Below are 60545 nucleotides of genomic sequence, written 5' to 3'. Positions count from 1 at the left end.
TTATTTAGTAGGATGGAATATGCATTTCAATTAGGTAACTAATTGGAGGAAGAGAGTTGCCTGATTAGACACATATTCTTGACTTCATTGATGATGTGTCTCGCTGCAAAATAAGGGCCCGTTCGGATGCTCTTTTTTTCTATGGGAATGAAAGGAATTCAGACCTATTGGGATTCTCAACTCTTTACCTGTTCGGATGTCTTTTTTTTAACCATTTTGTTCCCGTTGTTTCTTCCCAATATCAACTCAGACAGTCTAAAAAGTAGGGAACAAAAACACTGTTGGGAATAGGAATAGAAATTGAAAATTTTAAACTGAAAATTACTGTTTATTTGGAGAAAAAAAATTCAGTCTGAGTAATTTTTTTTTCCACATAAACAGTAACACACCGAACAGGACCTTAACTCCGACTTAATATTTTATTTCCCAAATGAGGGGCTAACTACATCTTTTTCTCTTTCAACAGTCTCTCTCCTCTCTCTCTCTCTCTCCACTGTTCTCTTACCTCAAAGTTAATTGAAATTGATTTCTATACATAGCAGTGTTTTAAATAGCACGCTATAGCAATGCATTAGCGGTGCTATAGCGTTTTGGATCTTAAACGCTAGACTATGAGATAAAAGTGCGTTATTTCAGCTATGACCTCTATAGCGGTAATAGCAGTCCTCTATCTGTTAGCTCACGCTATGCTACACAGACTTTTATATAAAGGCCCAAACTGAAAATTAATTTTAAAGATCAATTTTTTCAAGGTCCAAATTAATTTTACAATTAACTAGAAAAAGATAGATAGTTTATTCCATAATATCTACGTTTTTTTAATATAAAAAATATATAATTTATACCATGATGCCTAAGTTATTTTGAATGAAAAAAGATAGATAGTTTATGATATTATTAGGGATATTATGAATAGCAATTTGGACTTTCTACTGGTTCAATATGAATATTCTAATTCGTTAATTGATTTTGTATTACTTATTGATCTATGAGATTTTATATAATGTTGATAATTAGTAGAAATATAAAATATATATTTTTTTTAAATAAAAAAACGCTGTGTATGATAGCTTTCGTTATAGCTACGCTATTTACAATAGCTTTTTTGTTTTAATCTTTCCCGCTATAACGCGATAATCGTTATTTAAAACCTTCATATGCATAGAGTTCTATTTTATATACAATTTTCCTAGTGAATTAATCCTATCCCAACGGATCCGGACAAGAACAAATTAAATAGTTTGGAGTTAAAAATTTTGGAGGTCACAAAACTAATCGCCATGTTAACCAATCAAAGATTAATTAAATATTTCATTCCACCATTCTATTAGCGGGGATAGATGTTTAAATGTTTATGTGTTAATGATTTCTTATTTTTTTTTTATTCTTTTATCAATATTTTCTTATTTTATTTGTACTTATTTTCTTAATTTATTTAATTATAAAAATATCTATATTTTATAAAATAATAATTAATAAGTAATGTTATGTTATGTTTTAATATTAATAATTTTATTTAATTACAATATTAATAATTTTATTTAATTATATCATTTAATTTAATTTAATTACATTAATAATAATTTTATTAAAAAAAGTATAATATTAAATATTTTAGAAATAAAAATAGGATTTCTCATCATTAATCCCATGCTACAAGTCTACAATCGAACACCCATTTCAGTACATTCCCATGATTAAACCCGTATGTATCCATACTCATGGGTTCCCACCTTTTCAAAAGTGGGCTCTCATCCCTGTCAAATCTCATCTCGTATAATCCCGTGGCAAACGAACAGACCCTAATGGATCCAAATCTATAGTATCACATGTGTGTTTGATCCTAATATTTGCACTGATATGGGAATTGTGATGGGAATATAAATAGGTATGATTGGAAATTTTTTGTCTATCTGATCAAGTATGGGAATTTAATTGGGTATTTGACTATAATCCCATCAATTTCCTATAGGAACGGGACTGCCGAATAGAACCTTATTTAGTAGGATGGACCATAGATATGTAGATTTCAATTAGGTAACTAAGTGAAGAAAGAGAGTTGCCTGATTAGACACATATTTTTGACTTCATTGATGACGTGTCTTGTTGCAAAATAATGGATCTAAATCTATAGTATCATATGTGTGTATGATCCTCATATTTGCATTGATATAGGAATTGTGGTGGGAATACAAAATAGGAATGATTGAAAACATTCTGTCTATCCGAACAAGTATAGAAATTTAATTGGGTATTTGACTATAATTCCATCAATTTCCTGTAGGAATGGAACTGCCGAATAGAACCTTATTTAGTAGGATGGACCATGGATATGTAGATTTCAATTAGGTAACTAAGTGAAGAAAGAGAGTTGCCTGATTAGACACATATCTTTGACATCATTGATGACGTGTCTTGTTGCAAAATAATGGATCCAAATCTATAGTATCATATGTGTATTTGATGCTCATATTTGCATTGATATAGGAATTGTGATGGGAATACAAAATAGGAATGATTGAAAACATTTTGTCTATCCGAACAAGTATAGAAATTTAATTGGGCATTTGACTATAATTCCATCAATTTCCTGTAGGAACGAGACTGCCGAATAGAACACTATTTAGTAGGATGGACCATGCATATGTAGATTTCAATTAGGTAACTAAGTGAAGAAAGAGAGTTGCCTGATTAGACACATATCTTTGACTTCATTGATGACGTGTCTTGTTGCAAAATAATGGATCCAAATCTATAGTATCATATGTGTGTTTGATCCTCATATTTGCATTGATATAGGAATTGTGATGGGAATACAAATAGGAATGATTGGAAACATTCTGTCCATCTGAACAAGTATGGGAATTTAATTAGGTATTTGACTATAATCCCATCAATTTCATGTAGGAACGGGACTGCCGAATAGAACCTTATTTAGTAGGATGGACTATGGATATGTAGATTTCAATTAGATAACTAAGTAAAGAATGAGAATTACCTGATTAGACACATATTTTTGACTTCATTGATGTATAGTATCAGATTCTCATAGTACGAAAATATAGGTATGTTTCTGTATATATCTTTTTAAGAGGATCGATCTCTGACCTTTTATCCATGTTGGATCTGACTAACATGATGATGACTTGTTATGGGGCGATCTAACATAGCAACTGTTGGATGCTAAGCTGCTGATGCCATATTCCATATGGGTGAAAATGACTAGAATCCAACCGCTAATTAATTGAAGGCACCAGGTATCCATCACTAGATCAGTAGATATCTCTCTCAGGCTGCCCAATCCTCCCCTCGTGAGTCATGGCCATACCCTCCCCAGCCAAGCCAACCTACTCCCCTCATTCCATCATGCTGCACATCTATTCTATTAACAATATAGTAATATTTGGTCTATTCGGCTGAATATTCGGTTGTAATCTGAATAGAAAATCTATATTCGGTCCAAATAGGTGGTTTAGAGCATATTACCGGTATAGAATATACTAACAGTGATAAAATACTGATTTAGAGTATATTAACAGTGGTTTATACCACATATTACCGTATACTTGTATATATATGAATTCTCATTTAAAATCCGCATATGCAGTATGCAATTGCTTTCCGCATACCAAATATTAAAACACTGGTTCTATCTTATTAATTACACTTTAAAATTGAGAAATATTATGAAATATCCTTCCAGTTATCTTTTTTTATATATAAATATATAAAAATGCTCTTGTGATTTGTGAATTCATATCTAGACCGTCACTCCTTTCCTTTACTTAGAATATTCAATTGATATCATTTACGCTACATCCATAATCATACCCAATTTCTTAAGTATCAAGGTCATAATTCATACAATAATTCGGATTTGGCTATAATACGACGATATTTTAAGGACTGAGAATTAATTTAATTTGCATAATTAAAAACTTTTAATATTCAAACATAAATAAAAAATAATAATTTTAATAATTCAAAAAATTTCGTTTGCTCATTTCAAATTTTCAAGAATAAAAATTTTGAAATTTTATAGCAAGCGAAATATTCTGCATAGGTAGCCAGGTAGGTAGGGGTGTAAACGGATCGGATATTATTCGGATTTATCTGGATCCGAATCCGAAAAATAGTAGATTCGGATATTCGGATACAGATCTGAATTCAGATAATTTTTTAACAGATACAGATACAGTTTCGAATATGAAGTCGGATACGGATAATTATCTGTATCCGATATTTTCTTAGATACTCAACTGAGCCCGATAGCCCACCCCCACCGATCTATTACAATAAAGTTTTGGATATTGGTTCTCTCTGACTATATACAACTTTATTGACTTTTGGTCCAAAAAAATATATATTTTAATATTTGTTTTCTAATTATAGCCTTTCTAGTATAGTCTCCTTTGTACTTTTAACTGTGACCCTTCGTACTTCACTTTTGCTTCTTCTACAAGCTTCAAACTCTTACTTAGGTACGTTTGGATGACACAAGAATAGTTATTATTTCTAGAGAGCTATTCTCAACACAATACGTTTGGATGAAAAAAATGTTATTCTCAACACAAGGAATAGCTCGGGTTAGCTGCTATTCCGCTATTCCTATGAAATATTGTGTTAGCAGCTAACCCGAACCAAAAAATAGCTGCTATTTCGAACTATTTTTTGTTTCATCCAAAAGCACCATTAAGTAAATTTTGTTTCTTCTACAAGCTTCATATTTTACTCTTCATACTTTCTTAATATCTTCTTTCCAATAATCATTTAGCTCTCATCAAACAAATTTTTCAATTTTCTTCTCTTAATTTTACAAAGGTATCATATACTATAGAATATTTATTTTCTAGGTTTTCATGTCAAATTTCATTTTCTTTTCATCCTGACTTTTAATCTTCTTCAAATTTCATTTACTATAATATACATTAGTATTTTATTTTTAATTATCCGAATTATATTGATATCTGTATCCGTATCCGTAACCGTATTCGTCCGAAATCCGATCTGTATCTGTATCCGTTTAACATCCGATCCGTATCCGTATCCGAGACTATCCGTATTTGTATCTGAAAAATTATAACAGATATGGATATTGTTTGACCACTATCCGATTCGTATCCGACTGTTTACACCCCTATTGCTAGGAACCAAAAATACTTATTTTTCTTAAAAACTAAAAAAAAAAGGCCTTCTAATAAGAAACAGTTTGGAACTTGGCAACTTGCACGATAACAAAATGGGGACCTTTCACAGAGCTGTCCAAGCGGGACACGCGTCGACAATCCAGTGAACATGTGCCCTGGAGTAGGGGCCCCGCTACGGGGAAAGAGGGAAAGAGGGAAAGAGCGAAAAAAGTCATGTTCTGGCCCACTTCAGTAAAATATATACTCGCAGCATTTTGGACCATAGGGTTCTATTAACACTAAATTTCAAATAGAAAAAAAAAAGTATACCGGTAGCGAAGAAGATCGAACGGCTCTCATTTCCTCTGGTTCTCCAGTGGCAATGATCCAACGACTAGGATACCGACAAGTGGATGTCGCACAGCGTTCCACGATTCTTGCATGGGGCGGCCGTGGGCCCCCATGTGCTAATGATGCATTTTGGCCTTTTGCGTTTTTTCCTCTGTTTCCTTGCTATGTGTCTCTGTTTTTGGGGAATCTGAAAGGGGAAAACTATGTTATACTTGTATTTTCGAGAAAAGGTAACCAATGCTAATAAGGGAAAACTATACCAGATCTCCTCAATTTACGATTAAAAAATTTATGAGAAAGAAAACCAGAAGGCCCGAGAAATCTTTTACCAGTCAATTTAGCACTTATTTAGTTCCAGATTTATTTTGACTATAAATCATTACACAGTAAAAATCACTCCAACCTTCCAAGAATAATGCACAGTTCAAATTTAGTGGTTGCAACAAATTTGTATTCTTTTTATTGTTCTGTTTGTTGAAACCGAACCGATGAACACCCCTGCTTATTAGTTCCAGATTTATTTTGAATATAAGACATTATACAGTAAATATCCCTTCAACCTTGCAAGAATAATTCACAGTTCAAATTTAGTTGTTGCAACAATTTGAGAACAATTTGAGAATACCTTCAGTTTATGAACAATATAAGACATTATACAGATTTAGTTGTTACAACAAATTTGTATTCTTTTTATTGTTCTGTTTATGAACAATTTGAGAATACCTTCAGTCCTTAGACCATATTTGTATCGCCTTAAATGTGCCTCGGCTGAGCTCTGATACTTGTATTTATATGCGTATCAGCTGCAATTCTTTAGAGAGATGGATTGGATGGCTTACCCAGATTATCTGGCTAGTATAACATCAGTGTCATTTCAGTATATATAACACAAACTCTAAAATCTACCGAATCGACTTTAAACAGTAAATCCAAATCATTCAAACCAATCTACTTCATTAGTTGTGCGTTTACATCAAAATTTATAATTTTTAGAATTTATTTAGTGTCAAGTCAAGCGGTCAAATGTATGAGTTTTTAAGTTAATTTTAATACATTCATTTTTCAACATTTTTACCGCTTGATTTGATACAAAAATAACTCAAAAATTAAAAAATTTGCTTGTAAATACATCACTCATAAAGTACATCAGTTTGAACAGTTTGAATTAGTCGTTTAAAGTTTATTCAATTGATTTTGAAGTTAGTGTTATATGATACCGATGTCATACTAGCCAGATTTGTTCATAAAAGATTATTTAACTAAAGATCGAACACTACAAAAAAAGCATTCAATGTCAGTCAAATATAATGCATTGATTTTTCAATTACTCACATGAAAAGCTATGGAGTTTGGAGGTAAACTACAAAATGTGTAGATGTGGCAAACTCTACACAATCCGAAGGTTCCATCCGACTTTATTTCTATAATTTACTTGAAAACGAGTTAAACCCAATCAAATATGAGCCGGAGTCCAAACAATATTGCTAAAAACAACATTCAATGCCGGTCAAATATAATGCATTAATTTTTCAATTACTCACATAAAAAAGCTATGGAGTTTGGAGGTAAACTACAAAATATAAACGTGGTAAACTTTACACAATCTTAAGGTTTCATCCGACTTTGTCTTTATAATTGACTTGAAAATGAGTTAAACCCAATCAAATATGAGCCGGAGTCCAAACAATATTGCTAAAAATAACATTCAATGTCGGTCAAATATAATGCATTGATTTTTCAATTACTCAAGCTATGGAATTTGAAGGTAAACTACAAAATGTAGAGGTGACAAACTCTACACAATCTAAAGGTTCCATCCGACTTTGTCTCTATAATTAACTTGAAAATAAGTTAAACCCAATCAAATATGAGCCGGATTTGAAACAATATTGCTAATAATAACATTCAATGTCGATCAAATATAATGCATTGATTTTCAATTTCTCACATAAAAAATAAAAAAGGATACAGATGTGATTTTACTACTATCCGATCCGTATCTGATCTGTTTGCAACCCCTATTGCACGGAGAAAAAACAATAACAATGTATACCTATCAAATCAAGTATGAAGCCTCCAGGACCACCGTAATTCTCTTTATTTCTTTCTCGAATACATAAAGAAATCAATTTGTGAGAGGAGGATATACTGATTTAGTCCCCACCTCTTGATTTTCTGACAAGCTGAATTAGAGAGAGATGGACGGCTGCACCTCTTGATTATTTACTTTGAAGTATACTTTAATTAAACACAATTTGGAATAAAATTGTCTATGTCAGACTGCGACAAAAATATCAATACCGGAGTAATGTTATGTGTAAGATGGATGGAATTTAAGTAGCAGAGCGGTGAGCCCCAATATTTATTTTCTCTTATTTAGTAGAATCTACCATGGCATATGTAGATTTTAATTAGGCAACTAAGTAGAGAAAGAGAGTTTTCTGATTAGATACATATTTTTTAACTTCATTGATGATGTATCTTGTTGCAAAATAATGAATCCAAATCTATAGTATCATGTGTGTTTGATTCTCATAGTTTGAAAATATAGACATGTTTCTGTATATATCTTATCTTTTCGTATCATTTTAAGAGGATCTCTGATTTTGTATCCATGTTGGATCTGACTAACATGATGATGACTTGTTATGGGGCGATCTAATAGCAACTGTTGGATGCTAAGTTGCTGATGCCATATTCCATATGGGTGAAATTGACTAGAATCCAACCGCTAATTAATTGAAGGCACAAGGCATCCATCACTAGATCAGTAGATCTCTCTCTTAGGCTGCCCAATCCTACCCTCGTGAGTCATGGCCAAACCCTCCCCGGCCAAGCCAACCTACTCCCCTCATTTCATCCTGCTGCATAGAGTGGAAAAAACATGTCATGTCGTGTCGTAGTGGGACTAATATGCTGTGATTTTGGTTTCATGTTGTGTCGTGCTGTGATCAAGTTCATTTTTCACGCACTGTGCCGTGACTACAATATCAAGGGGTAGTTACAGCACGCGAATGGTCACGCCGTGCTCAAATGTGTCTCGCGTGACTATTAAATCATAATTTAAGTTAGTTTATTCAAGATTCACCATTTAATCAATATCTTTTTTTTTGTTAACTAGGTACTGACTACCAGGAGTACAAGCAAAAATAGATGCGTTTACAACTTCAGAAAAATAAAATAAAATAAAACATCAAATCCGCTCTCTCAACCAATTTCAACAGAACTTCGACAACACTTCAACCACATTTTGGTCTCTTCCTTAATTTCCCGTGCCAGCAACCAAGAAGGTTTCGACGGACGACCAAAAATACGAGCATTCTGTTGTTTCCACACACCCCAGAGAACATCATTTAATCAATATCTAATGGTCCTAATTACACGTGACTCGCTTGACTACGTGCCATGCTGTGACTAGATTTTTCACTTGACGTGTCGTCCTGTGCTAAAATTTCAAAAGTTGGTCACAACATGCGAATGGTAATGACATGTAACTGACACACGTGCCGTTTCGTGACGGAGCCGGCTCTGCCGTGCCATTTTTCCCACTCTACTGCTTCACATCTCTTCTATCTTATTAATTACACTTTAAAATTGAAATTCTTCAAAACTATTCTTTTCCGCATTGTATTATTTTTTAATTAACATCTACACAATTTAAAGTAGGAAGACAATTTTTTTTGTCTACAGTTCTGGTTTAACATCTACACAATTAATTTAATTTGCATAATTAAAATATTTTAATATTCAAACATAAATCAAAAAATTAATTTTAATACTTGAAATTTTTTTCATTTGCTCATTTCAAATTTTCAGAATAAAAATTCTAAAATTATATAGCAAGCGAAATACAATTTCTGCATGGGTAGCCAGGTAAGTGGAGATTTTTATTAATACTCTAAAAAAAAAGTTTTTACAAATATACCCTCGATTTTTTTTTTTTTTTTTAAATTTGCCCCGACTGCCCCGCTGAGGGGCAGTCCATTATTCCACTTGACCGTCCGGGGCTGTGGCAGTCCACTATTTTTTATTTTTTTTAGATATCTTAATATTTTCATTTAAATAATTTTGTGAAGTTTTAGTTTTCTTATTTATGGTGTATGTCAAAAAATAAGACATTTGATATATTTATGAGTGATTTGTCAGTTGGATATCATAAGTCTAAAGATAACACTAATTAAGGACTTGGTCTTGATTCTTAATAATTTATTTTATTCAAATATACACAAGGAAGTATGGTTAGATTGTTGGCTTTCGGAGGTGCCAAAACTCGTTTAGGCTTAAGCTGCGGAAAGACCGTAAAACAAAAAAAAATTACTTCTAACTCAAGCTGTAGATTAAAGGGATATGCCGGAAAGACGACCGAGAGTGTCCCTCTCCAGTCTCTCATTGCAAGGACCCTTTAATCTTTTACAAATCTATTCCGTGATTGATTTCTAAAAATTAAATCTATTTAACAATTAAATAAATTAATATAACATTTATACCTCGTTTCTAAATTCATATTGGAATGCAGACTAAACGAGAAGAGCGACTCAGGGAATGACTCATCTTAGAGCACCAGATGTCTGATGCCTCTATCGGTTATCCACCAGGACTAACCGGAGAGCGGTTTATTTCTTTTGCCAGAAATACCATAAACCGTGAGATTCTGCAAACACACTATTTATCAAGAAAAGACGAAAACACGTAAACACGAATCTGCAGTTATTCAGATTCACTAATGAATACCACTGAAATATCACGAAATTCGAGAAAATACTATTCACCAATCCCGCAAATATACTTCTCAACAACCCGCAAGATTATACATGGATTACGTATAACCTTCTTTTCTAACCCAAAATACTATTTGGGAGAGAAACCGAGAAAGATAGAAAATACCGATTCGATTCGACACGAAACGATACGAGTGAATTAGTGGTTTCTCTCTCTACCCCTTCACCCTTATTTATAGGCATTTGTGGCGGTTGTCAAATTACCAAAATACCCTCATGAATAGTAAGGAGGTTCCAACGTGAAAAGACCAAAATACCCTCGGTGGATAAGGATGATGACATGTCATATGGATAAGGATGATGACATGTCATGTGAATAAGGATGACATGTCATGCGGATAAGTATGACATGTGAAAAGACCAAAATGCCCTTGGCCCGAATTCAATTAACATCCATATAATTATTCTGACCAATTATATTTCTTGCGGTTGTTGTTTCTATAATTTTTATACAACGTACCGTGTACGTTTATAAATTAACCTTTGTTTTTGCTTTGCCATTTTTACATGACATTTATAATTTAATGATATCACGTATAATTAAGTATAACCTTCTTATTATTAATTATAATCAATTTATAATTAACGATAAGATTCTCTGATTACTTCCTATACGGTGTGACCCGATAGGATCTGTGTTATGTTGGTAAATAGAATTAAAAACTGCTCTAATTTCTATAATTATAGGAGGCACCTGGCAGAATGCACTATGACCATCCAATTACACAGATGATGCTGTACTGTACAATACCACGATCCAGTAAACTATTTTACTCGTGTTCATTCTTTCATCTCATAGTTATCATATCAGTTTCAAGGTAGGTGTGTGTCATTCTTACAAACTTAATATTTTCTTGATCTTGAGTAGATTATCAAATATAATTACTCTTGTAATTATACCGCTAGTAGATAATCTTACTGTTGTAACTAGGGGCACCGCTAATTAGCTCGAAAACTGAAATTAAATTGCAATTAAAAGTAAAAGAGATGAGTTTAGAGAAATTGACACGCGGGATGATAACGGAGTTCGGCAAAACAAAGGCCTACGTCTCCGGGGCGTCGCAACCTCTTTCTAGGTGCGCCTTTCTATTACCCAATATGAAAGGATTACAATTGTGAACCGTGAGCCCTTACAAAACGGGAAGTCACGGCCAACGAGAGATGAGCGCCGGCGAGCCCTTACAACCAAGGGAAGTCACACGAGCAACTCGAGGTTTGAGCCGGCGAGCCCTTACAAACAAGGAAAGTCACACAAGCTACTCAAGAACAAGAGAAACACTCAATAGATCACTATAACCTAATCTAATTAGATATTAGTGAAGTGGGTTTGAGGTTGTTTGAGATTGATTGAGAGATATTGAAGTTTTAAGCTCAATCAACAATGGTGGAACTAAGCTCTCAGAAAATCGCCTCTTTTGAAGTTTAGGGACGGCTAGGTTATTGAGAAAGGAACCTCACTAATCTATTTATAGTGTCAGCTCAAAAATGAGCTGTTTGGGCTAAAACGTTACAACGTTTTAGTTCAAAGTGCGATTTAGGGTTTAAATTTTCTGACAGCTCAGCAAAACCATTCAAAAACGTTACAACGTTTTATAAACGTTACGTAACGTTTTGTTCTGTAAAATCTTGATCAAAAACAGGAATTGTTTGAAGCTCAGATTTAATTAAAACGTTACAACGTTTTATATTTGGCTTTAACATTGATACAGACAGTCACAAAACGTTATAACGTTTTAGGTCTTTCAGTAAGCCTATATGTTAGCATATTTTCCATTCCTGAAACGTTATAACGTTTTATGAAAACGTTATAACGTTTTAGGTTATTTCTGAGTTTGATCAACATCTTTCTTCAGCGTATTTGACAGGTTTAAAACGTTATAACGTTTTATAAACGTTACCAACGTTTTCCCTCTGTAAATACAGCCTCAAACTTACTTTACCAGGCTTTTGATTTTACAATTTATATTCTTGATAAGTCTTCATGATTTCTTCAGTTCAAGTATTCCATATTGCAATTCCATTTGACTTGAACCTGCATAATTCTAAAATAGAAGAAATCGTAAAATTCAATAATTGTATGTTTTTGCAAATTAGTCAAATAGACTAAAAAGATTATTGCTAGAACAACACTTACTCTATAAAGGGGCCCAGTGATACTATAACTCGTACAGAAATACGAGGGACAATAGTATTTTTGGTAAATCATCACTTCCTCAGCATAAGCTATGTATATCGAAGAGCTACTGTTATAACTACTTTTTACGGATAGCATTAGATAACAAACACACATACATATATTTAGTGAATCAAATAATATTTATACAGACAAATTTACAATTTTTCTCCATCATTTTAGTTTATTTTATCTTATAACATAAACTGAAAATTTTATGGTTTTCTTTTCACATGACAAAAACAAGGCACATTAATTATGGTGGCATGCAAAGAGCAATTAGGACTTGTTTACTTCTTCTTTTATTATTTTGATACCAACTATGGATAAAGTATTCGGTGTAGGGGTGATTAATGAGCGAGCATGAGCGAGTTAGGGTATGCTCATGCTCGCTCATTAAGTAAATGAGCGAGTTGTTAATGAGCGAGTTTAAATGAGCGGATAAATGAGTGAGTTGTAAATGAGCGAGCTTTTAATGAGCGAGTTATGAGCGGCTCACGAGTTATGACTTATGACTCATAACAAAATTATATAGTGTGTCCACGCATAACAAAATTTGTTAAAAGTCATCGTAATAAAATCCAACAAATTGTTATAATTCATTTAAACGAGTGAGTTGTTATGACTATTACTTGTTTTGGGCTTTTGGCGGAGGTTTTGATTCTGCCGATTTACAAAAAAAATGAATATGAAACTATGAATATTAGTATATTACACAGGATTAAATGTTACATTGTACTCATTATATTACACATAATTAAATATGAAACTATGCTCACTATCTATCAATTTTAATGAGGCAAGGTTGATGTTATACAAAATTACATAGGATTAAATGTGGCAGGGATTAGGTGTGGCAAATTCTTAATGAGCGAGTTATGAGCGAGTTGGGTCATGCTCATGCTCGCTCATTAAATAAATGAGCGAGTTGTTAATGAGCGAGTGTAAATGAGCGGATAAATGAGCGAGTTTAGATGAGCTTTTAATGAGCGAGTTATGAGCGGCTCACGAGTTATGAGCGGCTCACGAGTTATGAGCGATTTACTCACCCCTAATTCGGTGGCATGCAAAGAGCAATCAAGATTGGATGGATGGTTCGGTCTGAACCAATTTTTTTTTCCGGATCTTCTATGGCAGCTACTAAGGAAAAGTGGAGAAAAAGTTAAAAATTGGTGAGGCTGAATGACCCGTTCGATCTGAGAAAAATGTAATTTTGGAGACCGAATGAACCGTTCAGTTCTTATAGTTTTTTTTAAAAAAAAAACAACCATATTGTTATCGTAAATTTGATTTAATCAATTATAATTTATAAAAAAAATAATTTGGAACTTGGCAACTTGCACGATAACAAAATGGGGACCTTTCCCAGAGTTGTCCAAGCGGGACACGCGTCGACGATCCAGTGAACATGTGCCCTGGAGTAGGGGCCCCGCTACGGGGAAAGAGCGAAAAAGTTACTTCGGCTTTCCAGTGACAAAAATAGAGAACAAAACTGTGTTGGAAGACATGTTCTGACCCACTTCAGTAAAATATATACTCGCAGCATTTTAGACCATACGGTTCTATTCACAGTAAATCTCAAATAGAAAAAAATATTAGTAGCGAAGCAGATCGAACGGTTCTCATTTCCTCTGGTTCTCCAGTAGCAATGATCCAACGTCTGGGATATCGACAAGTGGATGTCGCACAGCGATCGACGATTCTTGCATGTGGTGATCGTGGGCCCCCATGTGCTAATGATGCATTTCGGCCTTTTTGGGTTATCTCCTCTGTTTGCTTGCTGTGTGTCTCTGTTTTTGGGGAATCTTGAATTCACATCCCCTCAGGTTACCTGACCGAGTACAATTAAATCGGACGGTTCAAGATTAGAATTTTTAACCTGACACGAATCTTAAAGCACAGATAATACTGCCCCTGCATCATTCCGAAATGGCACCGGTTGATATTAAATCTGGACCGTCCGTTTCAATTTCTTTTAGTCAGGTACCTGGGATGATACGGATCCAAATCTGAAAGGGGAAACCATGTTATAATTGTATTTTCGAGAAAGGTAACCAATGCTAATAAGGGAAAACTGTACCAGATCTCCTCAATTTACGATTAAAAAATTTATGAGAAAGAAAACCAGAAGGCCCGAGAAATCTTTCAGAAGGCATAGCTATTGTAAAGTAAAAATCACTTCAACCTTGCAAGAATAATGCACAGTTCAAATTTAGTTGTTGCAACAAATTTGTATTCTTTTTATTGTTCTGTTTATGAACAGTTTGATAATACCTCGAGTCCTTGACCATATTTGTATTGCCTTATATGTGTCTCAGCTCTGATACTGGTATTTATATGCTTATCAGCTGCAATTCTTTAGAGAGAGGGATTGGATGGTTTACCCAGAGATATATTTTATAATTGTTCATAAAAGATCCTTTAACTAAAGATCGAACACTACAAAAAAACCATTCAATTTCGGTCAAATATAATGCAATAATTTTTCAATTACTCTCATAAAAACCTATGGAGTTTGAACGCAGCTGTCTATCTCTGAATTTTGAATTTTAGTGTCAATTGGAACATTCTCATTAACTTTGCCTCCTCTGAATTTTTTTTTTGTCCCCCTCTGTATGTTTAATTTGTAATTCGGGTTAAATTAATTGACAATTAGAATTATAAGTTAGAGAATCAGAAATTACAAGTCAGTATTGGTTAAAAGCATTATTTTTTAGCAAGTACCTAATTTGTTAATGAGTTTAAATCTAATTAGTTATTTAAATTTGATTTGATATTTTTTTACCCCTCTGACAAAATCCAATTTGATATTTTTTTGCCTCGGATAAAAATCCTAAATTTGTTGTTGACTACAAGCATGTATGACAAATGAGTTGGATATCTAGTAATAGTTGTTAATAGTAGTACTAGAGGTGGCAAACTCTACACAATTTGAAAATTCCATCTGACTTTGTCTTTGTAATTGACTTGAAAATGAGTTAAACCCAATCAAATATGAGCCCTAAAAATGATTTGATTTTGATAGACGTTGAGGGTTAAAAAGCCTCGTGTCTTTTTACGTTTTACTGTGTCTCTCATTTTATCTAAACAATCAATCTAAACTGATGAATATAATTTTCATCCACATACAGTGATTCTGTACCTATTTAAAAAAAATAAGATTTTTATTTTCAAAAATATAAAATTTGATCTCTGATTATATTTTAATATGAAGATCGCGTTGGTCAATTCAGATCGCTTGTTTGAACTTTAAAAAAAAAACAAAATAATGTGAATCACGATAAGACATAAAAAAACATGAAACATTTGAACCGTGGTGTTAGTCTAAGTATGATCTGGTCTAGATTTGAGTCAAATAGATATTTGTAAGTGCTACTAATTAAGGAAATATAATACCAATATATTCACCTCAATTTAAAAGTATGTTAAAAGAATCAAAAGTGACGAGAAATATTCAAAGGTATAGAACCTTCATCAAGCTGCTAATTAATTACAGTCGGTTTCAGCACTCGGTTCCAAACTCTTTTTGACAATACGGTTTATATCGAATAGTGAACATCAATTTAAACTTGCGAGAATAACACGCACTTTATACTTTGATGATCAAGATATATATCCGATTATTATTGAACTATTAATATATATTCTCCCAATTCCAATTCTAGAACACTTTAAAGTCCACGTAGATGAAATAGTAAATCATTTAAAATGAATATTAATTAAAGTGCATAGACTGAATACTAAATCTGTTAAATTTAATAATAATTAAAAGCACAAACATGAATACTAAAAATATTTGAACTGAACAACAAAACATACATATTGATACCCAAGTATGATCGATATTTATTATGTATATATAAATCGCTTTTATTGTTCATTAGAATTGTTTTGTTTTATTATTCAATTTATTTGACTTAGATAGCGAGTCGACTTGGGGATATTTATACTGGTAATGTGATTTTATCCTTAACCTGTACACTGTCACAATACCGCCAAATTTCCAGTGATCCCTCTCAAAGAAACTATCTACAGTTTTTAATTTGGATCTTGCTGAGTCTGACAACCTAGTAGCCAGCGGGCCCGGGTTTGATTGGTTGGGGGTTTGTGATTTTATTAAATTTCTGTGGTTTAATGAAAATCGGCGGCTTTAGCTGTTTATAAATATTTTTTAATTAAATAAATTGTAGTTGGATCTAGGGGTGAGTAAATCGCTCATTACTCGTGAGCCGCTCATAACTCGCTCATTAAAAGCTCGCCTAAACTCGCTCATTTAAACTCGCTCATTTACTTAATAAGCAAGCATGAGCATGATCCAACTCACTCATAACTCGTTCATTAAGAATTTGCTACATCTAATCCCTGTCACATTTAATCCTATGTAATTATGTGTAACATCAACCTTACCTTATTAAGATTGATAGATAGTGAGCATAGTTTCATATTTAATCATATGTAATATAGTGAGCACAATGTAACATTTAATCCTGTGTAATATACTAATATTCATAGTTTCATATTTATTATTTTTTTGTAAATCGGCAGAACCAAAACCTCCGCCTAAAACCCAAAACAAGTAATAGTCATAACAACTCGCTCATTTAAATGAATTATGGCAATTTGCTGGATTTTGTTATGATGACTTTTAACAAATTTTGTTATGCGTGGACACACTATATAATTTTGTTATAAGTCATAAGTCATAACTCGTGAGCCGCTCATAACTCGCTCATTAAAAACTCGCTCATTTATCCGCTCATTTAAACTCGCTCATTTACTTAATAAACGAGCATGAGCATACCCTAACTCGCTCATGCTCGCTCATTAATCACCCCTAGTTGGATCCTCTCTGTCCGATGGTATTGACAAACTTGAATAGTCTTACCAGATTCTCTCCATTTCAACTCTAAAAAATTATTTCTTAGAAAAAAATGTTTAAAAAATCTTCCCATTTTTTATTTACAATTTCTATTCTAGAAAATTTTTAAGATTGTATTTAATATAAAAATATATGAATAAATAATAATCGTCATTTATACGTTCTCTGTCTTATTTTTTATTTAACATGATTGAATATTATTTTTCTAATTTTCAGTGACTGACAACTCGATCAACTCTTTATTAGTTAATATGAAACCAAATCCGTTGTTTTTCTCTCATAAAGAAGGGATATGTTTTTCTTCAATTCAATCATTCAAATATTTTTAACAGTTTAAATTTATCTATTCTATTAAAATTTGGACTGTTGAAAACTTGAAATTTTTAAACGGTTAATAGGGGTGGCAACAAATTCGAACCGAACTGGGTTTGATTTGTTTTAAATCGAACTAATTTCGAATCAAATTAATTGCGAACTACATATTTTTCAAATCAAAATTGAATCGAATTACGAACTATTTTTTTTTAGCAGCCCTAGTTATACCGGTAGTTTATACATTAATTTTCTTCTCGCGGGACAATTCACACAGCTTTCTTTTACCTTTGACGAATTAACACTAATGGATTATGGACTACTTTATTAGTTGTTAGCTGCTATAATCTTGCCAACTGAGCATAGACAAGTGCAAGACTGATAGCTGCTACATTAACTCTTATAATTGCCACTACAGTACTCAAAAAAGAGCTGCAGTGTGATATCAAATTATGAAATGAGTGTTTTTAAGTTGAAAAATTATTCATGAAAAAATACATCACAACAAATTATTGTAAAAAGAGGATTAAGTACAAGAACTGAAATATGTAGTAAAACAAGTAATCGTACAAGAACTGAGTGTTTTGAGAGCTAGGGAGTGTTCTAATTTCATCATGTAAATGAACGGCCGTTGCTATTATGAGATTCGAACCATAAAAGTTCGCGAACCCATTTCGATCGAACCAGACCTAGTTTGAATTTGGTTTGAATTTATTTTGAACCTAACCTAGTTTGGTTCATTTTAGTTCGAACTAATTTCGAATCGAATTAACTCGAATCAAACCCGAATCGAATCATGATCTACGATTTTTTTTTGCCAGCCCTAACGGTTAATAAAAAAAATATAAGTTCCTACATATTCACATAGTTAGTATGGAAATAAATCTATTATTCCAAAGGAATAACATAATTCTGTTATTCCAATTCCAACCGTTGATCTTTATCGAGATTCGGGTAGAAAAAACTTTTCCTCCTTGAGATTCACATATAAAAAACTTTGAAAGGTTGGGATAGGAATAACAGGTCCTGTGATCCCTTTGAAATTACTACATATTTATATCCTGATTTAGTACACATTTTTTAGATCAACCTTGAGAATAGAACGGTAGCACAAAAAATTATCGAACTTCTAGATACCAAAGGTTGAGAGTTCGAAATCCACTCACGACTTAATTTGCAGTCTCTGCAAAACTTTTCAAAAAAAAAAAAAAAATTAAGATGAACCTTAATTCCTCCATTTTTTGACCAAACTGGAGATGAGGAAACCGAGAGAGACTTGGGATGCCTCCATATTTGGGTCACGTTCCCTTCACGAGTTGATTGAGCGTCATAGGAGAGGCAGCCCACACTAATCCTGTAGAGTAGGCACGCTCAACGCCTCAACCATTCGTCAAATGTCGCTCTTGTTTCTTTTGTTTACAAGTTCCATTTTTAGATTTTCTCTATGGCGGTTACTTAGTGTTGGTATGATTTTTGTGTTGGGATGGTGCCCTACCTTATGGAGTTATGGGCCATTGCATTGAGCCGACAATCATTTTTGTTTTCTTTTGCTATTGCATTTATTTTTTGGCGGTTTGGAAGTTGAAGAAAATTTAAGTAGAAATAGAATTAATTGATATTTATTTATTTTTAAAAAACAATATAATTATATTTATGTATGATTTTTTTTAATAATGTCTAGTAAAATATTATAATACTGTAAAATTGATTCATATTCTTCTTCGTAGATTCTTTTTATAAGATTGACGATCATTTTTTGTTTTCTTTTGGTATTGCATCTTTTTTTGGCGGTTTGGAAGTTGAAGAAAATTTAAGTAGAAATATAATCAATTAAATTTATTTTACAAAAATATATAATTATATTTATGTATGATTTTTTTAATAATATCTAGTAAAATATTATGATATTGTAAAATTGACTCACATTCTTGGTAGATTATTTTTATAAGATTGACGGCTATGTTGCATGGATACGAGTACTGGTATCGTATCGGATACGATACGGATACGACGATACGGTAATTTTTAAAAATCAAGGATACGATACGTCTATTATATATATTATTTTTTATTATAATAATTAATATTATTAATTTAATACGAATTAAATATAAAAATGCAGGCAATCCAAGTATACATTAAATATGTTAGTTGGTAGATTATAGCAAAACAAAAAGTTGGCGCAATGGTTAAGATTTTTGCACTGGGATTGGGCCTTCTCAGGTTTGAATCACGCTTTCTGCAGAAAAAAAACCCATATTTCCTCTGGTGCGTGCTGGTGTTTGCGCGGTTCACAGCTTCGGCTCCGCTCACAATTGCGGCTCACGGGTGCGGCCGCGGTTCACGGGCACTGATTGTAGGGTTTTCTAGATACCACTTTTGGGGTTTCGCGGTAACCAAAACCCGTTTAGGCTTAAGTTGCGGAATGACCGTAGAACAAAAATTTCTACAGCCAACTTAAGCTCAGGATTAAACGGGGTATGTCAGGAAACTTTCCAAGGCGGTCCACCTTCAGTATTCCTTTGGCATCAAAACCCAATTTAATCCTTTTTACAGATCTACTCCATGATTGATTTCTAAAACTTTAATCTACTTACCAATTAAATAGATTAATATAACATATTTATACCTTGTTTCCAAATCACAGTTGGAATGCAGACCGAGCGAGTAGAGCCTCACCAGGGAAGGAATCGACTCGGAGTATCACACGTGTGATACCTCTATCGGTTATCCACCAGGACTAACCGGAGAGCGGTTTATTTCTTCTGCCAGAAATACCATAAACCGCGGAATTCTGCAAAAACACTATTCATAGGGAAAAGACGAAAACCCGTAAACACGAATTTTCGGTTGCTCAGTTTCATCAATATGCAAAACTGACATACCGCTAAATTCGGTAAAACACTATTCATCGATCCCGTAAATATTCTCCACAACAACCCGCAAGATTATACGTCAACTACGTATAACTTTCTTTTCTCAACCGAAACACTATTTGGGAGAGAAACCGAGAAAGAGAGAAAATACCGATTCGTTTCTGCACGAAAAGATACATGTGAATGTGCATATATATATATATATTTCTCTCTACCCCTCCACCCCTATTTATAGTGTTTAGATTCGGTTGCAAAAGACCAACATGCCCTCCAAGTTCGGCCTATTTACAAGATATGCCATTGACACCTCATCCGTTTATATGTGAAATGACCAAAATACCCCTTCCACACCCTTCCACATTCTTCTCCATGCTTCTACACATGCAAGGTGGCATAGGTGTGAAATGACCATTTTGCCCTTGTGGATAGGATTGATGACATGTCATCTGGATAGGATCAATGACGTGTCATGCGGATAAGGTCGAATCTGAAAAGACCCGAATGCCCTCGGCCCGAACACAAATAATATTCGTATAATTATTCTGAACAATTATATATATATATTTTTCTTTCGGTTATTTGTTTCGGTGTCGATGACGTGTCATCTGGATAGGATCGATGACATGTCACGCGGATAAGGACGAATCTGAAAAGATCCGAATGCCCTCGGCCCGAACACAAATAATATTCGTATAATTATTCTGAATAATTATATATATTTTTCTTGCGGTTGTTGTTTCGGTAATTTATACAATGTGTCATGCACATTTATAAATTAACCGGTTAACTTTTATACAACGTGTCATACACGTTTATAAATTAACCAATGTTTTTGCTTGTTATTTTTACATAACATTTATAATTTAATTATAACATGTATAATTAATTATAACCATCTTATCATTGATCATAACCAATTTATAATCAATCAAAATAAGATTCTCCGATTAACTCCTATATGGTGTGACCCAATAGGATCTGTGTTATGTTGGTAAATAGAGTTAAAACCGTTTTAACTTCTATAATCATGGGTGGCGTCTGGCAACACATCATGACCATCCAATTACACAGATGATGCTGTACTGTACAATATCACGATCCAGTAAACAATTTACTTGTGTCTGTTCTTCTGTCTCATAGCTATCATATTAGTTTCAAGGTAGATGTGTGTCATCCTTGCTAACTTAATCTTTTCTTGATCTTGAGCAGATTATCAAATATAATTACTCTTGTAATTATACTGCTAGCAGATAATCTTACTCTATCAAGGGGCCCAGTGATGCTATAGCTCGTATAGAGATACGAGGGACAAATAGTATTCTTGGTAAACTATCACTTCATCAGCTAAGCTATACATATGGAAAAGCTACCGTTATGACTGCTTTTTACGGACAGCAGTAGATAGCAATCACACATACATATTTCTTAGTGGGAACGATAAATACCTCATACTTTAGAACGTGACACTGAATGAAAAACATTAATGACACGAACACAATTCTATTTAATGTTTCATTCGGGGTCTGTCAAATACCATGTTCCTAGAACATGTATCTATGTGATTAAAATGACATCTCGTGTCAGGTGGTTTGTAAAACTTAACCATCTTTTAATCCACATACTAACCTTATAGCGGTAATTAGTGTTCCTGCTAATTACCTTGGTTAGTGACCTTTTAAGATTAAGAGTATATATCATCTATATTATGGAGTTTCACAATTTCAGTCATGAACTCGAAATGATCCATAAATTCAATAATACTCAAGGCAACAAAATGATATTAATCATCCAATTCATGAACAAAGCTTTATGATAAATTATCGTATTATTGACTTCTAGATTATTACAAACTAACACTGATAGCCGTATCCACACGTATCCAGTCGTATCCAGACTTGTCAACGAAGTATCGGTGACTGTATCGACTGAGTAAGGATACGCCACGTAACCTGATACGCCGGTTGGCGTATCAGAGCCGTATCGGGTGCGTATCCGTATTCGATACGCACCCGATACGGATACAGAGCCTAAAGTGGCGTATCGAGATAACATAGATTGACGGTCATTTTTTGTTTTCTTTTGGAATTGGTTTTTTTTGGCTATTTGGAAGTTGAAGAAAATTTAAGTAGAAATAGAATCAATTGGAATTTACTTTAAAAAACAATATAACTATATTTATGTATGATTTTTTATATAATTTTGAGTAAAATATTATGATATTGTAAAATTAAGTCACATTCTTTGTAGATTTTTTGTTTATAAGATTGGCGATCATTTTTTTTGTTTTCTTTTGGTATTGCATCTTTTTTGGCGGTTTGGAAGTTGAAGAAAATTGAACTAGAAATAGAATCAATTGATATTTATTTTAAAAAAGCAATATAATTATATTTATGTATGATTTTAGTAAAATATTATGATATTGTAAAATTGTCTCACATTCTTTGTAGATTTTTTTTTTATAAGATTGACGATCATTTTTTGTTTTCTTTTGGTATTGCATCTTTTTTGGCGGTTTGGAAGTTGAAGAAAATTTAAGTAGAAATAGAATCAATTGATATTTATTTTTTAAAAAACAATATAATTATAATTATGTACGATTTTTCATATAAATTTTAGTAAAATATTATGGTATTGTAAAATTAATTCATATTCTCTATAGAAATTTTGTATAGAATTGATTATTATAGTTTGAAAGTCTAATTTTGTTTTTGTTTGAAAGAGCACATACATTATTTTCTTCTTCTTTGAAGTGCCCTTGGGATGTTTGACAAATTGCATTATAGATATTTATTTTTTGCAATAGTAATCCAAAAAAATTTATAAGACATAACTTATGCAAAATACAATAATCGTCATTTGTTGTTGTTGTTGTTGTTGTGGTTATTCAGTTTGTATCATATAATATGGTTAAGATTTAGCTTTCATTTTAATTGCAAATATCAATAGAGGGAATTATCATGTTAAGTTTCATACAAAAAATAATGGCAAAATAATAATTGGAAAAAAAACAACATATAATTAACATTCTATTGTAGTAATATATACCATTGAAAATCAACACACAAAATTCTCTCATGCGCATGATGGTTAACTCTTATATTATAAGAGTTTCGATTCTCTATATTTTTTTAAAATTGTTATATCGTGCAAATTAGAAATGAAAATCCACAACCTTTATAATTTATGTTGCACTTTTGCAAATTAATCCTGGTAAATTTATTAATCACTAAAAATCTCAGCATGAAATGAATCAATTTTTTGGATATATCACTGTTTAATTTCAAGCATTATATCAAGTTAAACATATGTATTTGTATATGTTATTCAAGGGTCCATTTAATTTATTTAATTTCGTATCCACATAATTTTTCCATATGTCTAATAAGTGTTGTAATATTAATATATATTCAAGGATGTGAATCACAAGCCACATGTGAGATGTTAGGATCAAGTAGTTATGTGTTTTAATGAGGAGAAAGGGTAGGTCTGATATATATCGTATTCAAATTTGAGTTCGATGAATAGTGCTCCTGTCCGATCTGTCGTGCATGAATTGAAGCGACACGTACACATTTTGAAGTGAATCGATGGAAATGCTGCTCATCGAATTCAAATTGAGTCTGATGGACATCGGACCTACTCTGCTTCTTTTTAATAAGTCCATCAATATTATTTAATTATTTAGACGGATCGGATTCAACCCGATTAGACACGAATCAACTCCAACTTGTAATTTGGATCCTTGCAGTAGAATCTGTCTAAAACTATATTTATGCTTGCACTCTTAGATCAAGTAGACTGATAATATAGTTAATAGTTTCTATTTCAATGTAGGTCTAAAAGAAGAGTTAGGCTGGGGTGCAATGGATAGCATAGTGGCTTCTATGCTACGGCTCAATATTCGAGTTTTCAAAATCCAAACGGTCGATCCGAACCGTTCATCTTATTCTCCATATTAATATCTGCTTGGAGACCAAATTTTACATTTTTCTGAATTTTTTTACTATTTATTAAGTATTTTACAAAATTGTTGATCCAACAGTGGCTGCACAAAACAGTAAAACCGTTGGATTAGCGATTTTCAAAGTGGCTTAATAAATAGTAAAAAAATTCAGAAAATTATAAAATTTGGTCTCCAAGCAGATATTAATATGGAGAATAAGATGAACGGTTTGGATCGACCGTTTGGATTTTGAAAACTCGAATATTGAGCCGTAACATAGAGGCCACTATGCTATCCATAGCACCCCAGCCTAACTCCTAAAAGAATGCAAGTTTAAGGTTCTTTTTGTACTCATTGAAGTAATAGATATTATTTTAATATATAAATCCAAATCTGCTGCTATTCTAAGAAGAATAGCATAGTGTTGCTATCCACTTTTCTCTCTATCCTCTTGAAAAAAAAGAGGAGAGAGAAATAGAAAGGAGAGGAGAGAGATAGAGAGAAGAGCAGCAATAGCACGAATTTGTAAGAGCAACGGATATTGTTTTTCCATTTTGATACTTTTCCTCATTTTATGTTCTCTGTTTTTTCAATGAAAAATCGGTGAGGATTTAATTAGCTGTACAAACTAGTCTTGTATGCCGTGTGACACTTGCGGGTCATTTGCACAATGGATCGGCTCGGGTTGGGTCAAAAACAGACATTTCTATGGTTATGGGTAGTATTGAGAACCAGTCTTTGATTTAGTATTGTCTATGTATTGAGAACCAGTCTTTTGCACAACGGATCGGCTCGGCTCGGATCAGCTAGTATATATTGAGAACCACTCTTTGATCTAGTGGCAAAGGTATATAGTCTCTATGTACTGTGAAATCATGCGTTCGAAACTCGGATAGAGAAAAAAAAATTATTGTAATAACAAGGATATTAAATAGTTTGGTGACTTGACATTCAATATTTATATTTAAAAAAAAAAATAGCTAGCATTGTATGTGTGTGACACTTGCGAGTCATTAATTTGCACAGCGGATCGGGTCAAAAATAGACATTTCTATGATCAAATGACTTTACTGAGACTTATAAAATTATTCTATGTTATCAGTCAGTAAGTTATAATTAATTTATTTTAAGTTCCACGGGTACAATCTGATTTTAAGTTCTAATGATTGGTTCTAATTAATTACGATGGATTGTGAACTGTGTGTGATTGATTGTAATGATTGATTGATAACCATCAATGAAGACTTGATGAGACACTGTGATAAGAATATATAGGAGCGCATGCGAGTCCAAATCGTGAAAGAGTCGCACGATCAAAAATTATATTTTGTCGTTGCCGTATAAATTTGATTGCAACCTCGTTTTCTTACAATAAATATATATGCAATTATTCAAACACAATAAAACAGAGGTGCATTAAATATTAACATCTAATCTTTTAAGTTACGAATTTTGTAGGCTATGTGTCTCTGTATATGCTGTTAATGGTCTACATATATATATACGATTAGTTTATTTATTTTTGTATCAACATTAATCATAACATATGTCTAATAATTATCATAAGGAGCAGAGAAGTGGAATTCACATCCTCTTCAATACTGCACAAGAGAATATTTTACAATTAATGGATCAGGACCATTATTTTTAACTTGGCACGAATGTCAAAGCCCAATAATACTGTCTTTGTACTAGTCCGAATTCCAAAGCGATGAAATTTAATTTCAAACCGTAAAGTGAGGCTCATCCTTTACTGTATTAGAGAGGAGTTGAATCCCAGAGAAGTCAGGAATTAGGATAAAGTGAATTCACTGAACTTTTTGTATGTATTTTATAATCAGTTAAAATTTTCATTGACATCTTTCAAAACATAAATATTGTACGTTTTGCAATAGTGTGGTTTGTGATTCATTTTGCAGCGAGAATTTGAACAAAAAAAATCTAAAACCTAGTTAATAAATCTGACTTTAAAAGAACAAAAATTGGAAACTATAAAGAAAAAATTAATCAGAAACTTCAATTTAAAATTTTGAGGTACTGTACGACATTTTCTTTGGCTTTGAAAATGATGGCTTTCCCGAGTAAACCTGCGGAAAATTTGTTCATCTTTTCACTAGTTTTTTTAAAAGTGCTCATACGCTGAAAGAGTTTTGTGCGAAAAATTATGTCTATTTTTAGTTTCTTCATCTCTTTGTCTTGAGGTGATTTAGAGCATGTGCTTTGGAGAAATAGGGATGATTTAGAATAAGTGTTTTAGGTCTTTAGAACATGTAAAAAAAAAAAATTAAGAACTAGTATTTGATCTAGTGGTAAAAATAATGCTCTTTGTGTAAAATATCACAAGTTTGAAATCTGAAAAAAAAAAACATTTTTTAATATTAAATAATTAAGTAGTTTGACCTCCAAACTCAACTCAAAAAAATTAATTAAACTAAACAAAACAAAACAAATAGATCGAATCCAGATGCTTTGAATAAAGAGAGCAGAATTATTTCGTGCTTGGAGTTAAGACACTACATGCACATAAATGCCTCAAAACAGTTGGTGAACATAACGGTCTTAGGGATGTCAACGGGTACGATAAGGATCGGATGAAAGTATTTTTATATCCATATTCGTTACAAATTGTTTTTATCTGTATCTTGTCTTTATCCGCTACAAATTATTTTATCTGTACTCTATTCTTATTTGTTATAATTGTCGGACAACAAAATAGTAGATGGTAATTAAATAACAGGTAATACTTATATAATAATTATTTATTATTATTATTTAAATAAAATATTAAAACATATACATTCATTTTACACATGTATAGTACTTTATTGAAAAAAAAATTATGATCACGTTAAGCACAAGTAAATCAATTAAAGTACCTTTTTCAATGCTTATTAATATATATAATATATAATTTTTTATATAATTACTCGATCGAGTAACGAGTACGACCCTTACTCATAATAACAAAAAAAACAAATCTTTACTTGATCGTACCCGTACTTGATAAGTTTACGAAAAATAATTCTGACCCGTATCTATCTTATCAGACACAATACAGATCAAGTAAACGGATAAAAGAGTGTCATTGACAGACCTAAAAGACCTATGATTTTGAGAAATACCACAACACATTATCACCAACGATTTAGTTCAAGCAAACAGTTAGTGATGATTAATTCAACATTCATTAACCTTAGTGATGATTGAATATTCATTAATGGTATTAATTGTCACGGATACTACCGTCCGTAATAGCAATATTCTCATGAATAGTAATTTTTATCAGTTTACCTTTGACAATAGTCAATTTTTTTTCTAGCTCATAGTGGCAAATTCTTATAGTGTTGGTGATAGGTGTATATTTACCAATTATTCTATTAAATTAACCTTTGGTGAAAATTGGTCCTCTTTCAACGACTGTTTATTACAAATGAACTGTTGATGATAAGTTTGATTTATTTATCAATTTCACAAATTATTTTATCCACACTCCATTTTTACTTGTTACGAATTAGCTTATTCGTATCTTACCTTTATTTGTTATTGTTGTCGGATAACGAAACACTAGCGGATAAATAATGGGTAATGTTATTATAATAAAAAAATATTATTTACTGAATAATACATTACACATTCATTTTACAATTATATATACGTGTTTTAAAGGTCTAAACTTTATTGAGATTTGCTTAAATTTATTTATGTATTTTACTGGTTAATTAAGTGTAACACAACTATCAAGAATAATTGGAGAGTTAATATTCATTAGCCATCAATATATATAATATATATATTTTTTTATATAATTATCTAATTGGGTAACAAATATGGAATATGCTTATCCGTATCCTTACCCGTTTAGATAACAAAAAAAAATCTTTACCCGTATCCATACCGGCCTGATACATTTACAAAAACAAATCTTACTTATATCCGTCTTATCGAATACAGTATTGATCGGATAAACGAATAAAAAGATGCTATTGACACCCCTATATATACTTTAGTAATATTTACCATAATTACATATTGTGTCACCACAAAAATAAATAAATAAATTGAAAAAAAAAATACCAAGAATTGATCCTTTCGAATTAATTTGAAAAAAAAAACATGATAAAATGATCATATTATACATTTTGACACCATACATGTAAATTATTTTTTTGAACTTTGAAATCACAAAAATAACTTGTAAGTATATGGTGTCATCAGCATGTCTCACTATAAAATTATGTTATTGGATGCCTACTCATATATATATGTGTGTGTATATTATAATTGTAGCTGTATTAATGTTTCGATTTTTTTTTTTTTTGGTCATGTTGACGTAGGTATTGTTTCTATTTTATTTCAATTACATAGCCACAGCACTACAGCAGAGCTATCGCGGTGGAATAGCGACTATTTAAAAGTATGGCGGTAAGAGTAGAGCACGCCTTGCTCTCTCTCTCTCTCTCTCTCTCTCTCTCTCTCTCTCTCTCTCTCGTGTTATTTATAGGGTCATATCATCTCCTCTGTCAAAGCAAAATCAAACTAAGTAACTAACGACCCACAGCTTCTATATAGTCAATACTCTCGGAGTACGCTTCTCTTCCCTGTTATATAATTATACCTCAATTACATATGTAAATATGTCTCATACACCATCTACAAGAGATTTTATTAAATTCCTTTTCTTTTTCTTTTCAGATTACTTGGTCAGCGTGAGCACATACACAGTGAGAGCAACAGTACACTATTTACTTCCCTTTCGTATATATGACAGCAATATAACGAAGACGTTGTGTACTGTATTCTGATGAGGTGAGCTCATTTTCAAGAAGACCACTATTCAACCTCTCGTTTCATGAACTCAACAATATCCATGGAATTCTCATGATCTCCGAGGCTAAACAAGTCTGGGTACCGGGCCCGCTGATCATCGGTGCGGGCCCGTCAGGACTGGCTACTGCGGCCTGTCTCGAAACAAAAGGCGTACCATCGATAATTCTTGAAAAAGACATGTGCATCGCCTCCTCATGGAAGCTACGCATGTATGAGAGGTTAAAACTGCACCTCCCGAAACAATTCTGCGAGTTACCGCATTTCCAATTCCCGAAAGATTTCCCGACTTACCCAACCAGAGAACAATTTATAAGCTACATAGACTCCTATGCAAAGGCATTTTCTATTGAACCCTTGTTTGGCATGACTGTAGAATCCGCAGCTTATGATGCGGGTATCGGGTTTTGGAAGGTGCGGGCTAACGGGCTGGAGTTTATTTGCCGATGGTTAATTGTGGCAACGGGTGAGAATGGGGAGGCATTCAGGCCAGAAATCACAGGCATGAAAGATTACAAGGAAGTGGTTTTGCATACAAGTGAGTATAAGAGAGGAGATGTTTTTAGAGGGAAGAAGGTGTTGGTTGTGGGGAGTGGGAATTCAGGCATGGAGGTGTGCTTGGATTTGTGCAATAATGGAGCTCAACCATTCATGGCCGTTAGAGATAAGGTAATCTATTTCTATAGATATATATATATATATATATATATAGAGTACGGCTAACGCGCTTCCTCTAGCATATGGGCCGAAATGCTTCTGGTGGAAATTTGAAATTTCAAAATCCAAAAAGTCGATCTGAACCGTTCATCTTTTTCTCCATATTAATATCTGCTTGGAGACCAAATTTTACATTTTTCTGAAATTTTTTATTATTTATTAAGCCACTTTGAAAATCGCTGATCCAATGGTTTTACTGTTTTGTTAAGCCACCGTTGGATCAGCGATTTTCAAAGTGGCTTAATAAATAGTAAAAAAATTCAGAAAAATGTAAAATTTGGTCTCCAAGCAGATATTAATATGGAGAAGGAGATGAACGGTTCAGATCGACTTTTTGGATTTTGAAATTTCAAATTTCCACCGGAAGCATTTCAGCCCATATGCTAGAGGAAGCGCGTTAGCCGTACTATATATATATATATATATATATATATATATATATATATATATATATATATATACCTTGCTTCTTGTCAATAAAAACCATATATACATCTTTTGTTAACTTTGATTTCTTTTGATGATGATATTTAGAAAAAAAATTAATTTTAGCCTTAAAAGCTAATTTTCTTTTTTAACTTTTTAATATTTAGATCACTAAGTATTTATGTAGCGTTTTTAAAAAAAATAAAACTAATTAGTCCACAATTTTAATTTTAACACATGATATGCATGTCATAAAATATTATTGTTTTACTATTATTCACAAAAAAAAATATTATTTTACAGAGATGCATCAATCTCAATATTCTAGCTATATGCATTTTTTTTCAAATTTTTTTTGTTTTGTTTTGCAAATAATTAAATTTGGAAAATGATAGATCCAGTAAAAAGTTGCTTGTCATTTCATTCTGTTATTGGATGAACGACTGATATGAGCTTAGTTTGTAGTGTACATTCCCTAATTTTGTCCTCGTTTGTTTTCTGACCAAGAACCTATTCCACTGTCACTTTCGAAGAGGAATAAGTGTTCTTCAACTAGGATTTTCAATCATTTATTCCTTCTGTTTATTCTTTTTTCATCTTTTTTATCTTTCAATATTCTGATTTCCAAAACCAGTAATTCTTGTGCCAGAATTGCTAGAGATGTGGTGGTGTTCGTTTCCGTGCACTTTGCTTTCCTATTTTTCTTTTCAATAAATGAAAAAGCAAAAAAAAATCAAATGTTATTCTTCCTTGCCAGGTGCAAGATTTCTTTGGTGATATATATCTCCAATTTTTTAAAAAATGAAATTAAGAAAAGGATAGCAAATTAAGTGTCGATCGCCACTTGCACCACTATGAACTGGTGGATATATATGTCCTCGTGTAAATTTGAATTTTTTTTGTCGCCTTGTTTGCTACTATTGAATATTTATACCAGTATTTGGAACTACCTATTCTTATCTTGACTGGTTCAAAATAAATTCTTTTTTTATTATTCAATAATTCTGAGCAGTAGCAGAGCTAGATTTTTAAACTATAAGGTCAATCATATAAAATTTTTCTTGAGAAAATAGGAGTCAATTATACAGTATCATGATATTTTATTCTGAATTATATAGAAAATTATATATAAATACAAAAAAAATTTAAAAAAATGGAGTGCTATTGCCTATAGACGTCATTTTTTTCAAAAAATATTTACCTACAAGCGTATTGTTAGAAGTTAGTTAAAAAATAATAATGATTGGTAATAACATATAATCATTTAATTATACCAGTTCTAGTTACATTTTGATTAGCAATCAACTAATACTGAACCTATCTGGTGCATGACCAAAATAGATGCTTAAAAGGGTAAAAATAATTATTTCTAACGCCTTTTTTTTTTATGGTATGTAATATACAGTTGCATATCTTGCCTAGAGAGATACTGGGAATATCAACATTTGCGCTATCCATGTTTCTCATGAGATGGTTGCCTGTGAAGTATGTTGATAGTGTCTTACTTCTCTGTGCAAGGTTACTACTAGGAGACACCGAAAAACTCGGGATGAAACGACCCAAAATCGGCCCGCTTCAGTTTAAGATTATGTCTGGTAAAACGCCTGTGCTCGACGTAGGAACTCTTGCAAAGATTAAAAAGGGCGAAATAAAGGTACCAGTTAATCTGTTAATTATAATGTTTTATAGTTAATTAAGCTTGTTATTGTGAGAAAATATACTATGCGGTACCAGACTGTCGTACCAGATCAGCGTAGGTCTGAAATTTATATCTAATTAAAAAGGATTACCAGAAACCCTGCTTTCAGTACAGATAAGAAAACATAAGTTGATCACTTCAGTCCCTGATAACTCCCCCTGATTACAACAAAGTCCTGTTTTGGTGCAAATATATATTATAGTGTGGAAGAGAAAACTTATCTCTGAAAGGAATTTGAACTGTGAAGGTTGTCCCGAGCATAAACCGTTTCACGAGTAAAGGCGTAGAGTTCACTGACGGTCGTCAGGAAGACTTCGATGCTGTTATCCTTGCAACTGGCTACAAAAGTAATGTGCCTCTTTGGCTCAAGGTTTGTGCAGAAAACAAACTTATCTAATAATTGATTTAATTTTTGAATAGCAAATGATTTAACATGTAGTGTTTCACACATTCTTACAAAAATATATAGCCTTTTTTTCTAAATTAAAAAAAAAAAAAGGTTGATCAGTCCAAATGAGTTTACTTCATGAAAATAAAACCAAATAGGCCTATCATTTTCTCTCAATTAATTAATATATAGTTTTAGAGTGTGTTTATTAGTAGGCCTCTTGAGAATATTTTTTTAAAAATATAATCAAATTTAAATATTTCAACGAAACAAGCAAGCTGAACTTGATTTTTAAGAGAAACAGCTCCACTGATCATGTGGATCAGTACTGGAGGCAACTACTATGTTTATTTTTTTGTCTCTACTGATCCACATGATCGATGGAGCTATTTTTTTTATAAAAAAACAAAATTTAGTGTACTAGTTTCGTTAAAATATTTAAATTTTATTTTATTTAAAAAAAAAATCCCTCTTGAGTCCGAATAAAACTGTTAAGATAATATCTATTACTATTACTAAAAAGCCCAAAAAGTTTCTTATGGTTTTTTATGGTAATAGAATTTATGTCAAAATCCAACCAATTTTGGTATGGGCAATGATAATGATATAGTGAGAGGGGAGCATACCCTTCAACAGTGACCCCAATTTTGTGTTCCCTGCTGAAGCAAATTGGCTCTTGTCCTATCCACTGTAGAGATTGTACCAGACTATAACTGTTTTCGTCGGTTTCTACTTTCTAATGTCAACAAAAGAAAAATAAATAAATATTTGTAATAAAGAAAATTAAAATATGGCCTTTCTACTTGGATCAGTATGTTATGATTTGAGGGGTGTTAATTAATGGTATTCTTTTATTCATTTGTCCAATCGTATCTTCTTATAAGAAGAAAATGGATAAGAACATTGTTTTGTTAGCTTATCTAAAACAGATATTTATTGTACAGATAGGATTTTTTTTTTTAAATTAAATACACGGATAAGAATATAGATAAAGGTTATTTTGAACCCATTATTTTAAAGAATAATTATAAATAATAAATTTATATATATCAATGTGTACTCGTATGTATGGTCCAAATATTTATAATATGACCCAATTGTTAAATTCAAATTCTCATGGGACACGAGTAGATAATAATAAAGTTAATACTTAGAATATTTTATAGGGGTGCTAAAACTAAAATGCACAATGAAAGGACTTGTCTTTGAGTTCCAATTGTATGCAAAATGAACTAGAATATATCAGACTCATTCTCTTTTTGAAACAACGGAGCCCATTGTAAAATAGATGGCAACCGTTGCAAGGGGGCCATCTTCACAAAATTAGACAGGTCCAAGATTCCCCTAAAAATCGCCTATTCCTGGGCCCAACCTAAAAAGTGAAGGAGGGGGGGGGGGGGGGGGGGGGGGGGGGGGTACATAGTGCATAATAAAATAACCACAACCACGTGATACAATTGACTAGGCTATGTACCTCCCATGGCCACATTGGTTAGGCACGTGGTTATGGAATAATGGATTGAATTAGCAACCTTTCAATTTCCACCACCGCATATTACACGTGTCAAGCAAGAGATCCATTTTTTTTTTTTTTTTTTTTTTCCAATTACGTGTTTGATCTAAATTATAAAATAATCCGGATACTACAGATTAGTTATTATGTAAACGATTAATGATCCGATTTTATTCAAATATGCTACCAATTGAGTCATAAATTTTGAATTAGAATGCTCCTGCCAATTTTCTTGATATAAAATGATTTTTGAGTGAGTCTATGGTACTATGCATATTACAATTTGGCACTATGTTACGGCTCTATATTCGAGTTTTCAAATCCTAACGGTCGATCCGAACCGTTCATCTTGTTCTCCATATTAATATGTGTTTGGAGACCAAATTTTACAATTTGTTTAGAAATTTAGAAAATCACTTGATCTGAAAATTCTGGACCATCCAAAAACAGTGATTTTCAATAAATTTTAAAAAATAGTAAAATTATTTCAAAAAATGTAAAATTTGGTCACCAAACACATATTAATATGGAGAACAAGATGAATGGTTCAGATCGACCGTTAGGATTTGAAAACTCTAATATAGAGCCGTAGCACGGTGCCAAATCGTAATATGCATAGTACCATAGACTCACTCATGATTTTTTAATTATTATTATTAAATATTTTGTATGAGGTCATTGAACAAATCCGAAATTTGATTAAATTTATTTTTATTTTAAAATTTAAATAGTCGATCTAAACCATTTAACATGATTTTTATATGAAATATAAAAAGAGATCATATATTTCTTTTATATTTTTTTTACTATTTTTTTAGATTGGAGACCAAATTAACCATCGAGCAAGGCTATGGTACAATGCTTTAGAACACTGATGACTTTGTGACATTTATGTAACAAAATAATTTCTGTAGTAGTGTTTGTATCCATCCATGTCTGATCACGACACCACAACGATACTCGTATCGCAATAGATATTCAATTGAAATTAATGTGTTGTATTGTGTTGTATTTGTTTGTATTACATAACATAAAAGTATAGAAAAATTCTACCAAATTAAATTCTTTTGTTTTGATTTCTATATGCATGAATTTAACAATTAAATTTCATATTATATGTAGGAAGATGATTTCTTTGACGAAAGAGATGGATATCCAAAGACACAATTTCCCAACAGTTGGAAAGGGAAGAATGGGCTTTATGCAGTGGGCTTTACAAGAAGAGGTCTTTTGGGGACATCTTTGGAGGCCCGTTGGATTGCAGAGGACATTGCTACCCAATGGAGCTCCGAAACTAGGCATCTCCCGTATGAATTGTAGATACAAAAAAAAAAAAAAAAAAAAAAAAGATTGTTTAGTTACTTCCCAAACTAAATCGATTTGCATATGACCTTATTAATATTGTAATATTGATTATATTATCTTAGTTTTTTTTTTTTTTTTTTTTGCCCCTGTTTGGCATTTTGTAGGAGGTGTAAACTGGTTTTTGTAATTTTGTCTCTTTAGTTAGATGTCTAAGAAGATAGTATACAATGAACTATAATAGAGTTCAAATGCCTTCATTTTTTGTGCTTCTATCACGTTTTCACTTTTAAAAACTATAAAAATTCAAAATTTAAAACTTTAAAGTCAAAATAAAATCGTTGGATATGATCTACATCATTTTATCTATGCACATGTAAAAAATTATAACATTTCAACATTGTTTTGGTTGTCATCAAGAGATTGTAAAAATATACTAATGTGGATAATTTCTAGACATTGATTTTTCAACTTATTGATTTACATTAAAACAACCCCGAAATGTGATAATCTTTTATGAGCATATAGATAAAATAACAAAGATCGCATCCAACGGTTTTATTTTGACTTTTAATTTTTAAATTTTGAATTATTAAAGTTTTTGAAAATAGAGACATGGTGGAGGCATAAAAAATGGAGGCATTTGAACCCTCCTCATGATCTATTGGCATATCAATAAAAAATTTGCATATATCAGTATTGTAAATAACAGTATGCGCTTGTCGAATAACGAGATACCGTCAAGCAATTAATCGGTATGCGGCCTATTAATCAGAATTATGCGGACAATTTTTTATTTTTATTGAAATTATTTGTATATATTCATAATTTATTTAACTCATCAAACTTATCAAATAAACTTAATTTAACTTAGTTCTATTATTATAACATGACACTACACTTAACAATACACACACACTTTACATGTGTAAGTAACACATTTATTTAATGAAAAATTAAATTCGAGAATTAAGCATTTTCAAATACTAATGATATGTGATTTGAAAGATATGAAACATTCAAACATAAAATCACTAAATTAAGTTTATAATAACAACTTAATTTAATATATGAACATGCTGTACTAATTGAAAAAAATACATCAGTAAGTAAGAAAAATATATGGTATATAAATAATAAAGGAATTAATCAATTAATTCAAAATAAGTAAGAAAAAAACATATATGAAAAAATTGAATGTAAAGCCAGGCACAAATAAAACTGCAATGATTTATGAAACTTATTATGACTTAGTCACAGAAAAAAAAAACAATGTAAAAAGAAATAATCAATGGAAATAAACAGACGATCAAACGAGAATAAACGGAATAATTGAGAATAATCTAGAATAATCGACCGATTAATCGGAAAAATTCACTAATAGACCTCCGATAAGTGTATTCATAACGGTTTGACCGCCATTAACGATTAAACAGGCATATAATCAGCCATTAAGACCTTTTTTACAATACTGGTATATATAAAGATCCCAAAATTTTCTTCCGCTCCGGGCCTCAAAATCTTCAGAATTGGCCCTGCTTGATACAATCTATTTGGTACCAGTTGCTTAATCTTTTGACTGGTTAATATTTTCTGTTCTGAGAATCTGATTAGAATAAGAAATTGCATTATTGTTTTATTCCTGCCTTGATACACACTATTTGGTACTATTGGAAAATATGACCTGCTTCCATTCTTGTTATTTTGGAACTTGTAGAGGTTCAGCTGTAAAAGCCAAAGAGCTTACCGTTCTGGTTGTGGGACCCACCAGGTTCTCCAATGGAGGAGGACAGAGCCATTGGAAGTGTTGCTCAATTTTGAGAGAGTTCTCAGCTTACATGAAAAATTACTATTGCTCTTTGTTGACAGCAAAGCTTTGTGCGAGCAAGTATTTCTGTTAGCTGGTTATAGTTATACCCTTTACGTTTAGATGAAACAAGGAATAGAGCAAAAATAGAGTTAATCTCAAGTTTGATAATAGACTAATAGTAACTAACTCAACTTTTGATTGGGTTAGTAGAATAGTAAGCTAACCCATATAAGATAAATAAAGAATAGTGAGTTAGTGTTATTCTTGCTCCATCATCGAATAGCTAAAAAAATAGTGCTATTATTCTAGTTCCATCCAAACGCAGTGAATGAATCAAGTTTTGAGGAGAACAGAACCATTGGTATCTATGGTTGCAAATTGCAATCAAGGACGTGAGGATATGTATATCAGTGACATTTGTGTTTATTTATGTTGAAGGCCCATGATCAATGTCTCTGCTTCTACATATAACAAATTACAAATAAGTCCCAAGCCCAAAATTATTTTCCATGAAGATATAAAATATTGTCTAGAAATTATAAAATAAAATATCTTTGTAGTGTAAGATGTAGAAAAATCTAGAAGAAGCCAAAAATATCTTAGGTCTAAATGTTTCTTTTGCTCTCATGGAGCAAGTATAAATGGGGTGTCTTGGTCTCCACTTTGAACCAAGCAAGCAAAGCAATAAAAGAGAGAAAGTAAGAGATCCAAAAAGAGTGTTGTAGTAGTTTGGAGGTTTAGGAAGTATTGAATAGTAGAGGTGTGATTGTAAGAATAATTTGAGTGAGTAATAAAATTAGTTCCAATATTTCTCTCTACTCAATAATTTATTACGTAGTTCATTTTTTTCAACAATAACAACAACAACCAAGTCTTTAGTCCCAAATAAGTTGAAGTAGGTTAGAAATATAAATGCAGTCACAAGTTGAAGTAGATAGTAATAACACAATAATAAAAATAACTAGTTTGACAGTAGTTATAATGGTATCACTAATAATAGTAATAGAGGAGGGATCCACTTACAATATTTGTAAGTTACATCTTATAACAATTTGATTTTGTGATTTTAAAAGTTCAAATAGTAAATTCAAAATAGTTCAACATGATCTCTATATTAAAATGTGCTTGGAGATCAAATTTTACATTTTTTTTTAATTTGTTCATTATTTATTAAGTATTTTACAAACCTTCTGTTTTAGACAATGGATCACTTGAAAACAACAGTTTTGTAAAATACTTAATAAATAATAATAAAAAAATTAAAAAAAAGTAAAAGTTGATCTCCAAGCACATTTTAATATAGATCATGTTGAATGACTTGGATCGACGGTTTAAATTTTAAAAATAAAAAAATCGAATTGTTATAAGATGCTGTAACTTATAAATATTATAAGTGAATCCCTCTCATAGTAATAATACTATTTGAAGAATAATAATACTTTTTGTCAAATAGAAAAATTTATATCTACACACAGAGTCATGGAGAAATCAGAGCTGTAAAAGGGTGACGTGTTGAATACTTAGAAAGTATCTATGTTACATTGCTGCACTTGCTGATTTTGTTCCTTTTGCTATTATGGTTAAACAATATTTTATGTATTTTTATTTATAATATGGAAATATTTATTGTTGTATTGGACAGGATGAAATACCATTGACCGTAAATTGAAATATTATGGTTAAGGAATAGAAATGTATTAGCTGCCTTCCATTGATCTCTCAAGATAAAAATTGTCCCTGACGGTAAGTTGGGATATCTCAATATTCTCATCCCATGTTATTTCTTTCTTTCTTTTTTCAAATAAAGGGTTCAGTAAATTTCAACATTTTCCATCCCATGTTATTTGAATTCATGCTCTATGAAAAATGTGGTAAAGAATATAAACTATTAAATTATAACAGTGTAACACTATTGTGTTATATATTTGTTTTATTTTATGTATATTATTTTAACAACTCGTAATAAAAAATATAAATATACTTCCGTATATATACATATTATATGAACAAAATCGCATTTTAAAACACTAGACCTATACAATATAAGCTTACCCAAGTCAGAATATAATTGGGGTAAAGATTGTAACAGGGTTTCGGCTTCATGCAGGGCAAAAACCATATGAAGCCCGTTTTGATTCTACAGTTAATGTGCTGCGTAAGCCAAAACTACTCTGTTAAAATGTTTACTCGTATAATTGCGTCACAATCGCTGATGCCAAAGCAATAAAAATAAAAAAATTCGGTCGGAAATAATTTGAAGGCCTGCTAAAGGTCTGAAGCCTCACGGGCTTCCACCGACAGGCCTGTGGATCACGCAGTTCAGATTATACGGCTCAAGTCAAGTGGGCCCACTGAGCAAGGACAAAATGAATCCCGAATTCATATCTTCCGAGTTAACTCAAACTTTAAGGTTCGATCTAAACCGTGCAATTTAAATCCGCACGAATATTAAAGGACCTCTAACAGTTTGATCGGACAGTCCCGAGCTAAATTCAAACGGTGCGGTAATGCAGAGGATTCAGACTCGACAAACCCTAGACGAGCCGCAGAGAGGTAGCAAGTCAAAAACCTAGACGAGGGTTTTCTAGTTCTTTCTCTTTCTTGCGTTCGACAGGTCTAAAATTGAGGCAGCTAGGTTAGAAGTATGACGGATTACAGTGAAAGGTATGATATAAACGGCAACGGTGGCGGCGGTGGCGGCGGTGGCGCCGCCGATTACGATGAATTCGCAGTGGGTTCTCCGCAAGATGAGAAACCTCCAGGTTACGAGGAACGTGCCGCCGATTCCAGATCTCAGGTATTTTCCTTCTCTATCTTGAATTGTGATTAAATTCCAGGTGTCCAGAGATTAGTTTCAATTTGTTCATGTGCCTCTTTTATACCCTCATGGTTGCAATCTAAGTGATTTTTCTATTTCATGTTTTAGTTGATCCGGTGTGTAATCAATAGGTTGTATGTAAATTTAACCCTCAAAAATGTAGATGAAGATTTATGAATTGAATTAAATTAAGTCCCCACGGAGTTGAGCGAAGGGGAAAGCTAGATTTGATTGAGTTGTTTTGATTAGCTGGGTGAAATTATGTTAGTAGCAGTAGGATGCAGTAAAGATCTGATTGCATTTTATATCAATTGAATTGTAGTAGCATATTTGGGTGCATATTTTTTTTGAGATTGACCTTGAATCCACAGTTTAAATAAGTGCTCCTGAATCTACAGTTTAAACAAGTGTTGTTCATATGGTTCTTCAAATATCTATAGTATTTTTAACATACTGAAACTGTTAGACTCTTATCTTTTTGTTTTCAGCACGATGCCGTGTCCCGTGAAAGAAGTTCGTCTAAGAGCCGGGATAGGGACAGAGAGAGGGAAAGGGAAAAAGATCGTGACAGGGACAGGGAGCGAGGCAAAGAAAGAGATAAGGGTAGAGACAGAGACAGGGAAAGAGACAGGGAAACGGATAAGGAGAGAGAGAGGGATCGCGACAGAGACAAGGATAGAGAGCGCCATCACAGGGACCGTGATAGAGACCGTGATCGTGACCGTGATCGACACCACAGAGACCGGGATAGAGATGATTATGACCGCCACAGGTATAGAGATTTATTTTCTATCACAATTGATTTTACTATACACACACCATGTATATATGTTGAACTATGTGGCTCAATTAAACAGGCGTATAGAGCGCGAGAAAAGTAGAGATGGTCATAGGAGGCACCGATCCCGATCAAGAGAAAGATCTGAACGTAAGTCTCGATCACGCTCCCGGTCCCGGTCACGCTCTCACTCAAAGAGGTTAGTACCTTTTGCATCTTGGTTATCTTGTTAATGGATTTATCCATTTGGTTCTGTAAGGTTAAACAGAGATCTGGGAGCTGCCACTTCTAAATTATTAAGTACTCTTAAGGTTTTAATGAACTAGAATAATCATGTTTTGGAGTATACAGTGAGAATAGTGAGAACTCGCTATAGTTTTGCAATGAGGAAAACTTCTTCCTTCTTTTCCTTTTTTGGCAATTGGCAAGTTTTGAAAAGGGTAAGGGAATAGTTGTGGGAGGGGCTATGCCGTAGGGGTACCATCTTTTAAGAATACCTTTTTTTTACAGTATAATATCTCTGATATTTTGAGATTTATAGGTCGTTTTTTCAAAGCTTGTTAAATTATTGTGTATCAATCTATGTACTGTTCAGTATTTTCTAACTAATTTATTTCACAGCAAGCGGGTAAGTGGTTTTGACATGGCACCACCTTCCTCTTCAATTCTCCCAACTGCTGCAGCTGCTGTCCCAGGTATAAGTACAATTTTTGTTTTGTTTTCATTTGTTTTACCCTTTTTGCAGTACTGCAATGTATCATGTAGGATGGAAATATGTTGAGATGTCCACATGGTTATTGGTAAGCTAAAAGCACATCAAAATTAGATAAGATTTAACAATGTGAGGATGGTTTGTTATTATGTTTTCACTTACATTCTATAGCAATTTTGTGGCCTTATACCAGATTACTGAACAATCTTTTGGTTGTTTTGTTTGTTTGTGGTGTTGTTTCTTTTTGTTTGTTTTGTATATAAATGTGGTACTAAAGAAGACAAGTCTTGGGCCCCACTTTGCCCCAACTGTGCTGACTAATGGGGTGTGAGCCGACTAAGCTATTTTATACAAGTTGAGAGGTATCTGACGCATTTCGGTAAAAATAAATCTTGTTAGCTGGCGTGCAATTTTTATCATCTTCAATTGTCTTGTTGGAGCATTTTAAATCTTTTCATTCCTGTTCGATAATGTTGTATAGTTATAATCAACTATTTAATTTAAATTTTGGGGAGGGGGTAGAATGGACCATCCCTAAGGACAGGTAGCTCTATTTGTTTGCATATTTGCATGTCAACTACACAAGTACTGTAATGACTCAACAGTTATTCCATATACCTTTAGTAGTTTGAATGTGTTCTAATGGTAGCTGAATGTACAGGTCAGCTGCCTACTGTCCCTACTCTTCCAGGAATGCTTCCCAATATGCTGTCTTTGCCTGGGCAGGTACGTTCTCTTTTTTCTTGCAGTTCCTTATTTTGATGACCTAAATGACCTTTTTGCTGTCTGCATTGCTTATTAAGTCTCGGAAGGTTCTTTTTGAATGTGAGAAGGAATATGGGATCATATTCCAAATGCTCATTTGCATACATTAAATGTTACAATAGTTGTTTTATGAATATACAGAGATATTCATGCAATTCTCGAGAACTTTACTAACAACCAAACAGTTTATTCTCAATAAAATGATGTTATTTCATACCTAATTAAGTATAGCTTTGAGGTTGTGAACTTGCTGTTTTGAGTTAACATGCCAATTTTACTTCACTGATTCAATAGTTGGCTTATCCATTCTTTGATGTTTAGTCATCCTGCTTTTTCCGGGACTTAACTGAATTTTCAATGCTTCTTGCTAATATTCTGTATTTAATTTTATGCAGTTTCCTGCTCTGCAAATGATGCCGGTGCAAGCAATGACTCAACAGGCGACACGCCATGCACGCCGTGTATACGTTGGTGGCCTTCCTCCAACTGCTAATGAGCAGGTATTTTCCATTTTGTATCCTCTTTTTACTATTTACATATTAATATTTTAGATTAGAAGTTACAAATTTACCTTTATTTAAGAGAGGTGATGGCAGGCTAGGGTCTGTTCTTCTTAATTGCTAGAATTTGCATCTGCTGTTAAAGCAGTGATGGTATGCCACTGGTGTTCCATGTTAGGTGCCTGCCTGATTGGTGATCAGTTGTCATCAAGTATGGCTATCCTAGGATAAGAAAAGCTAGTATTTGGGTGATGCATACAGGATTAGGGTTTGTGGTGTTTCATTATAAAAAATAGATGCACTTCATGTTTCCTAATCATGTAATCATTGATTTTGACTGACATTTTTATTTTCTTTTGGAAGTCGGTGGCTATCTTTTTTAACCAGGTAATGAATGCTATTGGAGGGAACACTGCTGGTCCAGGTTAGTCCTTTGGTTGTATTTTTTTTAAACTTGTTATTTTCCCTTTTTTTCAATATGTTGTTTTAAACTTGTTTCTAATATGTGCAGGTGATGCTGTACTAAATGTGTATATTAACCATGACAAGAAGTTTGCTTTTGTTGAGATGAGATCTGTTGAAGAAGCAAGCAATGCTATGGCCTTGGATGGAATAATTTTTGAGGTCTGTCTTTTGGGCATTCATTTTGTTCATGCAAGGGTTATTTTCACAAGCATCTGTTGATAAACCAATAATGTATAATACATTCTGCCGCAAAATTGAACATATAGTTATCACATTTACCACTAGAATACATAAAAATATTTATTTATGACGTCTGCTTCAATGGAATTTACCTGGGTTATTTTCACAAGCATCTTTTGATAAATCAATAATAATACGTTCTGCTAATTTTGTTATCACATTTACCACTAGAATACATAAAAAATTTTATTTGTGATGTCTACTTCAATGGAAATTTACCTAAATTTCCTCTTGTAACTATTAGCGTAAATTAAGGATATTGGAAATGATTTGGGTACACTTCAAAATGGGATTGGAGAGCTATACGCGATAGTAATTCATGTAAGGTTATCGGAGATGCGAGCCCCTCTGGGGTCTACTAGAGTTTGCAATTTTTGTTTGGGAGATAGCTTGGAACTTTCAAATTAACACTATTTTCTTTTCTTTTTTCAGGGTGCTCCGGTTAAAGTGAGGCGGCCAACCGACTACAACCCATCGTTAGCTGCAGCACTGGGTCCGAGCCAACCAAACCCAAACCTAAACCTAGCTGCTGTTGGGCTGAGCCCTGGTTCTGCTAGTGGTCTTGAAGGTCCCGACCGCATCTTTGTTGGTGGGCTTCCTTATTACTTTACTGAGGCCCAAGTGAGGGAGCTCCTTGAGTCATTTGGCCCATTAAGAGGGTTCGACCTGGTCAAGGACAGAGAGACGGGGAACTCAAAGGGGTATGCATTCTGTGTGTACCAGGATCTGTCTGTGACGGATATTGCGTGTGCAGCACTTAATGGGATTAAGATGGGGGACAAGACTCTTACTGTCAGACGAGCCAACCAGGGGCAACTTCAGCCCCGCCCTGAGCAGGAGAGCATCCTTCTTCAGGCTCAGCAACAAGTTGCTTTACAGGTTAGAATTTTGTTAATTTCATACTTCTTTTTGGATTTGACTTTCGGAGGGGGCACCATTATTACATTGAATATTGTGCACCTAAAGAGAAGGTATTTCATATCAAAATAGATAGGATAGATGAAAAGATCAACTGATCGTTCTAGGAAAAAAAGAATGTTGTATAAATATGATGAAAAAGAAATAAAAGTGGCTATACTGAGTTGAGAAGCAGCAGCATGCTGAGCCAAATTAAGGAAAATATGGTTTTGATTAGAATTTGTAATGTGCTTTGCCGGGGTAAACAATTTTCCGTCTAGTTCATGGTACATACAGTCTATAGCTCATAAATGTAGGTTAAACTTAATCATTAAAACTAAAAGATAATTTGGTTTTCAACTTTTGCAACTCCTAGGTTTATTGTTTTATTGACAAATTATACCTTTTACTCTTGTAGCAGAAACTTGTCTTTCAAGGGGGAGTTGTCCCCACAAAAGTTGTGTGCTTGACTCAGGTAGTCAGTGCTGATGAACTAGGAGATGATGAAGAGTATGAAGATATAATGGAGGATATGAGGACTGAAGGCGAAAAATATGGTAACTTTTGTATTATTCTCATTTTAGTGTCAGCTACTTCTGCAATTTTGCTTTGACCTCCCTACTGAACTAGTGTTTTGATTCCTTTTTCTTTGTTTGTTTTTACAGTCATCTTTATAATCCACTATACACCATTGATACAAATCAAAATGGGGGCTGTTTAACTTCTTGGAGATCATTTATTTTTCTAGTTACTTCTGTAACTCTGTTCATTGTCAATATGATGTTTTTTTTTTCTATTATTCTCTTTTTGTGTAGGTAAACTGGTGAAGGTTGTCATACCCCGACCGAGTCCTGATGGCCAGCAGCTTCCTGGTGTTGGAAAGGTCAGTGTATAGGAGATGCATTTTTAATACAATATTTGCAAGAAAATTCTTTTCTTCTGTCATTTCCATTGTAGTATTTCTTAGCTGTAGTTTTGGTTGAAACTTGTTTTTAAGTGGTCCCGACAAAGTAGTTTTGATTGAAACTTGAAATCCAGTATCTAGTGTATTTGGGGAACATATTCTATGCATTGTCTATATATCTTGCTAGCCTTTTGTTTTCTTGTAGGTATTTCTTGAGTTTGAAGACACTGATGGGGCGTCAAAAGCAAGGGCAGGGCTGCATGGGAGGAAGTTTGGTGGAAACCAAGTTGTTGCCGTCTACTACCCAGAGAACAAGTTTTCTGTGGGGGAATATGATGCCTAGTTGTTTCATGTGTTATGGTTTATCCAGACTAGACTCCTGTAGAATTTAGTGACTTCCAAGTATGATAGATGGATGCTGACCTTTTATATATGGATGCTTTTGAAGTGTGTTTTTGTGTGATTGGTTTAATATTACAATTTGGTAAATTATTTCAGAAGTAACTTTTGTTAGAATTAAACCCTTGCATATTGGGCCTTTTCTTTTGATACACTAGAAACATGGACTTATTTTTTGGAGGCAATAGTCTACCATTAGAAATTCTGGCAGACATTGCAGGAGGTAAAGTTGTGGTTGCAATACTGTTGAAAACACCTTGGGTAAGAGCTGTTTGATGTTGATGCTTTTTTTATGTAATTACTGTATGGAGTGTAACCATATATGTAACGGACACCTTAATTTAATGTAACACTTCTTGGCAACTTCTTTCAATATTTTTTTCCAAAGTTGAAACAGGTAAAAGGTTAGGTGCGTATCATATAACCTATTAAAGTGAAAATATTTCTAGTAGATGATGCGGTACTGCAGTAATCATGTTTAGTGGTATGAAGCGAGGTCTTACTTTTAACCTCGCCTGACAACAGCAGCTTTCTTATACCAGAGTTTCTAAAACTGTCGTTTGTTTCAGCGGCTCTCCGCTCTAGTCTTTACCCCTGTTGGAGCGTATGCTACATTCATGGTCTGCTGCGTATTGTGAATTTCGATTAGTTGAAGTCTCAACACACTTGCAGCGTACTTGATTGTCTCTATCCTGATCTTGTTGTGGTGGTCACTGATATCAGTGAGCAGTCTCCCTTCTTTATATCCGAGTTAATTCCTATCTTTGCCGTGCTTATTTTCAGAGAGCCTGACTTGGCATGCAAGTCCATTTGCAGATGACTAACTAAATATGATTCCTGAAGTAATTTTTTGTTTTGTGCATGAAAGCATGTGAAGGCACCAGCATTGTTTGAATGGCCAATGCAGCTTTGTCAATGTTAGGCCTAAAAAGAAGTTAGTGGGCAGGGATGGATCTAGGATTTTCGTGGAAGGGGGAGGGGGGAATGGCTAATCAGGTTCAAATTCATTAGCTAATCGGATACTAGATAAAAAACAAATGCTTCAATTAATAATTTTTAATGCTCTGGCTTCTAATTTTTGATAGTCTAACTTCTAATCACCAATCAGAATTCAAGGAATTTATTCTAATTTTAACTCTAATTCCAAATCAAAATTCCAAAGGGCAAATAAAATTCCAAGTGGGAGGCAAAGTTGGTCCGAGTCTATAAATCTCTATAAAAATTCAAAATCCCGAGGAGAGGGCAACTTACTGGATTCACCCCTGCATGTGGGAGGGAATGGAAGTTTTTGTTCCACAATTAGCAGTCTTACAAAGTACTATATTCTGAATATCAGGCTACTGTTTGGATCTGTTATTTTTCGTAGCAGATTGCTCGAACCCAGCTAGGCCAATTTGAGGGGTTGTCGGTATCCTAGTCACAAGATTCGCGAATGATTCGTTTTTTTGGTGATGCTAAACCGAACGCCGAATTATTCAGTTAACTAAACTTTGATCGAATTAAACCCAAATAATTTGCGAATTTCACAATTTTTTTCCGAATTATTCGCAAATTTTTCCCAGAACTTCTTAATTTTTTTGTTTTTTTTTTCTTTGCTCTCTTGCAAGATTGTGATCTCTGGTTCAAAAAATTTCAAATCATTCCCAAATTATTCCTGAATCATGAATTTTTGACCTTGCCAAACCAAACCCGGATAATTCATTTTTCACTACGGTTGGTATGTGGTTGCCTTCATGGATAGGGCAGTGGTAGATGGAACTTTTAGGCCCTATTCGGTTGCTAGGTAGGAACGGAATTGGCCTTGGATTTGGGTCTAATTTGAATGGCCGAAATACTCTGCGCTTAGGAAAAAAAAAATTCACTCCGATTGAATTTTTTTTTTTTTCCCACGAGCACAGTGGCAGCCGAACAGGGTAATTTTCAGTTCTCTTTGTGACCGACTAATCCAAAAATTTAGTAACAACTAACAGAACCCCCAGAATGATCCCTCTGACAGAGTTGCTGACCTTTGGGTCCACCCAGTATCACTGTCTCGTAAATAATGAAATATACATGGGGTCTGCTCATCAGCTATTTTTGTAAAAGGGAAACCCAGATTCATAGCCTATCGATTCAATGACAAATCATAATTGTTGCCAGTTTGTTCGAAAGCTCATTTTGCTAACAGGTACCAGAGATACAACTTGGCAAGGTCAATCTTAAATAAATTAAATGCCAGTTGCAGTTTAGTTAACTAATTTGCCACCGTGCAGGATATGTTAAACTTTGCGGTAATGAAGCATGGAATAAAGTTTGTCCAGGCACATCACAGAATTAATTGCATTTTAACCACACTAACATGATACATGAGTATAACAACAGCATATACTGAACAATATCAAAGATGACTGATTTGTGTAGCTTTACAGATGAGATATTATTAAAAAAAATTCTTGTATAACAATAGAAAAACAAAAAAAAATTAACATCCATTCCTCATGAGAAAACTGTTATATCTATTTTATATTTGCTCGCTCCCACCTACCTACATTTCCCAGAGTAAAAAATGCTTCCAAAAATCAATAAAGTCAAAAACTATATATTATTCCAGAGAAATATGGTGAATTGAGCTACCTATGTAGTTATTCATTTTTCCGCTGCTTAGCTGATTTTGGAAGGTTGTATAAAATCAATCCGAGTAACAAAACCGAAGCACCAAGTACAAATGAGGTGCTTAATCTTGAGCCATGGGGCATGTATGGTAATGGAAGAGAGAGAACATAGATTGATATAGGCACTGCAGATAAAAATTGCAAGGAAAATATAGAAAATTATCAGAATCATGAAGGGAAGATGCTGGGCTGCAAAGAGGAGGAAGAGAGAGAGAAAGAGAGGACCTGCTAATGCAGTAGTAAGGGAAGCAACTAAGGCAGATGACATCTTCACAAGATTTAGCAGTGATATATTAAAAGTCATGTTTACTGTTATGAATAATAGCGGAAGAAATGGAGCTCCATCACATGCTGAAAAATTAAAAACATTTCAGTAAAATAGAAGTATTTTTGTCAGGTTCTATTTCTTGTTATTTTTTCTGTTTTTTGGGTTCATGAATGAACTAGAGCAAAAATGACACAGATACCAGTACCTGGTTCCTGTTAAACTTACCTATTTGATCATCACCAGTATTTAAGAAGCATGATGCCCCATCATTAATGTACGCCGGCAGATCACTAAACTGGATTCCTTTCAAGTTTGAAAGAAATGGCAAAAGAAGAAAAACAAAAAGAGCCTGCAAATTGAAACTTAATATTTAAACTCCAAAAATTATACGAGATGCAATTACCAAGAAGTGGTAATTGTTATGAAACTTTGTCTTTTTTCTGTTCAGTGCATGAAGGATGCTATGTTGGGTTCCCCAGCTGTTTCACCTCATTGTTCTTAATTTTTCCAGACTTTTCGAGGAAGTGGTTTTTCCAGATCCAATGTTTCACAATGTACTGGTAATTGTAAAATCTGACTGCTATGGTCTACCTTGATTGTATTAGAGAACCAAAGAAAGTATGGGAACCGAAGAAAGTATGGGTACATATTTTTACCACATTCATCAATTGTACAATAGTTCTTTCCTATGTTATAACAAAGGATAAGATATAATCAGAATCAACTAGGCATGTAAAAGAACCACCTGAAAGGCCGAGCCAAAAGAATTAACCACAAATATGTCTGGCCGTTTTCCCTGGGTGTATATACAGAAGTTATATTTCGAAAATATATCTAGCTTAGTACCAAATTGCCTTCAGAAAATTAAATATCATATATAATATCTTAAAGTTATCAAAACCATGCTAGAACATTCTGGGGCTAAGACAATTCCCTAATATTGGCATTGCACTATGGTATCACTCCGTCCTGGTAGTACTAGTACCAGAATTGACTGGTACAGGATTAAGTTGATTACATAGCTGATTCTGACTAGGTTTTTCTTTTTTTTCTTGAGTTTTTACGGTCACAATTTTTATTGTTGAAGCATTGATTACCCTCACTAGCAACTCAACAGTAAAACAAACAAAAAAGTAGATGCTTAAACCGATAGTATCCTGCAGACCAGCTGCAACATCTTTGCAAGGACAATATGTAACTAAATTGCTTCCAACCTTTTTACAGCGTAAGTTCGTTATAAAAACATTCTATCGACTAACCTTAAGACGTCTTTCTCCATCAATGAAAATAAACTCCTGAAAGAAAGATGGTTGTTAGAAACTGGAATCTTCCAACTAAATCCAACAAATATATAATTAAATTGCATAACTGTACACAATGTAATAAGCTTTTCTATAAGACCTTGAGAATGGAAGCGCCAGCTTGCAAAGCAGAAGAGCCGATCATCATCACTGGCCATATGAATTCAACATTTGATAGAAAGTGACCCTTGTCAGACCCACTGCAATCACACAAAAATTGCACATAGTTACAAAGCAATGAATTAATCATGGAGTATCCAGTTGAACAAGACTGAACCTTTTGTTGGGAGTATATGTGTACTAGTAAAGAAAGCTGGTACCTTTGGTAAGACAAAAAAATACAAGAAAACTAATTCTTATTCCTGGAAAAACAACTGATACCTTGTGACGGCTATAATGACACCAGAAATGACAAGAAAGCAGCCCAAAAGTTGATTGAGAGAATACGATTTCCTCAAAAATAGGATAGAGAATATAATTTGCCACACCAAGAAAGACTGCATTTTTTTCACCAGATAACTACATTATTTTCTTCATCTAGAAAGAAAGAGAAATTTCAGAGATATACTTAAGATCGTGCTCTCACCATCATATTTTTTTTTACTGCCAGGATCTCCTGATACCTAAAAGATTTCCATGTATTAAAAGCATACTGGTGGACGAGTGTACCTTTGGTTGCCAGTATGATTTAAGCACCCCAAGTTTTTGTCTTTTCCTGGTTATGGACTAATATATGTACTGGGACAGATACATGTTTTCAACAAATCTATATTAAAACAAAGCTAAAATGAATTGAAATTAGTTTGTTACCTGAGACAAAATAGGTATGGCTGGCCCAGGTAGCATAGCTGCTTGGAATTTAATACAAAAGGTTATTCTTCAGGCAAGTTATTATTAGTTTCTGCAAGAAATTACAACTTTTTTCTGCAATGAAAAATTGAAAATTTAAACAGCATTAAGTATTTACCTCCAGCCGACATGCCTGAAGCCACACCAAGGGCTTCTAATACACCAATTGCCACAAAATGAACTTTGGGAAGTAATAACATTTCCTTAGTAACTATCCCTGCACGATATCTTAAGAAAAGTATAGAGAAGTATACTGCCACATACCTGTAATGACCAAATAAAGTATTGAAGGTTATGCCGATAGCACTGTAAAAATTAAAAAAATTATCCAAAAGACTGATACTAACAGTACCCATGATATATCAAGGTACATAACCTGGCTCATGCTAATACTTAAATGAGTACTCCTATGAGAAGGAATACCTAGGTAAAAGTGTACATCTCTGTTCAGTGTAGTACACAATTTACCATACAAATTACCAGATTTAACAGGTGTGGTAATCTAAAACTGTAATCTATCTTCTCCAAATGTTTAAGGTAAATTAATTATGTTCACATAAGCAAAGAACAAGCAAATACTAGGTATTACAAATTTGACCTGAAAGATATCAAATATGATACATATTTTGAAAGACGTTTCCCTTTGGCATTTAATCAAACACCTGAAGGTAGAAAACACATCCTCATATCTATTCGATATAAATCCACATACTGCATAATTTCAAAACATACCCAAAGGTAGTAGCTTGAGCGAGGAAGAAAGGATAACCCTTCATGGGGACAAGCGCCAGCTTGTAAAGAACGCGATTTGTTACAGCTAGAAGAACTGTCGCGCCGACAGAAGCAGCTATCCCTCTCACCGCCATGGCTCAGCCGATTGTAGCAAAGAAAGAATTGAAAAGGAAGGACCGAAGGAGAAGTGGAAAGATGGAAAGGAAATGGAAGAGAAGGGGTACATGTGATGTGAGTGCAACTCGATTGCTTGCATGAATTTGAAATTCATGAGATTCAAAATCCATTGGCAAAGAGGTTTCGTTTGCCGGGTCGAACGGGTCTCTAGAAACCAGTAGCTGTAGCTCTCAGTTTTGGCCTTTTGGGTTCCGAAACTTCGGAATTCTCATCCTCTGAGATATCTCATAATTTGCGTGACTTTGTGGAAAATCTCAACCGTTAAAATACGTTCTGCACGAATCTCAAAGCACAAATAATACTGGCCCCCAGTCTATTGCCGAATAGGGACTGTACACGTAGGTCACGCAAAAGTTGAGATATCTCAGAGGAATAGGGACTGTACACGTATCGTCCGAAGGGCTTTCCGCTTTCGTTTCGTCTGAAGGTTTTTTTAAGCCCGTATGATTTTGACAAATATTAGTTCTTTTAACGGGAAAATAATTTCACCTATTCCTTCCAAAATCTCGAAATTCTATATTTTTAAAATAATAATAAATTTTATAATATCAGGTTTTTCATTCCGAGTGGAACGTACCAGTTGGTACGGCTCAGCATTTCTAGGGTTTAGGTGGAATGTGGAAATTTTGTATCTCTAGAAATTAATGAAAAAAGAAGAGAGAAAAACAGAAATAGTACATTATATTTTTAATTGGTAGAAAAATCGGTAGAATTTTTATCGATCTTAAAAATAAAAAAGTTTGGATCGGTAGGAATTCTAAAACTAATTTTTCTTTTTAAAAAAAAATTCTAGTAAAATATAAAAATATTTTATGAAAATAGATATAGCATTATAAAATTTAAATATAATAAAACATTATATCTATTTTTTTGAAAAACTTTTTACATTTTACTAGAAATCTAATATAAGAATTTTCTCTATCTAGACATCAAATTAAAAAAAAAAACTAAGTCTATATTGACAAAATTCCTACTGATCCAAATTTTTTTATTTTTAGAATTGATAGGTATCCTACCAATCAAAAACATAATGTACTCTTTTTGTTTCTCTCTTTCATTTTTTTTTTAAATCTACAGAAAATTTCCAGTCAACGATATTTGTATTGTTCCTCCCATACTGATACAGACTGTACCGCATCTCTAGGTTCTGGCAGCTTAATGTACCCTATGGTAGGGGTGTAAACGGTCGGATACGGATCGGATAGTGGTCTTACCGTATCCGTTATAATTTTTCGGATACTGATACGGATAGTCTCAGATACGGATACGGATCGGATATTAAATATTACGGATACAGATCGGATATCGGACGGATACGGATATTTTTGATAATTAGCTTGTTAGTTACAAAACATCTATTATATTATTAAAATATTAGTCACTAATTATGTCATAGTGTTATATTGTTCATCAAAATATATATCTATATGCAATTTAATAAATTATTCGTACAATATGCAATTTAATAAATCAATTTAAAAACATATATCACATTTGTTGTGGTTTAAAGAATAAACGGTTGGATACGAATAGTAAATGCCTTACCGTATCCGTTATAATTTTTGGGATACGGATATGGATACGGATCGGATAATATAAGTACTTTTCCGAATTCGGATTCGGATGAAATCGGATATTATCCGATCCGTTTACACCCCTACCCTATGGGTTTCAACTTTCAACTTTCAACTTTCAACTTTCAAATGAAGCAAATTATCCTTAATTTAATGTCTATAAAAATATTATTTTATTATCTTCATTTTTTATTCTATCAAATAAGACCTAATAAAATATTTCAATTGGCCAACGGTCCTTGTCTTCATATACTTTTGTGATAACATAATGAAAAATCTGCTAGTGTTGCTCCTCATTTGAATAGAACATATTAAAAGTCTAGTCAAACTGGATCGTGAAGGCCCAACAACTATTGCGACAAATTAGGCCCAGGACACCTGAGCATATTTGGGCTCAATCCGAAACTACACTCAGATCAATTTGTGAGGAACAAACTTGGCCCAACAACTGTGGAATTATTCAATTAGCTCGGCAGATGCATATGCTGCTTAAAAAAGACCTAGTTAACAAACTTCTATCTATTGTAAGAAAAAAATAAAACTTTATATATCATGATTCATGAGATCATTATTCATTACAAAACAACGCTCATATTGAAATGACAACCTCTTATATATATGTACGCATTACATAGCCTAATCAACTCAAATTAACAAATGTATAACTAAATAGATAAATAAATACAATTTTATTTCAACCTATAATCAATAAAGATACATCTATAAACAATCGCCTTCACATTGTGCTCTAAGAATGGCAAGCATGCATGCAAATTTTGCATGCATGCTTTAAATTTTGAACTAACTTTTTGAATTAACAAAAGAATGGTGGTTTCTCCTCCAAACCCAACCTTGCAATAAACCTTACCAACATTGTTGAACATCTCTCCATTTGAGATACTCCAACCCGGAGAGGTAATGCGTGTAGGCCCCGGCAATCACGAGCAAATGGAATAACTGGTGACTGTGGCCCACCAAATCGAACCTCCCTGGAAACCACCGCTCCGGAATCCTTGTCGCGTACATCATCACCCCTAGCCCATAAAACATGCCCATGAATGCCTCAAAAACCGTGGAGGCGACCACTTCAGGCCGGTAGTGAAACCAAATTAGCTTGTGCACTACAGGCACAAGGCCTGACACACCCATGCATGAGAAAAGCGCAGCCCGGACATGCCTAAAGGAAGGCATTTGAAAAACAGGCACCATGGAGACTAGTACGGTGGCGATCCCGAATATCGTGATGAAGCCCATGTAGAGGTGGCGGTAAAAGGGGTCGCAGAGAAACGAGTAGTACACCAAGGGATAGAATGATGTGACGATCAATGCAGAAATACCTATAAAAAATGATTCAGTTTCTCGTTGACATTATAATCATTAATTAGAGCAATCTTTTCCGACGCCAAATTAAGATACAAGTTCTGAATCGTACCAGCATAGTCGAGGCGGAGAGAGATGTACGCAGTTTGCTCCGAGTGGCAAGATATGAGATGGCAAATGGTGCTGATGAGAAGGCAAAACATTGCACCTGAAAGGAAAGCAAAGAGCGGCCATCGAGTTATCGGCTCAGGGCCCGGTGGTGTGGTTTTCCGAGTCTGGAAAAAGAATAAATTTGTTAATTGTAAAGATGATCAATTTCATATCATATCATATCATATCCATCCTTCACACATTTCATGATTAATTGGGTCATATAATTTTTCAGAGGATCATGTACTAGATTCAAGAATCTCTCACTTTTAATTAACAACAGATTTCACATTTGTGTTTGGCAGTCAAATAATTTAATATATATGCTATCAGTAACATAGTCATGAGATTCGCGAATTAAATCTGAATATTTCGTATTTTTGGTGATGTTGAACCGAATGCCGAATTATTTGGTTGACCGAATTAAACCCAAATAATTTGCGAATTTTACAAATTTTTCCCGAATTTTACTCGAATTTTTCCCAATTTTTTTTTGTTATGGTTTTTTTTGCTCTCTTGCAAGACTGAGATCTCTGATCCGAATAATTTCAAATCATTCCTAAATTATACCCAAATTATTCCCGAATCATGAATTTTTGACATTGCCGAACCGAACCCGAATAATTCATTTGTCACTATGATCAGTATCAGTCACAGTTTGGTATTGCATAGGAGGAAGTGTCCATTTGTGTATTGAATGGAGAGGAATGGGACCGAAACAAATCTGGTTAAAGCCATGAAAGCCCAATAATTTATGACAAAAAAAGTAATGACACAAACAGCGAACAAAGTGTTGTTCCAACCTACCTACCTACCGTATAGATCACATAAATATTTCTTTTTATGGTATATTTATCATTGGTCCCTGCAATTAAAATTTATTTTTAAGTTCGTTCGGCGCCATTTAATTAGGGTGAAATTGGGTGTGTACCCATAAAATATTTTGAAATTGAAAGTTTTCCTGTTAAAGATAAATTGGAATTTTTCCCATTATATATATATTTCCCCATTTATATGATCATGCTTCTTAAAAGAATTCAGTTTAGAATTACAATTGAAGTTAGTCATAAGTAGTTATATATTAAGCAAGTTTAATTAATTGTTAAATGGGCCAACTACTGCGTCAATTATATAGCACTTTATAATTATCTTTAGAATTATACGAGTAAGAAAATTTTGTGTTAAAGGGAAATAGCTATATATATAGAGAGAGAGTTGGACTATGGTGCATTGCAATGTATATGCTTTTTTGTACATCAGACTGCAAACCGTTAGAATCGAAGTTCAAATAGTTGATCTAAAGAGCTCAATATGTTATCCATATCAAAATGTGCTTGGAGACCACATTTTATATTTTTTGGAAATTTTTTTACTATTTTTTAGAAATTTTGAAAATTACTGTTTTTCAGAAATTTCTGAACCATAGAAAATCAACGATTTTCAAAAAATCTAAGCAAATAGTCAAAAATTCAAAAAAAAAAATGTAAAATTTGGTCTCTAAGCACATTTTTAGATGGATATCAAATTGAACGGTTTGAATCAGTTGTTTTGAAGCCAAAACTAACGATTTATAGTCTAATGTAAAAGAAAGCTTATACATTACAATGCATCATAACTTAACTCTCTCTCTATATATATATGTTAACCATATGTAGTTTTTTGTTAGTCAAAAAGTTGTATTTGTTAATATCATGATTTTTTTTTTGGCTTCCGAAGCATATCTGAATTGTCTTATCAATATGATTGTTTAGGAGAAATGATGATATGTTTGTACAAGTAGAACTAGGATGTTCTTAAGTTCATCAAGTTTTTTGATGAACTCAAGTATAAAACTCGTCAAATCGGTTTTAAATGATGAATCCGAACTGTTGAAATCCGCCTGTCTTACAAGTGATGCGTTTATATGTAAAAATTTTAAACATTTGAATTAATTTAGTATAAAGTTCAAAAAACGTTCAAAAATGAATGCATTAAAATTAATTTATTAACCTTCTAATTTTGATCGATTGACTTTATACTAAATTAATTTGAATATTTAAAAATATCATATGTAGACGTATCACTCGTAAGGTAGGTGGGTTTTAACGGTTTAGATTTGTCATTTAAAATCGATTTGATGAGTTTTAGACTAGAGTTCACCAAAAGACTTTGTGAACTTAAGAACACCCTAGTTCTACTTTGTTTGTACAACAATATATTCACTTTTTCAGCTATAATTTTTGCAAATTTTGAAACGTTGTAGAATTGACAAATATAGTCGACCAATTAACAATAAGCTATTTTATTTTAAAACTTAGCTAAATGTTATTAACAATTAAATACTTGCAAATAGAAATATTCAGGAATAAATAGTGGGGAAGTGGACACCTAAATAAAACCCTTCTTTATTCATGAAAGAGGATCAACATTTTTAAATTATCTCTAGTGTATATATTAAATTTGGAGCCTATGATTTTTTATATAGAAGCCAGAACTACAGTCGATCAACTGGATTTTTTTTTTTAAATAGAACTAATTTTAAATTCTTTTAACGGAACTAGCACTAGGGATTGGCAGAGGCAAAAAAAAAACATTTTCTCCACAACTTCACATTTATCTCAAATTAGCACTATTGGTGGTCCGAAAATAGTTTTTTTTGTCTCCATCAATCTCTAGAATTGGTAGTCTTTTTTTTTATAACTTTACCACAAACGGTGCTTGTTCCATTAAAAAGATTAAAAAATAGTTCTATTTAAAAACAAAAAAACAGTCAATTGTGTGCTAGATGTAATTCTCCAAAAAAAAAAAAATGTTTTTTTCATATAAAAAATTAAAAATAAATAAATTGTCGTTTCTTAATATATGCCAGTTCACATACAAAATCCAAAATATATACAATAATTTATATACTCTGTTTAAAATATTTTCTGAAATATAAGACTAAAAAAAATAGAAACAAAAAGAGGGCTAAAAAACCAACCTGGACACATGCATTGGTGTGGTTGTTAACATGTGAAGAGCGACAAGTAGTAGGTATCTCTGTTTTACCAGTTAAAGGCCAGCTACACCGTGGCTGCATTTGCATTTGAATTATTTCCCTTAATTGTTCATCATGAGATGGAGAGAGAATTGTTGCAATTAGACCCAATTGCGCCTGATCTGTCCTGTTTGGTTCCACCAATTGATCCAAATTTTGTTGAATTTTAGAGCTTAGAGATCCACCTATTCTTGGTATCACCATGGCAGTGAATATTGTCAAGCAGAGAAATATGAAAAATCCTATCAAATGCCTGAAAAAACAAAGACCCAAAATCAAATAAAATTTTTGGATTGAAAAGGAGACCCAAAATCAAATAAATTTGATTAAAATAGACAAAAAAAACTTACGACCAAACATTGAGTGTTTCATTGTGGATAGAAAATATGCTAAGTAATGTCTCCTTCATCGGCCATTCGCAACGGTAATATCCCAAAATGAACTCATTATCCTTCATATAATCTGGTAAATCACTGTAACAAACTAGCTTGCATTTCTTTGCCTCTTTGAATTTTTCTTCCCCTTTCTCTTTGATTTCTTCAATTTTCTCGATTGAGCATGCTTGGTCAAATGCTATAGTAGAGGTTGCCATGGTTTCCTCTATGCATACAACCTCTCCCATATTGTATATTTCTTTCTAGAGATAAAATCAAGTACCAATTAAAACTTGGTTCTATAGATATATAATTCTTCCCCAAAGAATGTAACTTGATGGAGAGAAGAACAAAACTTGGCGCCTTGGAATAAATTAAAAAATGAATGAAAGGTGGTAAAAAATATAATGGGTTGTGGGATTTGGTTGGGAGAGAGAGAGAGAGAGAGAGGTAGAGAAGAAGAAGAAGAAGAAACCCCTACCCTCTTCTCTCTCTGTACGCTAATAAGTTGGTGTGCTGTTTTCTATGCTTTGATGGTGTGAAGAGAGGGAGAGAGAGAGGAGGGAATTGGAATAAGTGGAGATATATTCTTGTTTGATCCCCCTTAAAAATGTTTGAAAGAGATTCCAAGATTCCTGTATGCAAGTGGCATTTGCAATAGTACTTATAGGTTATAGTTTAGTAGATATCAGGCACTAATCAAGGAAATTAATTACAAGTGTGTGTATATATATATATATATATATATATATATATAGAGGAGGGTTCAAATGCCTCCATTTTTTGTGCCTCCATCATGCCTCCATTTTTAAAAACTTAAATAACTCAAAGTTTAAAACTTAAATGTCAAAATAAAATCGTTAGATGTAATCTATGTTATTTTCTCTATGTGCCCATAAAAAATTATCACATTTTGATTTTGCTTTTATATGAATCAATAAGTTGAAAAATCAACGTCTAGAAATTATCCACATTTGTATACATTTTTACAAGCTCAAGATGACAATCAAAACAAAGTTGAAATGCCATAATTTTTTACACGTACATAGATAAAATGATATAGTTCATATCCAACGGTTTTATTTTGAATTTTAAGATTTAAATTTTGAGTTGTTAAAGTTTTTAAAAATGGAGGCATGATGGAGGCACAAAAAATGGAGGCATTTGAACCCTCCTCATATATATATATATATACTTTATTTGGCTACACGTGTTTGTTATATGCACCAGTAGACCAATGTATAGTCAAATAAGTTATTAAAATCAAAGATTTTTTTTTTTTTTGTGAAGGACAGTTGGCCAGTAGCCGACTGTCGATATATTGAATAAGAAAATTTTATTTACATCTCTCAACGGGAACTTTTTATCCTACTTTACACAATCTTAACTCGTAAATAACAGGGGCACGAATGATCGACCATGATCGTACGTTCCCATTCTATTATTTACAAAATCAAAGATTGTTAATGTTCACGCAAGGAAAACATCAATCTAAATACCTATCAATGGGCATTATTATCTCGAATAAACTCAATTAAATCACAGTTAGTACTCAAGGCGGACTCATGTAGTTCCAGGGGCAGCTGCTCTCTAGATTTTGAGTTTTAATAGAAGTTGAGACGTTTTGATTGACTTTGTCCCTCTCTACATGTTTAATTTGTAATTTGAATTAAATTTAGAGTTAAAATGAAAATAAAATTCTTTTATTATGATTGATAATTAAAATTATAGGTTGAAAAATCATAAATTATAAGTTAGAGTATTGGAAAATATAAATTAAATCATTGATCGAGTACCTAATTAGTTAATGGGTTTAAATTCAATTAACTATTTAAACCAGTGTTGTAAAAAAACGTCCGTTTAGGCCGATTAATCGGCCGAATAGTAGTTGGCGGTGACCAAACCGTCATGGATTTTTCCGACTAATTGACCAATTATTTCCAATTATGGCCGATTATTCCCGATTAATCGCTTGGTGGTACTCTGTCCGTCCGACGACCGCATACCATTATTTACAACACTGATTTAAACCCGATTCGATATCCCCCACCCCGACGAAAATCCTTGGTCCGCCCCTGTTAGTACTGTACATGGATCAAAGGATTGTGATGTAAGTTTGGAATGAATAATTAACGAATATGACCTTTTTTTGGAATTGGAAATAATAATTAACGATAATAAATTATTATTATTATTTTATTATATATATAAGTTTAATAAGATGTAAGTATGTTAAAATAATTATATAAATTTTGCAAATAACCATAACAATAATTAATGATAACAAAGACAATTATATTGTTAGATATTCATAATAGATAACGAACATAAAAAATATAATAATTTCAAATAAAATAATAAGAAAAGAAGATATACAAAATGAAATTCGGATCATTTGAAAGTAGTATCTTTTAAGGGTATAATTGTATAATTACATTCAAATAATTTATTTATGCATAATTGTACAAGAGTATGGTACGTAGAACCGTAGAAGAATGATAAATAGAGTAAAAATTGCCTAATTGGAACAGTAATGTA

General features: G+C 33.0%; 4 protein-coding genes across 10 annotated transcripts; 2 read left to right on the top strand and 2 right to left on the bottom strand.

Moving 5' to 3' along the window:
• The first annotated feature begins 29101 nt into the window (after window positions 1-29101).
• On the top strand, window positions 29102-35400 carry LOC144566773 (indole-3-pyruvate monooxygenase YUCCA2-like). Its single transcript, XM_078316801.1, has 4 exons — window positions 29102-29931; window positions 31811-32059; window positions 32352-32474; window positions 35128-35400. Exons 1-4 carry the CDS (start codon window positions 29317-29319, stop codon window positions 35323-35325), a joined length of 1185 nt encoding a protein of 394 aa, XP_078172927.1. The 5' UTR covers window positions 29102-29316; the 3' UTR covers window positions 35326-35400.
• A 4264-nt stretch (window positions 35401-39664) lies between these two features.
• LOC144566796 (splicing factor U2af large subunit B-like) lies at window positions 39665-45717 on the top strand. Of its 6 annotated transcripts, none has more exons than XM_078316818.1 (12): window positions 39666-39914; window positions 40424-40707; window positions 40793-40912; window positions 41335-41408; window positions 42087-42151; window positions 42586-42690; window positions 43054-43114; window positions 43202-43314; window positions 43828-44274; window positions 44711-44849; window positions 45108-45175; window positions 45402-45717. In XM_078316818.1, exons 1-12 carry the CDS (start codon window positions 39762-39764, stop codon window positions 45537-45539), a joined length of 1767 nt encoding a protein of 588 aa, XP_078172944.1. In that variant the 5' UTR covers window positions 39666-39761; the 3' UTR covers window positions 45540-45717. The 6 variants fall into 6 exon arrangements, with proteins under 6 accessions (XP_078172946.1, XP_078172944.1, XP_078172945.1 ...); XM_078316819.1 differs by having other exon boundaries at window positions 39667-39914; window positions 44714-44849; XM_078316820.1 differs by lacking the exons at window positions 45108-45175; window positions 45402-45717 and adding an exon at window positions 44958-45101 and having other exon boundaries at window positions 39665-39914.
• A 2262-nt stretch (window positions 45718-47979) lies between these two features.
• Window positions 47980-51699, bottom strand: LOC144566512 (protein CLT2, chloroplastic-like). Of its 2 annotated transcripts, XM_078316547.1 has the most exons (11): window positions 51397-51699; window positions 50783-50928; window positions 50626-50663; window positions 50197-50312; window positions 49916-50015; window positions 49774-49809; window positions 49260-49310; window positions 48740-48863; window positions 48472-48597; window positions 48209-48371; window positions 47980-48119 (listed from the first exon to the last, which is right to left on the bottom strand). In XM_078316547.1, exons 1-10 carry the CDS (start codon window positions 51528-51530, stop codon window positions 48217-48219), a joined length of 1026 nt encoding a protein of 341 aa, XP_078172673.1. In that variant the 5' UTR covers window positions 51531-51699; the 3' UTR covers window positions 47980-48119; window positions 48209-48216. The 2 variants fall into 2 exon arrangements, with proteins under 2 accessions (XP_078172673.1, XP_078172672.1); XM_078316546.1 differs by having other exon boundaries at window positions 47980-48371; window positions 51397-51697.
• Window positions 51700-53678: 1979 nt separating this feature from the next.
• On the bottom strand, window positions 53679-58549 carry LOC144566933 (heptahelical transmembrane protein 4-like). The gene is made up of 4 exons (XM_078316981.1): window positions 57984-58549; window positions 57577-57886; window positions 54580-54742; window positions 53679-54484 (listed from the first exon to the last, which is right to left on the bottom strand). Exons 1-4 carry the CDS (start codon window positions 58253-58255, stop codon window positions 54012-54014), a joined length of 1218 nt encoding a protein of 405 aa, XP_078173107.1. The 5' UTR covers window positions 58256-58549; the 3' UTR covers window positions 53679-54011.
• Between the last annotated feature and the right edge of the window lie 1996 nt (window positions 58550-60545).

Source organism: Carex rostrata, chromosome 15 (genome assembly GCF_964058835.1).
Source record: "Carex rostrata chromosome 15, lpCarRost1.2, whole genome shotgun sequence".
In the NCBI taxonomy this organism is placed as follows: Eukaryota; Viridiplantae; Streptophyta; class Magnoliopsida; order Poales; family Cyperaceae; genus Carex; species Carex rostrata.
Note: the sequence above shows the minus strand (reverse complement) of the source record. Positions and strands in the feature narration are given on the sequence as shown.

Coding starts and splice junctions, on each gene's coding strand:
- LOC144566773 (XM_078316801.1), top strand. CDS start 29,317: ATGATCTCCGAGGCTAAACAAGTCTGGGTACCGGGCCCGCTGATCATC. Junction 29,932..31,810: donor TCATGGCCGTTAGAGATAAG/GTAATCTATTTC, acceptor TGTAATATACAG/TTGCATATCTTGCCTAGAGA. Junction 32,060..32,351: donor TTAAAAAGGGCGAAATAAAG/GTACCAGTTAAT, acceptor TGAACTGTGAAG/GTTGTCCCGAGCATAAACCG.
- LOC144566796 (XM_078316818.1), top strand. CDS start 39,762: ATGACGGATTACAGTGAAAGGTATGATATAAACGGCAACGGTGGCGGC. Junction 40,913..41,334: donor TCACGCTCTCACTCAAAGAG/GTTAGTACCTTT, acceptor TTTATTTCACAG/CAAGCGGGTAAGTGGTTTTG. Junction 43,315..43,827: donor TGGATGGAATAATTTTTGAG/GTCTGTCTTTTG, acceptor TTCTTTTTTCAG/GGTGCTCCGGTTAAAGTGAG.
- LOC144566512 (XM_078316547.1), bottom strand. CDS start 51,530: ATGGCGGTGAGAGGGATAGCTGCTTCTGTCGGCGCGACAGTTCTTCTA. Junction 50,664..50,782: donor TTCAGGCATGTCGGCTGGAG/GTAAATACTTAA, acceptor AATTCCAAGCAG/CTATGCTACCTGGGCCAGCC. Junction 50,313..50,625: donor CCATACCTATTTTGTCTCAG/GTAACAAACTAA, acceptor AAAAAAATGCAG/TCTTTCTTGGTGTGGCAAAT.
- LOC144566933 (XM_078316981.1), bottom strand. CDS start 58,255: ATGGGAGAGGTTGTATGCATAGAGGAAACCATGGCAACCTCTACTATA. Junction 54,743..57,576: donor ACACCAATGCATGTGTCCAG/GTTGGTTTTTTA, acceptor TTCTTTTTCCAG/ACTCGGAAAACCACACCACC. Junction 54,485..54,579: donor TCTCCGCCTCGACTATGCTG/GTACGATTCAGA, acceptor CATTTTTTATAG/GTATTTCTGCATTGATCGTC.